Here is a 61,357-nt window from a genome sequence, read left to right on the forward strand (position 1 = left end):
TGCTGTGTTGATGGCATGATAGGAAGACAGCCTGAGTCTCACCTACCAGGAATGTTGTGCACATACTTCTCCCTTTATTTTTTTAAACTTGTTTAAGTATCACTTGTGTTGGAGACGAGCACCTCATAATTGAATGAAATTAACAACAAACCTGCAGTTTCTTCCTATGAGACAAATTATATGAACTTCCTTATACAATAGAAATAGGAACTTGTTACAAAGCCCTTCTTTATACAATCTACCTTCAAGTCTTCAAGCCACACACACACTTACTCTCTCTCTTTCTCTCTCTCTCTCTCACACACACACACACACACACACACACAACTGGTTAAAAAAATTAAGGCACATATTAGTATTACCATCGTACAGATGAGAAAGCTGAAGTCCAAGCTAAGGGACTTGCCCAAGGGATTAAATGGCAGGGAAAAGCACTTGAATCCAGGTGATGAATTCAAAATGCTAGCCTCTTCATACCATACTCTGTGCTTCATCAACTTGTCCTAAATCCAGAGTATAATACTTTGAAAAACCTTATAACTAGTGGGAAAAAAAAAAACTAATTCCAAAGATACCCCAAATTAACATTATTGTAGACTCCATGTTATATCACATGTTATTAACCAGCAAACACATCACAAACTATTATATGGACAAGATAAATTCAACCATTCTGAAAATAACTCAGTTTCCATTTTTTTGTGAAATATACCAAAAGCCCAAGAATTTACATTTTGCCTCAGGTTATGCAAACTTTCTCCAGAAACTTTAATAAATATTTGATTTTGATCTTTTTGGGACAATTTGCCTTTGCTTAAGAGCAGAATGTTGTGCTCAATTGCCTATCAAAACCCATTTAGCAGTATGATCCTAACACTTCAAGGAGGTGTGAAGAAGTTTAGGTTCAATTGTAAGGCCTGTATTCATGACTGTAAGGGCCAAAGGCAGGCTGCCCCCAAAAGGTGCTACTTTGGCATATTGACTATTTTACATACAAGTTATACAAGAAGGACACTCAGAACCTCCTTTGTCCCCCTGAAAGCAGGAAATAAATCTCCCAAGTGAAAGGTACCTTCCTATACCAGGAGGAAGAGACATGCTTTTCACCAGAGATGGGAAATTTAAAGCCAAGAAGTCAGTTTAAACCACCCCTTGTTTGTTTTTGGGTTTTTTTTAATGACTTTACTACCATAGCCCAAATTCCATTTAGAATTTCTCTGCCTTGTCAGTTCATCAGGGATTTATTGTCTCTTTGTCTAAAAAGTATAAAGGGGAACCTGGGTGACTCAGTCAGTTAAACATCCAACTTGTGATGGTGGCTCAGGTCATGATCTCACAGTTTGTGGGTTCCAGCCCAGCATCAGGCTCTGTGCTTATGGTGCAGAGCTTGCTTGGGATTCTCTCTCACTCCCTCTCTCTCTGCCCTTTATCCTCTCTCTGTCTCCCAAAATAAATAAACTTTTAAAAGTCTATCTTTAAAAATAAATAAATAAATAAATAAATAAATAAATAAATACATACATACATACATACATAAATAAAAAGAAACAAGCAAATACATAAATGAAGTGTAAAAAGGTGCCCGCCTGCCTTGGTCATTTCTTTAGGTCTCAGTTTCATTACTGGTCTTCTGTGAGCACGTAATAAAACTTTGGCTTTTTCTTCTATTGATCTGTCTCATGTCAATTTAATTCTTAGTAAGTCAGAAGACCTTGAAGGGGAGAGAGTGACTTTTCCTTTGCTTCAGATTATATTTTTACCACTGATAATTTGTGTTGGGGAGGAAAATTTTTCCTCTACCTTCAAGGTTCTTCTGGCTGGTCTATGAATTAAATTGACATAAAATGGATTAACAGGATAAACTCAAATTTAATTACGTGTACACAGGGAATCCACGTAAACATGAGAGATTTCAGAGACAGTCAGGCAAGAGGAGATTTATAGGACATTCTGGACTAAGGAGGAGGGGTTCTGGGTCTGGTGCTATAAAGAGAAGGCAGGCAATTCATAGGAATAACGTAAAGAGTCAATGTTTGGTAAACAAACATTTGCTGGGCCATCCAAAAACAATGGGACAGAGAGAGAACTTTGATTGAATAGGCACTGATAGGTTCCTTCTGTCTACCATACCTAGTTCATATTATACTATAGTTTCTATGGTGGTAGCTCCTTTCCTGGAGACGTTTATCTAGGTCCTTTCAGGCAGTTAAGGGAAAAGTCAAAGGTTCTTTCTGAGCGTTCTGTTTCTTGAAAACAGTCTAAAATAACCCACATGCCAAAGAGACACATTTTGAAGAGGCAAATTTTGCTCCCCTACAGTTGCATCAATATGAGTAAGTTTAATTCACATGGAAGGTTGCCATTATTAATAGGGGAACAAATTCATTACCAAGCTATCTTTGCTAAGAATTAATTGATGTTCACAAAGTCTTTTGAAACTAATATCTTCTGGATCTTAGGAAAATGTAAATCAATGTATTACTGCTACTGAATATCTCCTAGGACTCTGGTCCTACCACATAAGATTTAAACATCATCCAGATTCTATTCCAAGTGTCTAAGGCATTTTGTTTTGCTCTTAAAAATTCTTTCCTCCCCAATAACAATTAAAATCCTCATTTGTTCCATTAGTTTCTATTGCTACATAACTCGTTTATATCACCTCCATTATCCAGGTTGCAAACCTCCAGAATTCTCAAGCAACCAGACTACCTCAGAACCTAATAGTTCAAAGAAAGCAAGAATTGGTGACATAAAAAGCACAGGGAAACCAATTAAAAAGAGAAACATCTCTAAGAATAACTAAAAACACAATTTTTGGAGGCTTGCCAGAAGGAAAAGAGCATTCTGGTCATCTTCTTCTGCATCTTCTTCTTCTTCTTCTTCTTTTTTAAGTTTGTTAGTTTGTTTATTTTGAGAGAGACAACAGAGAAAGCAGGACCAGGAGGGGACAGAGAGAGGGAGAGAGAGAAAATCCCAAGCAGGTTCTGCATTGTCAGCACAGAGCCCAAGCAGGGCTCAAACTCATGAAATCATGAGATCATGACCTCAGCCCACACCGAGAGTGGGACACTTAACCAACTGGGCCAACCAGGCGTCCCGAGCATTCTGGTTTTCTGGTGACCAGGTCTGACTCTTTGTATGAGGCCATAATGCGATGGGGAAACAGAAGACGATAAGAAATAAAGCGGAAGAAAGGAGAAACAGGCAGTAAAGAGGAAAGAGTGGTGAGCAGGGAGCCCAGCATCCACTCAGGCAGAAGACAGCAAGCCTCTCTGCTGACAGGGTCACCCTCTCTGTTTGAGTCACTCATGCTTCACCACCCTGCAAGTGCCAACCCCAGACCCCTGCGTGTCAGAGATGACCTCCACCTGGCACATAGTCTGGAGCCCAACCTGTCCTTGCAGTTACCATGAGAACAAGTAAAGCACATTCAGTACTGATCATACCGTCTAACTTTTTTTAAGCTTATTAATTTATTTATTTGAGGAAGAGAGAGTGCAAGAGAGACAGAGAGGGACAGCAACAGAGCCCAACACAAGGCTTGAACTCATGAACCATGAGATCATGACCTGAGCCGAAATCAAGAGTCGGATGCTTAACCAACTGAGCCACCCAGGCACCACCCCACAACTGAATTTTTCTAAAGAAGACTTTCAAGTGTATTCGGCATTGCTTCCAAGTTATCCCCACTAGAGTCTCCCATGCTTTGAGAGGCCATTCGGGGAAGAATAGCCATACCTGGCTTCCATCCATCCATTCAAATGCTGCATCCAAAGGACCCAGCTGGGAATCTTACAGTTCCCCTACTTCCTCAAGGAAACTTGCCCTCTTTCTGGGCCTCAGACTTGCTTAATAAAACACATTTCAAGGGGCACCTGGGTGGTTCAGTCATTTAAGCATATGACTCTTGATTTCAGCTCAGGTCATGATCTCACAATTCGTGGGTTCAAGCCCCATATTAGGCTCTGTGCTGACAGCTCTGGACCTGCTTGGGATTCTCTCTCTCCGTCTCTCTAAATAAACAAACATTTAAAAGGAAACACATTTCACATGTCTTCCTCCCTTCACAGGTGACAGATGACCAGGAAACAGGTTGGATTTGAAGAAAATCCATTAACAGCAATAACCTAATTGTATTAGATTTTTCTCCCTTCGTGATAATTCGGGAAAACAACTGCCCAGTACAATGATCCCCAATCTCTTAAGCATCAGACTGGTCTGAATTTGCAGTGTATTTTGCCCCCCGATACACACACACCAACACTAGTCATGGAATGTTCTGGTTCATGGGACGAGAGCTGGAGCCACCCGTCACATCTCATATTTCAGTTTTACCAAAAAGTGGATCGAGTGGGGAATTCCAGTTGGGTGGAGATTGCAGGCGGTGTTTCCCTCAGAGCGGGTGTGTGAGGATGTGGAGGTGTTTTGTTTTTTTTCAATCAGTCTAACCAAGTCAAGTTTTCCAGGGCACAGACCTGAAAAGAAATTTCTCTTCTCTGAGGCCAGTGCAAACCCTGGGAAATTACCCAAGTATAAAAATGGTCCCTGGCTTGTTTTCTTTCTGTGCTTTGTCTTGGGTAAGCTTGTCATTAAGTACCACCCAAAATACGCCAACCATTTTTGTCGTACTTGCCTCTCAAAACATAGTCGTTCACACTTGAGCCTGTGACGGTGGATTTGTCAGGGCCAGATACTGTGATTTTCAGTGTCGTCAGGAGAAACAATCACATCCCAGCACTGGCACGTGCCATTTTCCCCGTGGCCATTCAGTGATGATCAACGGAAAACACTGACGGTGACCAACAAGAGCACAGTGATTCAAAGCGAACAAACTATCTTCCCAAATGCCCCACAGAAGGGCAGAGGGGGCCTATGAATTTCCTGGAAAAATCAGAGTATGGCTCTGATTAAACACCGAGTTATGGCAGATTTGGAAGAAAATAAGAGGAGGTAGGTAATGTGATTTTAAGGTGCTAGAATTTAATGATATTAACACTGTACACATCTGATTGTTGTCCTCTGCCTAAGCTTTCAAAGAGGGTAGGAGGGAGACAGGCCAGGAACAAAAAATATTTTCCAGGGAGGAACATGTCCATGTGTGGGTTTTACTCAGTCCCGGGGACCTACTTTCATAGCTCTGTGGACAAGAACGTAGCAGTTTTTCTTTTTCCCAATTCATATTATGTCAGCAGAAATAGGCCGCCTAGTTTTTTCTCTCACAAAGGCAGTGGGAGAGCAAAGAACAGGCAGGGTTACCCATGGAAGGACATTCATGCACAGAGACTAAGCGCTCAACATCTATGTATTGGTAATGAAAAAATTAACAAACAAACAAAAACAAGTGACCATGATCATGCACACAATTTTCCCATTTTTTTTTTTTTTTGTTTCTAAAATTACATGTATAATTAATGTCCCCATGGGACACAACTCTCTCTCTCTTCTGCGTCCTATGAAAAAGTGCGACAGGTTCTAGCCCGTGTGCCCTGCCTCACTCCAGACCAGCCATCTTGGTCTCCTGTTCCTCCTTTTGGAAAGCCTGTCAAATGTGCCAGCCTCCTTCCTGCTGAAGGGGAGGAGAGACTTTTCCTTGGCCCTCTCAGGTTGTTTGGCTGGGGCCCAGGAATTGAACTGACTCAGCCAGTTAAGCCTCTGACTTTTGGTTTCGGCTCGGGTCATGATCTCACTGCTCATGGGAGCCTGCTTGGCATTCTCTCTCCCTCTCTCTCTGCCCCTCCCCTACTCATGCTCTCTTCCAAAATACATAAAAATAAAAAATGTTATAAGAAAAATACATGGGCGTTTTCCTAGACAGAAGTGAAAACCCCGAAGAAGCAATTACACCTGGGGGCTTGGGTACCAGTACAGCAAAGAGCAATAAATTGCAGAGAGGTGACAAGACAAAGGAAAAGTGGTTTGGGGCTAAAAGCAGTAAAGTGTGAAAAAGCACCTAGGAAATACAAGGAGGAAGTTAGCACCAAAAAAAAAATGTTGTTTTCATAAGGCTTGTTTGTGCAGACTCATCTTGTGTTGACGCCCTGTGTAAAACGGTAAGAAAGCGCTCCTCTTCCTGGCGCAGGGAGGGCACCTTGCTTCCAGGAGAGCTACGCTCCACTTTTAGGCACCAAGGGAGAGGTCAGAGAGCTCTTCCCACATCTGCTGTTTCTCAACCACCTTCAGCTCTCAATGTGCAGTATGCCAAAGCAGACCTTTTTTGGGGTGGCCTGTTCTGATCCCCCTCGCCGCCCTGACTGTACCTTGGCCAGACATTTGGCAGTTTGTATCATGACTACTTAACCATTCTTATCTCTGCTGAAATGCCTTCCCCTCAGCAAGGTCGTTCCTTACCTTCCGGTCTAAATCAGCATATTCTTCATTCCTCTCTCACTCCAGAATTCCTTATCACAGCTCCCCTCTTTTTTTAATGGCATTTTGTTTCCAATATCTCAACGTGTAGTCAATGTATTTGTTGGTTTACTTGTTGATTGACTTTGGCCTCCTCTAGACTGAGGGCAAAGACTATGTCTGCTTGTTCTCCAAACCTCCCCAGCACTTAGTACAGTATATGGCACAGAGTGGGTGCTCCATAAATATCTGTTAAATAAATGAGCACAGAGAGATCAGGACAAACATCCCACTGTTGACAGTGCTAGTCTCCAGGTGGTGAGATCACGGCTGCCACATTTTGTCTCTTCGGCCGACATATACTTTCTGGTTTGTTGGTTTTTCCAAATGCCTTGCTTCCCTAATAAGAAAATAATTTATTTGTACATTTAAAAAAGATGGTTGTTAATGCTAACAACATACTGAAATGCTTTTTTAATTTCAAGCAACCACATAATTGTAGAGAAGCTCAAGGCTTTCCAATAGCTCCAGTGAATGCTCACTTCTAAACTTGACCAAGGAGGTTACTAGACTGAATACAAATCAAGGGACAGTGAGACTTCATGAAAAGTTCATGGGTTTCAGATTTAGCCAGATGTAGGTTCCCTTAATTATCTATTTCCCAGCTCCATGCACGTGGACAAATGATCTCTATTTCTCTGAGGTTATTTTCCTTATTTATAAATTATTCACTGAAACTTTCAGCCATTGCTTCATATCTAATATTTTGCTTCTCATAATATTCATGATACCAATTCCTTTTTTAAAAAGTTTATTTATTTTGAGAGAGACAAACAGGGGGAGGGGCAGAGAAAGAAAATCCCAAGCAGGTGCCGCATGGGGCTCAATTCCATGAGCCATGAGATCATGACCTGAGCTAAAATCAAGAGTTGAACACGTAACCCACTGAGCCACCCAGACGCCTCCTAAGTTAACTCTTAGAAATTAACTCTTCTTGAAAAAAAAAGCATGAAAATTAAAACCTCATGTGTAGTTTGGCCCAAATAAACTGCTAACATTTAACCATTTTTTCAACTTAAAAACAAACTGGTGATTTGACAGGATTCAATGTAAAGGGTGTTTTTGAACCTGAGGGTTCAGGAGGACACCTAACACTGGACTGTGGAGTCAGCTGAGGCAATGCCCAAACGGCTCAAGTTCCCCAAGTGGCCCAACCTGAAGGGACCTTCTGCTAGTTCAAAGTCCAGAGGCCATCCAAGAGCAAAACTTCTTATTTTAATGTCCCATGATTTTTGCTGTTGTTGTTGTTTATTCATTTTGAGAGAAAGGGAGAGGGAGAGAGACAGAGAAAGAGAATGAATCCCAAGCACACTCTGTACCATCAGCACAAAGCCTGATGTCGGGCTTGAACCCATGAACCATGAGATCAGAACCTAAGCCAAAGTCAGATGCTTAACTGAAAGAGCCACCCAGGAGCCCCAATGTCCCTTTATTTCAATTAGAATTTTATTAAGTTCCAGAGGCATCTGGGTGGCTCAGGCGGTTAAGCAACCAACTCTTGATTCCGGCTCGGGTCATGATCTTGTTGTCATGAGATGGAGCAGGGCTCTGCACTGAGTCGGGGAACCTGCCTAAGATTCTCCTTATGCCCCTCCATACTCTCTCTCTCTCTCTCAAAAGCAAAACAAAACAGGGGTGCCTGGGTGGCTCAGCTGGTTAAGCATCCAACTCTGGCTCAGGTCATGATCTCATGGTTTGGGAGTTTGAGCCCCATGTCGGGCTCTGGGCTAACAAGTTGGAGCCTGGAGCCTGCTTCAGATTCTGTGTCTCCCTCTCTCTGCCCCTCCCTCACTCACGCTATCTCAAAAATAATAAACATTAAGAAAAAAGATTAAAAAATTTTTTAATGTTTATTTTTGAGAGAGACAGAGGGTGAGCAGGGCAGGGGCAGGGAGACAGGGAAACGCAGAATCTGAAGCAGGCTCCAGGCTCTAAGCTGTCAGCACAGAACCTGACGTGAGGCTCAAACCCACAAACCATGAGATCATGACCTGAGCTGAAGTCAGATGCTTAACCAACTGAGCCACCCAGGTGCTCATTTAAAAAAGATCATTTAAAAACAAAACAAAAAGAACTTTATTAAGTTCCCAATTTCACAAGTGTCTAAACTTAATGAGAATTCCTATAGAAAAATTTTAAAAGTTCTTAAAAATGAAGGAGAAGAACTTTCTTATGGCTCACAAACTTGCTCAACTTGAGTCATAGCTCATAGACTGCTCCCGCCCCACCATCTGCATGTCACCCACAATCAACACTCCCTTGAAAAAGACACCATTTACCTGTGCCTTTATGGTTAAGAGGGTAAGTGAAGTGAGGTTTGACAACCAGTGTGTATAGGAAAGAACTAGTTTAAGAAATAAACATGTCACTGTGAAGGAAGTATTTAATTCACAGGTCCCAGTTAACGAACCTAAGAGGGTAGAATAAAATGTTTTTCTTTCCCTATACATACATAAAGAAGCCAAAACTTCGACAAAGCATCCATTAATTTGCTTACTCAGAAAACATCTACTGATTCCACGCTAGGTGCCATGCACCTCATTAGATGCAGGAGAGACAACTAAACAAAATCTTGAATCAACTAGACAAGGTCTTGACCTCAGAGAGCTTTCATTTACTGAGGGAAACAGCTGAAAATAAGGGCACATCCTAACTGCTGGGGGCAAAAGGAGAGAGAAGTCAATTTGACTTTGGGGGTGAAGATGCTTGTAAAAAGCTTTCTGTAACCTTCCTTGTTAGGGGACCCACACAGAAAAAAGAAATAACAATGAACCAGAAGTAGACCTTGTAAGTCCAAGAAGCATCCTAAAGAAAACTTCCTGTAGTGATTATTTGAGTATGAGTCACAGTGCGGCTGGCACGATGAACCTTGATGGTACACAAGTCAGCCAGAGAGTCTTTGCTGGAGGAAATAGTTAAAAGCCCCCTTTCTTTCTGAAAGCTACTAAAAATTCAAGCTCCTCAAGTCATTTAGGCAACTCTAAGGGAGCAATCAGGCTTTTGCCCACTTCAGAGAAAGCATGTTACAGAGAAGCATCCTGTAGGAGGACGGAGGAAATGACACAGGGACTAGGTTATTTATAAAAGCCCAAGACTGTGATGAGTCCAGCCACTTAGCCTGAGAGGCATGCAGTCCATGAAATCTCTACAGTGGGGCATGCGCCCTCTGTGGTGTGGACGTTCTGGAAGGCCACGGTGGAGATAGTTCTGGTGAAGTCCAAACCACCTGCAGCCAACATGGCTGTGCTTTCTGTGAGCAAGAATAAAACGAAATCCCTCAAGGAGGAAAGGAGGCAGTACGATCATGAGAAAGGCATCATTAAACGTGTAGAGGTCAAAAAATACAAATGGGCAAGGAGGCTGGGAGGCCCTCAGCTTACCTGAACTCACAGAAAATACTAGAATGATTTGTCATTTACTTGGCAGCTAAGGGGAATGGCAGAGGGAGGCCGAGGCGAGAAAACGTCCTATCTTTGTCTGACTCTTTGCATGGAGCAAACTGAAAATAAAAATTCATGGAGTCACCAGATGAAGAGTCTACAGCCCAGAAGCTGTAGAAAATGTCCTGAAACCTTTCCTTTAAAGGTTCTTTTCCATCTGAAGAGGTTAAAATCATTTGATCACTCTGCTTTGGGTATCTGGAGTCACAATTTAAAGCACCGGGGAAGGCACCTGGTGGCTCAGTAGTTAAGCATCTGACTTCTGCTCAGGCCAGGATCTCACAGTTGGTGAGCTGGAGCCCTGCCTGGGGCGAGTTCAAGCCCCACTTCAGGTGAACATGAGCCCCCCCCCCCCAAGGAGTAAAACACGAGCCCCAGGTGAGCCCCACTTCTCTTTCTCTCTGCCCCTTGTGGGATTCTCTCTCTCTCTGCCCCTTGCTCACTGTGCCTCTCTCAATCACTCCATCAATCGGTAAAACAAAACAAACCACTGGGGAAATACTGCAATGATTACGCCTAATTTTTTAAGTTGGAACAGATTACTTCAGGGCAAGGAAAAAAAATCTTCATTGAATCTTGCTTATTTTTAAAATAGTTTGTTAAGACTTCAAAATTAAAGCTGTTAATACTGAGGGATGTGGTCTAACACAAACACCTGATTCTCCAAGTTGCAGTGTGAAATACAACAAGACGCATCCCTGGGACGCTGTCCCCCTCCTTCTAGCCCTAGGAAAGATAAGGCAATGTGGCACTTAGGCTATGAAAAAGAACACGGGTCAAGCTTCACTCGCACACACTGTTGGAGAGAGTGAGCAAAGCTCACCTTCCTAGCTCACGGCTGCATGTCCTCAGGTGGCAGCACACTCAGTCCCCTCGGGGGATTTTCACAGCTGAAAACCAAACAAGTCTTCAGGTGGCAGCACACTCAGTCCCCTCGGGGGATTTTCACAGCTGAAAACCAAACAAGTGACAAGATCACCAGCTCAAACCAGGTCAAATGTGGACACACTCAGTTCTGTGGCTATTTGGCTCCCAGCAATCCAAGATCAGACAAGTTCAAGCCATGTTTCTTGGGCCCCTGTCAAAAGTCCCCTGCTAGGACTTCCTCAAAGGGACTGGGCACCATCAGAGGCCGCTCTGGAGATACTACAATTCCATGGCCCAGCCTAAGGTGTTTCTCTCCTGAGACACACTCATCTTCTTCTCCATCTCTCCAGACAGGTGGCTACTCTGAAACCCAGGACCTGTCAAATAGGGGCCTACTCCCCTGGACCGTATCTGCAAAAGGAATGACCTTTTAATCAGGGTGACCCCTATGGGTCAACAACTGTGACCTCGTCTTAACAAAATCCCTGCCCCTGGAACGGCCCAGGCTTACACCACTTCCACACAGAACGCAGGGAGCTCTATCCCTCCTATCGATACCATCGGTCTGTTAGACTTTGCACAGAAAATTTTCTTATGTGAAATTGCATTTGTATCTTACGGGAGTGTTGGGAAGAGAAGCATGGAAGGAGGATCAGGCCCAATTTACGGAGGAAGATAGTGAGTCTTAGAAGAGATATGGCTTTCCCAGCGTCACATGGCCCAGAGCTGGCAATCGAATCCAACCCTTGTGACAACCCCCAGTGTGAAGGATTAAGAATCCACTGAGCCAGAGAGTAGAAAATGGAGCAGAGAGGCCTCACTGGTGGAAGCTTACGTCCTGGTTCCTGGGTTCTCATTTCCCCCTTTTGTACCAGCACCACCTTTCCCCAGGATTTGCTCCTTCCTTTTAGCCCGTTGTTTCCACAGGGCTTCCCACCTACCTCTGCCAACCCTGCCTCCCCCGTCCCATCTGCCCAAATTTCTCTGTTCCACCTCCTCCAACTCTTCCCTAACCAACTTCAAAAGTTCCCTAATTAGCTGCTTTGGGAGCTCACTACCTCTCTTTTTTTGCTAAGGGATGAAGGCAGAATCCAAATACATTCTTAACTGGCAGATTACCCACATAAAGAAGCAACACGACATGTGACGGAGAATATCCCAGACAATTCCAGAGGAGAATGTTTGTTAATAAATACAGCTTTGGAAGCTGTTAATTTTCCGATAACTCTTCTATCATCTCTCAACATAATGCAACACCCAAGTTTTGACTGGATACGTGGCTCCCAAGAAGGAAGCTTTGGGGGGTGCCTGGCTGGCTCAGTCGACAGAGCATGCAACTTTTGATTTTGCAGTCATGAGTTCCAGTCCAATGTTGGGGGTAGAGATTGCTTTAAAAAAAGAAAAAAGTGAGGCACCCGGGTGGCTCAGTGGGGTTAAGTGTCTGACTCTTGGCTTCAGCTCAGGTCGTGATCTCATGGTTCGTGAGTTCAAGCCCTGCACTGGGCTCTGCGCTGGCAGTGCAGAATTTGCTGGGGATTCTCTCGCTCTCAAAATAAATAAACATTAAAGAAAAAAGAATTAAGGTTTGTTTCTCAAACTCTCATGGGTTGTGTATGCTGTGTGATTAAGTTCTGCCTCTGTAATGTGAGTGGAGGTAACATGTGTCGCTTCTGGGTCACACCCTCCAGTGGAAGAGTGCCTTCCCCTGACTACCTATGAGCTGAAATGTGTGATGGCACTGAGCCATCTCTCACTATGTGGAACAACACAGAAGCCTAAGGCCTGGACACCATGGGTCACTGATCCATCCTGGACTATTTACACCTGAACTGTTAAAGGAGAGAAACAATTTTGTTTTGCCTTTATTCTTTGTAGTATCTGTTCAAGTAGCTAACGTAATATCCTAAGTAATGCCAGCTCCCTGACTTCAGTCTAGAAACTGCTTTACTCTTGGCAGAAAAACTGTCCTTAGCCAAGAAGGGCTCTTTGAGATACGCCTAATTCATGAGACCCGAAAGAATAAAGCCACCGAGCCCTTGGGCTGGAAAGAAATGTGTGAAGCTGGGTAAGGTCTGAGCTGTGGCCAAGCATGGCTAATTAAAGTCCACCACCCCCACTGTAAGAAATGTTAATTCGATTTTTATAAAAGCTAAACCCCAAACAGAAAAGGCACCAAGGCCAGTTATGGGCCATCAGGCACCAGTTTTTTGTTTTTTGTTTTTTTTTAACTTTTATTTCAATGTTTGTTTTGAGAGAGAAGAGGTGAACACAGGCGGGGGAGGGGCAGAAACAGGAGAGAGAAAATCCCAAGCAGGCTCTGCACTGTCAGCACAGAACGCAACGGGCAGCTTGATCCCACAAACCGGGAGACCGTGACCTGAGCTGCAATCAAGAGTCAGATGGTTGACAGACTGAGCCGCCCAGGTGTGCCACACCTCCCGCCCCTATTAGGCACCAGCTTTGTGACTGCAGATGTGGTCCAGCCCATTCACTTCACACACAAGAGCTAGGGCCAGAGAGGTCAGATGATTTCTCACACGGCCTTCAGCCCACTAGAAGCCGAGCTGTGCCTAGGACACAGGTGTTCCACATCCCAGATTAGTGTCTCCCTGTACACCCAGCTGAAGCCCCAGGCATCTGTGCTCCGTGACTGGCAGGCAGGCAACGTGAGGGGCACTCAAACACCATTGGGAATCTGACCTAAAACTGTGCAGCTCCTCTTTAGTGCCTCTCTTCCTCAACAGTGCAGTCCTAAAGCCATTAGATGGGTAAGAAGGACGTCCCCATGCAGAAGAAAGTGTGGGTGGAGATCAGAGCTTGACGTGGGGGAGGAAGACGGCCATGTTGGGGGTGAGCCCAGCACCCTGAGAACCAGAGTGAGGTGAGCAGGGTGTTCTCAGGAGGATGGGAGATTGGTTAAACCGACGAGAACAAGCCACAAGGGTCCTGGGAGGCAGGTTTCTGACTAGGAGAGACAAGAGAAGCAAATCCTGGAAGGCAAAAACTAGAACAGGCACTGTGATGTTGAACTGGACATGAAGTTCTGATGTGGCCTCATGGTTGTCCATAAATGCAGAAAGGTTAGTACTTGTATGTGCATGTTATTTCCCAGCTCTGTCCACTCTGAACTCCCAGGAGCACTGACATCTTCACGTTGACACGCCTTGGCTTCTAAACAAGATTCTTGACTAAGAGGCATCAGAGCTCTTCAGAGAAAATGGCTGATTCCAGGGCCGGTACAGGTAGGTCCAAGAAGGACCTGAGACATCTTTCCCCAAAAAGGAAGGAAGGGCTCAAAGAGTGAGAACACATCAAAAGTAGCCAGTTTCACAGGAATCCTGCTGGCCAAATCAGGTATCAAAATTTATTGGGAGCATGTAACTTATTGGGAAAAATAGGGAAACCTAAGTACAAATAGAAATAAGAAATGAAAAATTTGAGGGAAAACAGGCCACGTAGGTAGTTTCAAAGTTTCTCCCCACAAAAGATCTTCATTTACAAAGGGGGCAAGAAATGCTTTACATGGAGAAAGCTGGCTGACACCACCCTAAGAGGGAGATAGACATTAACGTCCTCAGTAATAGACAAATTGCAACCAGGCACCACCTGAGAAGATGCTGCGAGAGAAACACAACATCACCCATGACTGTACTTAAGACACAAAATCTGAATCTACTCAAGAGGAAACACCGAGTTGAGGGGCATTCTAGCAAGTCAGTGGCCTGCAATTTCAGAAGTGCCAAGGTCATGAGAGTCAAGAAAAAACTGAAGACAAAATGTCCTTTGGGATAAAGGACATTACTGTTACAAGGGGCAAAAGTTGGATGGGAGCTGACAATAAGATGTAATGTATCTGTAACTCCCTGATTTTGATCACTTATTACAGATATGTAGGAAAATGTCCTTGTTTGTGGAAAATATACATGCAAGTATTTGGGAGGATGGGAGATGAGGTCAACAACATACTCTCAAATACTTAATGGGAAACAAGTTCTTTACACTGTATTTGCCATTTTTAAGTTTGTTATTATACCAAAATAAAAAATATAGAACTGTATAGAAGAAAAAATGAATGGAGAGCAATTAAAAGAGAGGTAGGCAGGAAGAGTCCTGCAAAAACTTGCTAATTTTAGAGGCACCTGGGTGGCTTAGTCAGTTGAGCAACTGATTCTTGGTTTTGGCTCAGGTCATGATCTCAAGGTTCTTGAGTTTGAGCCCACATCACAGCTGTCAGCAGAGCCTGCTTGGGATTCTCTCTCTCCTTCTCTGGCCCTCCCCTGCTCACTCACTCTCTGTCTCTCAAAATAAATAAACTTAAAAAAATTATTTAAAAAAACACTCCCTAATTTTAGGTGATTTATCACCAGAGTACTAACTAGGGAGCCAGACTGCTTTGGTTCACATTTCAGCCCCATTGCTTATCAGCTGGTTCACTTGGGGAAAATTTACTTAACTTCTCTGTACCTCAGTTTCCTCATTAATAAACTGAGGATTATCATAGTACCTACTTCACACCTTGTTAGGAGAATTAAGTGGGTTTACATTTGTTAAGTGCTTTGGAAAGTGCCTGGAACATAGGAAGTACCATAAAAGTGTAAGTAAAACAAATACAATATCCCCCGGGGTTGCTCAAACTGAGGGAAACTCACACATACACCAGGGAGGGGAGTGGATGGAAAATAAAACAACTTAATAACATTTCTTAATTTAAAACAAAAGACACTAATCTGCAATTACAGTCAAACACTGTTTTTTTTTCTCTGACATTCTGGGGCTTAGGTTTTACCCCAATTGAGTAATCAACTGAAGCTCAGGTGATCTGTACAGTTAGCAGACCAGAGGTAGGAAAAGGGGGTTACCAAGGGTGCTGGAATGTAAAACAGCCCATAAAAGTGGAGCATGGTGCTTACCACGTCTGTGTGCTGAGCAGAACACCTTTTCCATGGTGACCTAGACACCACAGGCAACACAACTCATGTCCCTGCCAAAATGAGGCGCTTGTTCTGACCAACACTGCCACCTACAGCTCAACACCATAAAGACAACTCAATAGTATCCCAAACTTTAGAATTGCTGGGCTTTTGAAAAAGACCTTCAACAGCCCAGAGCAAATGTAGAACAGTTAAAGGATCTGAGTTTCCATTTCCAAACGTAATCTACCTCCTTAGAAAGCAACAGCCTAGGGGCACCTGGGTGGCTCAGTCAGTAAGCACCCAACTTCGGCTCCGGTCATGTCATGATCTCTCGGTTCGTCAGTTCAAGCCTCACGTCAGGGCTCTGTGCTGACATCTCAGAGCGTGGAGCCTGCTTCAGATTCTGTGTCTCCCTCTCTCTCTGACCCTCCCCCACTTGTGTTCTGTCTCTGTCAAAAATAAACAAACATTAAAAAAAAAAAAAGACAACGGGCAGGTAAAATACTTCACAAATGATCCAGCTAGGCCCACTGCCTGCTGCTTCAAGATTTTTATTTTCATTGGGGTGCCTGGGTGGCTCAGTCGGTTAAGCATCCGACTCTCGGTTTCAGCTCAGGTCATGATCTCACAGCTTGTGGGTTCGAGCCCCACAATGGGCTCCGTGCTGGTTGTGTATACACAACCACATATATACACCAATCAATGAATCAGTTTATACTACCTACAAACAGATCTTGGTAACCACAAGAATGCACTGTATTACACAAGGCATCAGTGGGGAAAGGGAAATTCATTTCATCAAATTTGGAGCTGGGAAAATCAATTCAGATCAAATCATAACATATACCCAAAGGTCAAATGGACTAAAGATCAACAGGTCAATACCACAAAACACTTATGGGCCTTTCCAATACAAAAATAAAATGAAACAATCTGTATTTTAAATCCAGAACCCTACACCAAATCTTCCATTCCAACTACGAACAAAGCCCTTTCCTCTAGAAGACTTTGCAAAAACTACCTTCAAATCACCATACTCGGGAAGTTTCTGCAGGATGTGCCCCACCAAAACTACTGTATAATCAATGCCATCAGAAGGAATGCATAGGAGCCAGGAAACAAGAGTCTCTATATCAAAGAGCGGCAAAGGGATACCCACAGATGTCACTTGCAAGCTAGCCCAGGGCGGCCAGTCTAATTGAAGCAGAGGACAAAGAGCACTGGGAGAGCTGATTCCAGGAAAAATAAAAAACAGCTACCTGAGTAACTGGCAAATATTAATAGGCATGTGACACAACTCAGGCATTTGGAAATCATTAGTAATAGTCCATTTTTATGAAATATCCAGAATAGACAAATCCGTAGAGATGGAAAGCAGACAGGTGGTCGCCAGGGACTGGGGCAGAGGGGAGAAAGGGGAACGACTGCCCAATGGATATGGGGTTTCCTCAGGGGTGATAAAAATGTTCTGGAACCAGACAGTGGTGATGGTTGCACCGATGAGTGAATGTACAAAATGCCACTGAGCCGCACACATTAAAATGGTTAAAATGAAGTTTATGTTGGATTTTACTACACTAAGACAGAAAAAAACATAGAGCCAATTAAGCAATAAGGACAATTATTAACTCCAGGAAAAACAAAAGATAAGTATGCATGACTTTACAGCAGGATTTATCGCCTTTTGCAGTCATAATTACATCATGACTACAGACTTAACCAAATGCTGTGCTATCAACAGAAAAGAGGAATGGGGGGGAATAGAAGAGCTGATAAGAAGTTAATCCTAGGGGGCCTGGATGGCTCAGTTAGTAGAGCAGGCAACTCCTGATCTTGGGGGTATGGGTTCGAGCCTCATGTTGGGTGTAGAGATGACTTAATAAAATCGTAAAAAATAAAAAAGTTACTCCTCACCTATTACACTGAGAACTCTGCAGACAACATCTCAACTGATTTACTGAAAAACAGCAGGAGGATCTTATTACTTAGGAAATGAGGTGGTCAGCAACCCTAGAAAATGTACAGGAGGTCATTCTGGTAAATTGGGGGGCAGTTCAGGAAGTAAGAGGGACAGCCTGTGTTTTAAGCATTCTAGGTTCATTAAATTTTTAACTGTGTACAAGTATTAAAAAAAAAAAAAGCTTTTAAAAAAAGAAAAAGCAGAGGAAAAATTTATAACCTTTCTCCCATCCAAGTACTTACTAACCAGGCCCAACCCTGCTTAGCTTCTGAGATCAGACGAGATCGAGTGCACTCAGGGCGATATGGCTGTAGACTACAACCTAACTTTCTACACTTAGATTGTTAAAACTATAAGAGATCAACAGATGTGGGGCACCTGGCTGGCTCAGGTGGCAGAGCATGTGACTCTTGATCTCCGAGTTGTTAAGTTCAAGCCCCACGTTGTTTGTAGAGAGTACTGAAAAATAAAATCTTTAAAAAAGAAACCAAGCGGGCACCTGGATGACTCAGTCAGTTAAATGTCTGACTCCTGATTCTGGCTCAGGTCATGATCTCACCGTTTTGAGTTCGAGCACCACACTGGGCTCTGCACTGAGCGTGGAGCCTACTTGGGATTTTCACTCTCTCTCCCCCCACCCTCAAAGTAAATAAAGATTTTTTTTTTTTAAATCAATAATTTGACTGCATGAAAAGTCCAAAACTTGAGTGCATCAGAATGTGTGAACATTTTCTGGAACTGAAAACTAAATGTCCTGGTACTTAATCTCATCATATATCCTCGTAAAAACCCGTTAAGGTCAACAAACAGCAGGGAAAAAAAACAAACAGGAGCAGTTACGTTCAAGAGGGGATAAATAGTAAAAGGGGAGAAAGCACAGTCATCACTGCAAATGTCTACACCTAGCAGGCAGATAAAAGAACGTTACAGTGAAGGCAACAGGAGACAGATCTGTGAGTGTTAGGGAAGGGCAGAAGGGCAAGGAGGCACACTCCTCAGTCCCTTCAGCATTCCCAGGGACAACAAATGCCACCAAGAATGATCTGTGGTTACACAATAGGGAAGAGAGGAGTGAAAAAATTGCACCACACTGCCTTTGAGAAAACTGCCCCACCACCACCGCGTGTGGTCTTCATCACGAGTGCGCCCCTCCCCAAAGGGAAGCCAGAACAATCGAGCATCCCGACGCCTGCCGGTGGAAGCACAAGAGTCAGGATCGTAGGATCAGCCGTCGGGATGCTCTCTCCCCGGCCTGGAGAAGTACAGCAACACGCCAAGAAACAGGGTTCACAGCAGAGTGGGAGCTGGCACGCTAACCCCACCTCCTGTGTCCACACACAGGCGGGTGGGGAACCGGCAGTGCCACTACATTAGCAGATGCAAGCAGTCATGAGGGGCTCCGTGGAAACGGTGATCACGAAACGCTGCAGGATCGCTAGCACCTGAAAAAATATGACCGTAACAACACACACGGATGGACACCTCCACTTGCTTGCGCCTGGGTGGCTCACTCGGTTAAACATTCGACTCTGGATTTCAGCTCAGGGCATGATCTCACAGTCTGTGGGGTCAAGCCCCACATCGGGCTCTGGGCTCCTAGTGCGGAGGCTGCTTGGGATTCTCTCTCCCTCTCTGCCCCTCCTCCTGCTTGCTCTCTCAAATAAACATTAAAAAAAAAAAAAAAACACTAATAAGCAACTTTTATTTCTTAGGTCAGTAAAAAAGAACAAAGGGGGCCAATTTAGGTGCAAAATTTTTTTTAATAAGCATTGTGACAAAAACATTTCCTTGTAACTGCTAGAAACATTATGTAGAAAAATTATGAAATGGTTTCAAAAAAAGCTTTCAGAATTCGTTTTACTCGGCTTCTGCACCCAAGACGAGGGCTGCCAGTCACCCCAGCATGCTAGGAAATCGGCCACCATGTCATGGCTTTAACAGATGCACAGGAGGATGGAGAGCCTCCTTAAATACCTAACAGAAATTATAAACGTAAAAAACGTTAAGTGAAAACACTGATACAGCTTGTAATTTAGAACATTTTTTTAAAAATAATATGCTGGAAAAACCCAAGATATAAGAAAATATTTCAATCAAAATATCACCTTGCAGAATTTTACAAAATAATAATGGCCTGTCAGTATATGATTCCTAAAAGTTTATCTCCCTACCTGCATGAGCCTGTTACTATTTCTTTTGTAATTTTAGGCACTATTGATTTTCCACTGAAGAACATGAACCGTCCACCTCTTTGATGTACCCGACTTCTTCCGGCCAACAAGCTCTCAAGAGGTACGCATCATCAGCATTTTGCTTAATTAATACTCAAGGTTGACAACAGCATGCATTGGTGAACACCAGTCACAGCTACGCCATCGGACGTATTACGAATACCTTTCCCACCCTGATAAATTTATAACTGCCTGGTTTTCTCATTTGCTTATTACTTCTCTGGGTCATAACCCATTCTTTGCCAGTTATCCAAATCTGTCCATACATCCTGATGCATCAAATTATCTACAAATGTTATCTTCTTGGAAGATTTCCGCCCAGGTCCAAACTGGCAAGAGAGTACAGACTGCCAAGACGACAGGAGACCTTCAAGAGCCAACACGGACTCAACAGGAAACCTTGGGATGACCCACTCCAAAGACTCAGCCTACTGAGAGGAGGAGGCAGATTCTCAGCCACGAACGAGTGAACGTTCCTCAGGTCACTACTACCACATGCTGCCACACACACTGTAGTCATTCTCCCAGAACAAATCCAAGGGCAAATGCATAAACATAATAGCTAAAGTCAATGGTCTAATGTTGCGTAAGAAACCCAGCACACTTTCAGGAGACACAGGCACAGCCCTTGGCGGGTACAGGTTCTACGGCAGGAGCAAAACCTAGGTCCACCATGCACAGCTCTTTTGTGGGGACACAAGTGGACATGAGCAAGGCAAGCGGTAATGGCGATGAATAACCCTTAGTTGTTTCACACAAAGCAAGGCATTCCCCATGGATATTGCGCTGTGCTCCTCGACGTGCACGAACATCAACACACTCCCTTCAAACACCACTCTTCCCCACACATGCTCGAGGGTAAGGTGAATCAATACTCACTACAGAAACCTTTACTCACACTCGGCCTACCAAGAAGACTTCCTTTTTCTTCTCCATTTTGTGTTTTTCCAAATTCCTACTACAGCATCTACTAGTTTCTTCTAAATTATAATATAAAAATTTTTTTAAAGCATGAACTACTAGCAACATAAAAATTCACCCAATCTATCTGTTACTAAATATGGCTCATGTTGTGACATCCGTATTTTTATTTGTTTAAAGATAAGTCTCTTGACTTAGTTGGGGCCTCAGGGCTAAGAGATTAGCCAAGCATATTCAAAATAATGCATTTATTTTTTCAGGGCAAATCTTAATTTTTCTTTGTCTTCAGAAGAAAGAGTTGCGAGAATGCCTGTGAGCTGTGATGTAACGCCAATTTACTGTCACCTTTACTGAAACTTGATTCCTTGAGCTAGAGGAAGGTCCTTACTGTAGTTGATGGTGCTAGAGGGGAAGAAAATATGAACAAATTACAAAAAGAGTAGTACACACATAATATAGACTATTTTATGCCATTAAGAAAATTTAGCCTATCTGTATATATTATAAGGTGAGATGTCCAAGGTACAAGTTGGTGAAGAAAAACAAAATTAGGACAAAGTTAGTATAGATCCAGTGTTAGGGAAAAAAAAAAAAGAGGGAGAGAAACACATCTGGGAAAACACCTATCAAACATGTTATTCATAGTCTTCAGGGCACAAGAATATGGGGAATATAATTTTCTTCATTTATCTCTCAATAACTTGTACTGAACTAGAAGGAAAAACATAGATATTCTCATTCCAACAGAAATAAAATACAATGCAATATTTTAGAAAATAAATATCTTGCCTAGTAATTATATACCTATATTTTCTCCTGAGAGGAACAATATCCCTATTATATGGGTCCCGGGGCTCCTGGTGGCTCAGTCAGTCAAGCGTCCAACCCTTGGTTTCAGCTCAGGTCATGATCTCATGGCTTGTGGGTTCAAACCCCGTGTCGGACTCTGTGTGGACAGCTCAGAGCCTGGAACCTGCTTCGGATTCTGTGTCTCCCTCTCTCTCCCTCTGCCCCTCCCCTATTCATGCTCCATCTCTCTCTCAAAACTAAACAAACATTAAAAAAGTTTTAAAGATAGTTATAGCAAAAGAAAGAAAGAAAGAAAGAAAGAAAGAAAGAAAGAAAGAAAGAAAGAAAGAAAGAAAGAAAGAAAAAGAAAGAACCAAAAGTAAGTGAAGCAAACCAAAATTAAGTGAAGCTGTGCACAGAACAGGAAGTAGAAGAGCTTTTAATTTTAAAAGAGCATTCCAACCAACAGCTCGAAGCCCAAACCCATCCTCCCAAAGCCTGGTCTTACCAAGTGGATCTTCTCATGTACTGTTTCCAGGCATCGCTACCAGACTCGCGGCCGCCCCCAGTGTGCTTTTCTCCTCCTAGAGAAACACACAAGAAACTTGTATCTCTTGAGCAGTTTGTCTTTACTGGCTCCTACTCAGCAGCACAGAAAGATACCAAAAGAAGACCAGAGCTACCCAACCAGTGAGTTTACATTTAGCTCAGAGTATCTCCTCTACAAACAAAAAAGAGATCAAATAAACCAAATAAACAGGAAGAAAGAACTAGAAGGGGGGCGGGGAGGGGGGGGAGGAATAAAGAGGAAACAAATTTGCCAAGAAGCAAAAGAAAACCAACCTTACCATGAGACAATGTGTTAAAATGGGAAACCTCTAGATGGTAGAAATAAAATTTTATTTTCTCGTTTATGCTTAGCTATACATTATTACCTACAATATACATACTCTGCTTTTATAATATTTTAAATGCTATGGTAATATCCTTAGATTATAAGAAGTTAATGATTCCATACAAGAAAAGGATACTATGTAAAAGTGTGCCATCAAATCACAAGACATTAAGTCCTGATGTTGTGTTTAGTAATAGATACTAAATACTATACAGATACTAAACAGAGAAGAAAATAGTTAACAGAAGAGCTAAGAGAAAAATCTGAGGGGGCACCTGGCTGGCTCAGTCAGAAGAGCATAAGACTCGTGATCTCGGGGTGGTATGTTCAAGCCCCACACTGGATGTAGAGATTACTTAAAAAAAAAAAATCTTAAAAAAAAAAAAATTCTGAGGGTATCTCCCATATGGAAAAAAAAAAAACCATAAAAACAAAAAGATGCAAAATAGGAGGAAAAAGATAACAAAATTAGACAATTCTTCAAGAGCTAGTATTCAAGTAATAGTTCTAGTAATTAGCAAGAGAAAATTGGGGTGCCTGGCTGACTCAGTCAGTAAAGCTTGCGACCCCTGATCTTGGGGTTGTAAACTCAAGCCTCACGTTGGCTGTACAGATTACTTAAAAATAAAATCTTTAAAAAAAAAAAAAAAAAGGAAGGGAAAATAATTGTCAAAGAAACATTACCAAAACAAAACTAGTCAAAACTCCCCAGTACTGAAAATGAGCCCCAATATTCTAATGCTCATCACTGGCCCACTGCCAAGAAAATTTTTTACAGTGATCTCCACCGACATAAAAAGTAGACCCCAAATTTTTTGATATGGGAAAAAAAAGAAAAGAGATCAGAAATCAAAGTGGACTGGGCTTTCCAACCACAATACCAAAAACCATAATGCCCATGGATAACAACGTCACAAATCTGAGGAAACATTATTGCCAACTACACAGGAGATGCACGGCTTGTAATCTTGCTGCATCTGGGAACCTGGCTGCTATACCTTTCCTGACACTGTAAAACTTTCCCTAAAAGATACAAGTGTCTCACTGGGCCTCACCTGTTTTCATACAACGGGGTTTATGTTAAACACCTGCTTTCCTTCAGGGAGTCTGGAATTTTGGTATATGCCAGGGAAAGGATGCCTAGATGACCAGCCCCCAGTAAACGCTGTGGGCGCTGAATCTCTAATGAACTTTCCTGGTAGATGACATTTTAGGTATTTTGTCACAATCCATTGCTGGAAGAATTAAGCACATCCTGTGTTGACTCTGAGAGAGAGAGCACTCTTAGAAGCTTGGTTGGTTCCTCTGGTCTCCCCTTAATCTCTCCTGGCATGATAATGTCATACCACACACACAGAGAAGGAGGGTTAAGAAGGTTCATCTATCCTAACAGAGGGTCAACACATAATGTCTAAAATTGAGAAAGAGTAAGCAGTTAAAACACTACTTTGACGCCTGGCTGGGTCAGCTGGTAGAGTATGTGACTCTGGATCTCAGGTTCAAGAGTTCAAGCCCCAAGATGGGTGGAGAGAGTGCTTAAAATAAATAAATGAAAATTAGGGGCATCTGGATGGCTCAGTTGATTGAGCATCTGACTTCAGCTCGGGTCATGATCTCAAGGTTGTTGAGTTCGAGCCCAAAGTCGAACTTGCTGCTATCAGTACACAACGCGCTTTGGATCCTCTCTCTCCCTCTCTCTCTACCCCTCCCCCCTCCCGCTCTCTCAATCAAAAAAAAAAAAAAATTGATTAAAAATAAATAAAAACTTTTTTTTTTAATTGAAGTAAATTCAAAGGTAAATTTATGTTTGTTTTTTTTTCCCCCAGTAATAATCTCAAAGTAGTTGCCTCTGGTAATGAAGGAGGAAAAGTGGGAGAACAGCTTTTTCCATCTAAAAATTAACTGTGGAGGGGAACCTGGGTGGCTCAGTTGGTTAAGCATCTGATTCTTGATCTCGACTCAGATCATGAGCTCAAGGTTCATGAGATCGAGCCCATCTCAGGCTCTGTGCTGACAGCATGGAGCATGCTTGGGATTCTCTTTCTCAAAATAAATAAACATTAAAACAAACAAACAAAAAACCTCAAGACTTAGAAAATACAAGTAGAACCCGGTGAAAAAACCAATTTAGTATTTTATCTAAAATAAAGATAATGTTGGACACTTAGCACACTGCTTAGCAATTAAAAACCAGAATTTTTCATGTGAAACTTGCTGGCTTATGCTTAAAGCCAAGGGTTCTTAATGCTGTCTGGGTCATGGACCATTTCCCCCCAAAAGAGATGCCATTTCAACTTAGGTTAAGGGCCCTGGCTCTAATGGGATACTGCATTGGAGAAAAAAGTCAGACCCTGGACAAGAACGCTGCACATAACACATAAGCTCTCTCAAGCATGTAAGACCAGGTTGTTACCAAGTTCTATTATTCCAGTTTCTTAGTCAAACTTTTCTAAAAGCTACTACTGCTTTTCTTGTGCTCTCTTGATTGTGTCCCCACCCCAAATTCCCAAGCTGTAAGACGGAACTTCCAATACTTAGAATGTGGCTGTGTTTGACAAGAGAACCTTTAAGGAGGTAATTAAGGTTAAATGAAGTCACAAGGAAAAAAACCCATGAAATCATAAAGGTGGGCGCCTAAAACAACAGGACTGGTGTCCTCAGAAAAAAGGAGGAGGCAGCAGTGATACATGTGCTTCCACAGAGAAAAAGCCATGTAAGGACCACAAGCCAGGAAAGAGGCTTCAGGAGAAACCAACATTGCCGAAACCTTGACCTTGGCTGGACTCACAGCCTTCAAAACTGTGAGAAAATAAATTTCTGTTGTTTAAGGCACCCAGTCCATGGTATTTTGTTATGGCAACGCCAACATCTAACATACTGCCCCCAACGTGGAAAAGGATTCTTTACATACCAAATGCACCTCCAATTTCGGCCCCACTCGTTGGGATATTGACGTTTACAATGCCACAGTCTGATCCTTTCGGTCTGTGTGTAAAAAGGGAAGCATGGTTGAGAGAAACCCATTAGGAAATTAAGAAACAAAACAAACAACAGATATCTGGGGGGCTCAGTCGGTTAAGCGGCCGACTTCAGCTCAGGTCATGATCTCCCAGTCCATGGGTTCAAGCCCCATATTGGACTCTGTGTTGACAGCCCAGAGCCTGGAGCCTGCTTTGAATTCTGTGTCTCCCTCTCTCTCTACACTTTCTCTGCTCAAGCTCTGTGTCTCTCTCTCAAAAATAAATAAACACTAAAAAATTAAAAAAAAAAAAAAAAAAAAAGAAACCCAACAAACAAAAAATCCAAACCTCTAAGACTCTAGATGCTCAAATATGTATTTCAACTAGGATGGTTTCACTTTCTTTTTTATAAGTCCAATCACGAGACAAATTAGACTTACATAAGTTTTCAAAATAGACAAAGTTATACCCAAGCCAGCGGAAGATTCTGCCCAAATCCTTGGTAAAGATGCTACTTGAAAGTCCCTGTTTTACTTCATTATTCCATGCAAAGACTTCTTCTTCACTCTAAAAGGACAGATAGTGGAATGATACAGAATTCAGGTCCAAGTTCACAATGGTACATTCATAAGACGTATAACTGTAGGGCACAAAAGTAAACTAAAGATTAACCTACTAATTCCGTTTCTCTGATACAGCTTTGTGTGTTTTTCCTTAATTGTACTCTGAGAAACAGAGGAGTACATGCTTCCATTCAAGCTACTATGTAAGAATTAATTTACAGAGCTCCAATTATGCACAACCCATAGATCTAACTGCTTACAGTACACTTAGTTATTTAATCCTCATCCGATGATACAGGTTTTATATTATCCACAGTTTAAAGATTAGGCAAGAGACACTAAATAATTTGCTCAAGAATTTAGTCACACACACACTATAAAACATGAAATTATACCTCTAGTGACATCATGTAAACCAGTGATAAACCATTTAAGTGTTTTAAACATCAATCATATAACTGTAAAAAGACACAATTCTCATTATTTTTTAACTGTTAATTACGGCACATTCCAATCTTGATTCAATCTCCTGGGATTGCAGAGAGTGGACCTGGGAGGGGTGGCAGTCAGTTTTTGTCTAACCTTAGCCGAGAAGGGCATAGGTGCCTCTCTTTTATTCCCCACAGGCAGTTTTTCTTGCAGAGTTACTACCTAAAACCTCCCTAGAGGCTAACAGAGTAAAATTTCACATTCTTTCATTTTCTTTACTCTTCTCATTTGTTTTTTCAACATTAAACTAGAGAAAAAGCAAACAGAACCCATTTTTACCTTGAATTTAAAGACATAAAGGATTGGAGCAAACGTTTCTGTGTGGGCAATGGACGCATCGTGGGCCAGACCTGTCACAATGGTGGGTTCTACATAATTTCCAGGGCGATCCATAACCTTCAGTAGAGAAGTAAAATCACAAGAATGAAAGCATTTTGTTTTCTGCTACTTTGGGTCATCAGATACAACCTTTGCCGTACTTGTGGAGGAAAATTAAAAAAAACAAACACCATCTACAGGTGAATTATTTCCCAAAAATAACGTCATCACGAATGAAAACGTTCTCTGCCTCCTATCGCTCCTAAGTTAGTCAATCAGATAAAAATAGAAAAAAAAAAGGATGAGGTTACACTGAAACACCACTGTTACAGGTGGCTTTTTAAAAAACTTACACAATGTTGGGGCGCCTGGGTGGCTCAGTCGGTTGGGCGTCCGACTTCTGCTCAGGTCACGATCTCACGGTCCGTGAGTTCGAGCCCCGCGTTGGGCTCTGGGCTGAAGACTCAGAGCCTGGAGCCTGTTTCCGATTCTGTGTCTCCCTCTCTCTCTGCCCCTCCCCCGTTCATGCTCTGTCTCTCTGTCCCAAAAATAAATAAACGTTAAAAAAAAAAAAACCTTACACAATGTAAAAATACGTCATCTAAACCGTCTGTGTTTTAAGACTGTAATGTGAGGGGCGCCTGGGTGGCTCAGGTATTTAAATGTCTGACCCTTGATTTCGGCTCAGATCATGACCTCACAGTTTGTGGGTTCGAGCCCCACATTGGGTTCTGTGCTGACAGCATGAAACCTGCTTGGGATTCTCTCTCCCTCTCTCTCTCAAAATAAATGAATAAACATTTAAAAAAATTACAATAAATAAATAAATAAAGACAGTACTGTGTCCCCCATCCCCAAATTCCTATACTGAAACTTTAACCGGTACAGTGTGACTGAATTTGGAGACAGAACATCTATTTATTCATTTTTGAATGTTTTTTCTGAGAAAGAGAGAGAGAGAGAAAGCACGTGCGCGCACATGAGTGGGGAGGAAGACAAAGAATCCAAAGCAGGCTCCAGGATCTGAGCTGTCAGCACAGAACCTGACACAGGGCTCATTCCCACAAACTGCAAGATCATGACCTGAGCCGAAGTCCAACACTTACTGCCTGAGCCACCCAGGCACCCCTGGAAACAGAATCTTTACAGAAGTAATTAAAGTTCAAATGAGGTCACATGTGAGGGGCCCTAATCAGCCAGAACTGACATCCCTACAAGAGGAAGAGATACCAGAAACACAAAGGAAAAGCCATGTGCGCACACCAATATGGTGGCCGTGTGCATGCCAAGAACACAGGCCTCAGCAGAAACTCTGCCAGGACCTTGATTTTAGACTCAGCCCCACAACTGTGTCAATTTCTGTCATTTAAATGACCCAGTCTGCCCTAGCAAACCAATACATACTGTACAAAAATCAAAAGCCCCAAGAGTATACTGTAGACACTCTCCTAACCAACCTCCATGGAACCAAATTACCAGTTCATGTCCACTTAACTAATGCTTGCATTCCTTCTGTAAAATACTCTTGATGCCCATGGTTGGGTGGTCTAGTCTCCACTGGGTTTGTGTTATTCTTTGAGCTGTGTGTTTTCCAAGAGTCAACTGTATCAACTCCCAATCCCATGCATGGCAGCAGTATCTACTACTGTAACACATTGCATTACATAACTTACGTACATGTTACCCAAAGAAGAAAAGGTAACACGAGTAACAAAAAATACACAAATATACAAACACACTTCTATTTAACAAGGCGTGTGTGTGTGTGTGTGTGTGTGCGCGCACGTGTGCTCTGCTGTCAGCAGGGCCCGATTCTGATCCTCTGTCCCCTTCTCTCTCTGCCCCTCCCCAGCTTGCACTCTGACTCTCTCTCTCTCTCTCTCGAAAATAAGCAAACATTTAATGGGGTGCCTTGGTGGTTCAGTCGGTTAAGTGTCTGGCTTTAGCTCAGGTCGTGAACTCATGATTGATGAGTTCAAGCCCTGCATCGGGCTCTCTGCTGTCAGTGTGGAGCCTACTTCAGATCCTCTGTCTTCCTCTCTCTGTCCTTCCTCACTCCCACATGTGACTTACTTGCTCTCTCTCAAAAATAAACATTAACAAAAAAACTTTATTTTTTATGTTTTTAAATGTTTTATTTATTGAGAGAGAGCAAGTGAGCAAGAGAGACAAAGCGTGAGTGGGGGAGGGGCAGAGAGAGAGGGAGACACAGAATCAAAAGGAGGCTCCAAGGCTCTGAGCTGTCAGCACAGAGCCCGACACGGGGCTCAAACCCACAAACCGTGAGATCATGACCTGAGCCACCCAGGTGCCTCTAACAAAAAAATTTTTTAATAAACATTTAAAAAAAAAACAGAGGTATCAGTTCCCCAATACTAGGATACATATTTTTAACAGAGCTTTGTATTGTGCTATGAAAACCTTCTACCCTGTGTTTGTTGTTCTACACATGTCGCTGCGTGTCCCCTGACAGACGTTTCAAAGCTCTATGGGAAATGCGAGTTCAGAACTCGGCACCACTACAGTGACCATCATCAGGGCTAAGATTTATGTGATACAAAAATGGGAGTACACCATCAATGGAAAAAAGAAACCCCGGAGTCAACCCAGTGACTAGACCAACACACTGCCCAACCAATGGTCAGTTATTTTTGTTGCCTTTATACCAAATTGCCTTATAACCGATTGGTTATCCAACAGTAACGTTTGTGGTGGAAACGCTTGCAGCCAAGAGATCTACAGCGAAACTGCTTCATATCCTTTGATTTCCTGCCTTAACTGACTTTTAAAAGTAACCACTAAATACAGATTCTGATTGCTCTGAATACAAAGTCTTGTACTGTCCCATGGAAAGCTCTCCCTTCCATACAAATTCCCAGGGTCTCAATTCAACAGCCATCACGACTTGGAGTTTCTTGTGTGTCCTTCCAGAAGTGTTCCATGCATTTTATGTTGTCACTCATTGAAACACCTATTTCCCCCTTATGAAAAGATGGAGAAGGCAAAGTCAGTAGTTGGGGGACCCTTCGCCATCTGCCCAGAGCCCTGCTCAAGCTGAAAGGAAAGGAAGCAAACATCTGTCACTACTGAGCTGGGCTGTCATTACCTTGCCACCATAGACCACAGTGCCACCTTCTTTCTTTGCTTCCTCCACTGCTCCAAGAAACATGCTCACTGACTGTTTGGTGTGGAGTGGCCCGTAGAGGACATTAGCTGCAGAGAAAAAGGAATGTGTGTCATTTCACCCCAAAAGGCATCATTACTATTAGAAAACCTTTCCCAGTGAACAGCCCCACCCCTTCAGAAAGCCTCTCAGTGTAGACAAGGAGTCAGCAAACTCTTCTGGTAAAAGGCTAGACAGGAAATAGTCAACGTTCTGCATGACACAGGCTGTCTCTGCCACAGTAGTCACAGCAGACACTTAAACCAGGGGGTGGGACTGTGTCCTGCTTAAAGTTTCTCTACATAAGCAGGTAGTGAAATCTGTCAATCCCTGGGTTAAAGGAATGGCTACCAATTAATCAGAGCGCCGCACTTAAAATATACGATCCGTTTATTCATGACCATGAGATCATGCTCTAAGAAGTTCACAGGCTCAGGAGCTGGTGTGGAACGGAACAGGGAAAAACAGATGCAGCCCTATATGGCTGCTGGAATCCAGACCATTAAAAGTGGCCAGGGGACAGAGGAAGAAGGGAGATCTAGGGAGGCCTCAGGGGAATCTTAGAGCACCAGTCACAGGAAAAGCGGGCTGAAGAGGATTCCAGCGTAAAGAGTAGCAGAACGGAGCGTGGACCCTGGGAGCTCTACAAGAAAGATGGGAAAGCTGGAGCTCAGGGAGCAAGGGAGGAAATGGTACACAGCCAGTCAGGGGGTGGGCAGGGGAGGAAGCAGAGGTCACGTCATGAGAGACTGTGAGCCTGATCCAGAGAGACTTGGAAGGGATCCAGGTTTCAGCTGAAGAGCCATTAGAAGTCACTGGAGTGTATGAAGCAGGAAAATGAATTATTTCATCTAGTTACATGTTTAAAAAAACCATTCTGGCTTCTCTGGAAGGCAGAAGTGGAAGCAGGCAGGTCAGGGAGGGGACACTCTTGCAGCCTTCCATGAGAATGGTGGTGGCTTGCACAAGGGTCATAAGAGTGCAGAGAGGGGCGCCTGGGTGGCTCAGTCAGTTGGGCGACTGACTTTGGGTCAGGTCATGATCTCACAGTTCGGGGGTTCGAGTCCCACATCTGGCTCTGTGCTGACGGCTTGGAGCCTGGAGCTGGCTTCTGATTCTTTGTCTCCCTCTCTCTGCACCTCCCCTGCTCACACTCTGTCTCTCTCCGACTCTCAAAAACTAAATAAATGCTAATAAAAGAAAAAAAAAATTTTTTTTTTTTAAAAAGAGTGCAGAGAGAAGAAGCTCGTCAAAGTCATCCCATTTGAACATCATCTCTTGAGACTCACCCACCAGCCTACATCAAGCACCCAGGATCCTAAGCTAGGAGCAGACTTGATGCCCCACGTGCCCGATAACCTGCTTCATATGCCCTCAGGCCTCTCAGAAAAGAAAAAACAAAAAGTCTGAGATAGAAACACTGGTACCACCAACTGTCAAAAAGGAATACCTTTGAAATCAACCAGATACTCACAGTCCCAAGGGTTCCCCACACGGATCTGTGCATAGGCCTTTTTAAGTCTATTTACAACTTCATCATGGATGCTCTCATGTAAAAACTAAGCGATAAAAGAAACATTCAAGGGAAGATTCAAATAAACACATAAATTTGTCAACAATGTGCGATTTTTATTAATAGTACTAATTTATAGTTCATACTAGTTCTTAGACACTGTGATCTCTGAAAACAAAAGCAAACAGAAGTATACGTTCTTTAATTATTTCATTCCTACTTTTAATAACTACATTAAGATAATAAATTTCCACTTGGTAGATGTTAAAAAGAAATCATAAGCCTTGTCTTTACCAAGTTTCTAAGGACCTGCCTGGCCAAGCCTCACACAGCAATTATGCCTGTTTTTACTCTAAAGCATTCAACATCTTAATTACCAGAGAACCTCAAGTGTATCTGTCCCAGTTGTGGTGAACACATATTGACAGCTGTTTGTTTGGTCTGCCTTGGTATGGCTGTTGTGTAATAGCATGCTCTCGGCGGATTAGGTCTCCAGAGGGAGGACTCAACCAGGAGGACCGCCTTTGGACTCACACTAGGTAGGATGTGAGCTCCAAGCTATGTTCCCACTGACAGAGGTGAACTGGTCCAGCCATCCATTGTCTGGGTCGGTTTTCATGTAGCAAATGGATTGGCAGTCATGGAGAGGTGCACAGTACTGGAATGGGTTTTTCTACACATCACTGTCCCTATGAAAACCAATCTGGGCAGTGACTAATAGCATCCTTTAATGTTTAACACTAAATGTAAAGCATGGACTTGTACACTTGCTCCAAGACACAAAGGAAAAGTAAAACTTAGCTGAATATACGAAGGCTTGACTTCCATGTCATTTCACATTTCACCATATCATTAAAATTATAATCTTTTGGATGACCTGTTTCCTTCTTAGCATTAGTGTAATAAATGTCTAAAGTAAATTCAACAAATTGTAAACATTCTATGAATATCATATCTCAGATGTTTTTGGAGAACAACTATAGAAAAACAAAGACAGATCTCCAACTGTTATAAAATACAGAGAAAAAATGAGTATGAAAAGTTACAGAAAAAGTAGGCTTAATTTCCAGACCCATTTTATTCTAATTTAGATTATGTTAACCTTATAAAGAATTGGTTCATATTGAGGCTAAGAGTAAAAACACAAAGCCAATTTCTCTGTAATTTAAATGTACAACTGTTTGAAGTTTTTAATTACAAGAGGAAAACTCAACAATAATAATTTTTAAAATGTCGAATGTAGCCACACTTTGTACCTAATCAAAACTTGCTTGGTTGTAGTACTGAGTTTTCAGGACCATGAGAGTCATGAAAATCAGGCTGATACCCCACACAAAACCAAAATCCAGCTCAAATATAAGTACAGACATTAAACTTCCCAAACCCCATACGCTGATGCTAAATCACATCTCCCTCTGTGCACTTAATAATAATGTGTCCTATATATGTGTGCACAGACTATACATTCATCCAGAGACAACCCACATTTGCTTTTCAATAAACCATGTCACATCAAGTCTAGAAATGTAAGACCAGACTTATGGCCCCAAATTAGTATCTTTATGTTTTACTGAAGTGTTTTTATAACGAAGCCAAAGCTCTATATCCTTTATCAAAAAATTTTCGAATTCTTCAAACTTATAGCTGATTTTATTCTCCAAGTGACATTGGACTTTGTCCATATTGTTCGAGGTCTCCGTCCCCAGTCCAGCTCTACCACTTGTTGCTTGGGCACAATCCCTGATCAGCCTTGAGCACACAAGAGTGTATCAGGGCCACAGATGTGTTCTGTCTACGGGAACACATTTTTCCAGCAATACTTGTACACCACTTCCTAACAGCGCAACGTGTAACCAAGTGGGGTGTGAAGACAACGTCACACGCCCAACGCCGACACACTCACCAGGCGCCGCGCAGTGGTACATCTCTGGCCCGCTGTCCCCACGGCTGCGAAGAGAGCCGACGGAACGACCAAGCTGAGGTCTGCATCCTCAAAAGCTTGGAGAAACAAAACACACACCTGTCAGTGTCGCGATGTAGACGGGCTAACCGGTCGACAAGATGATGCCATCAGAAAGCTCAGGAAGACAGTGTCAGCATTACCCCAGTGATGTAAGCATGTTCACACCACGAAGCCTCCATTAAGAGCAGCATAACGAGCTCTATGGTCTTTACCTCAGTACAGTTGTCAGAGGAGATTAATAATGGTAGGCACCTGACAGGATTTTTGTGGGGATTAAAGGAAATAAACTCATATGAAACAGCTGAGCACAGTCCCTGCAACTACCCAGGGCTCACTAAATGCTAACTATTTGCAAATGAACACTCTCTAGATTAGAAGTCCAAACCGAACAAACCCATCGCCACATGCTTTTTAAACTTCTGGTGTTCACCACAATATAGGCATCTACACATGGTAACAATGGCAATATACAAATTACCAGGTTTTGCCTTCTTATCACAAAATCCATGCTTCTATTAAATCTCAATCCATCGATGTGCATTATCCACAAAAGGCTGATAACCTATTTTGTGCCCGACAACTGAAAATGAGAAGTGGGTAAACTCCAAGCCTATGGGTTAGGCGATAAAATGCTTTAAGGAAGTGATCCTTCCCAATAAAAAAGCACTCAACCAAGATCTTACTATAGACAAACTAATTTTTTAATATATAAAGGAATCAACAAGTCATGTAAAAGTTACTTACTTTAGAGAAACATGTGGCCAGTTTTCAGAAAGCAGAAGGAAAAACAAGAAATCATGCCAAGCTACAAAGGCTCAGACACAGGCTCGAAGCCCCAGGTAACATTTCCCAGCATGAACACCTGTCCTTTCTAGTTATCTCTGCCTTCAAACCTTTGTGTCGTATCTCACAAGTGAAACTCTGAAACCTAAAATTAGGTCTTAGACGCACACAACAGGAGGGAAAAAAGAGTGTCCACCCAAATTCTGTATGGTCACCATGGCTACCGAAGCTATTCTCAACAGCAAACAAATAAAGGGCGGCCTTACCAATGATGGCATTGTTTCCTCCAAGTTCTAACAAACTTCTCCCTGTAAAAATACACAAACACACATTAATGCCCATTTCAGTACTTAGCGCACACTGAAAGATGGCCTCAAATCACAGCCTATCTCAACTGTGTTTTCTTTTTTTTTTTAAGTTTATTTATTTATTTTGAGAGACAGAGAGAGAGAGAGAGAGAAGGGGAAGGGCAGAAAGACAGAGAGGGAGAGAGAGCATCCCAAGCAGGCTCCGTGATGTCAGCACAGAGCCTGGCGCGGGGCTCAATCTCACGAAACACAAGATCATGACCTGAGCCGAAACCAAGAGTTGGACACTTAACAGACTGAGCCACCCAGGCACCCCAGTTTATTTTCTGATTTAAACTGTAGCATAAGAGGGCACGTGGATGGCTCAGTCGGTTAACATCTGACGTCAGCTAAGGTCATGGTTTCATGGTTCATGAGTTTGAGCCCCACATCGGACGCTCCACTTTCAGGGAGGAACCACTATGGATTCCCTCCCTCCCTCTCAGCCCCTCACCCACTTGCTCACTCTCTCTCAAAAATAAAAAACGTGAAAAAATAATTTTTTAAACTCTATCATAAGGATTGCATTGATGTCAAATTTCTTGATTTTAATAACCTTATCATACACAGTTATATGGCACAGTGTCCTTCTTCAGAAATACACCAAAATACTTGGTGAAGAAACACAATGTCTTCACCTTTCCCCAAAGGTTAAAAAACAACACGCACCCACAGTTTATGTGCGTGCGTGCTGCCGGAGAGAAAGAAAGTGATAAAACAAATGGGCAAACAAGTAAGTAGTGGGTGAATTTTGTTCAAGGGTATACAGGAATTTCTTGTGTTAGTCATGTAACTTTTCTCTAAATGTGAAATTATATCCCCTCCCCAACTCCACAAACATTTAGTGTAAAACGGAGCAGTCATTGTGGAAGACTGTGTAACTTTCCAAGAAATGAATCACAGGATTACCATATGCCTATCAATCCACTTCTGGGTACCTAACCAATAGAAGTGAAAACAGGAACGTGAACAGGTAAGAGCAGACCTATGCTCAGAGCTGCGCTGTTCGTAACAGCCACAAGGTGGAGACAAAAATAAAAACAAAAAACAGGAGCTGCAAGGTAGCAGCAGCCCAAGTGTCTATCAATAAATGCCCGAATCAGGGCACCTGCGTGGCTCGGTCGGTTAAGCGTCCAACTTCAGCTCAGGTCATCATCTTATGGTTTGTGAGTTTGAGCCCCACATCAGACTTGTGCCGACGGTTCGGAGCCTGGAGCCTGCTTTGGATTCTGTGTCTCCCTCTCTGTCTGCCCCTCCCCCTGCTCACGCTCTGTCTCTCTCTCCCTCAAAAAGAAATAAACATTAAAAAAAAATTTTTTTAAATGAATGAATGAATCAACCAAATGTGGTAAATACATACAAGGGAATAACCTTCCGCCCTAAAAAGGAAGAAAATTCTGACACATGTTGTGACCTTTAAGACATGCTATGTGAAGTAAGTCAGTCACAAAAGGACAAATATTGGGTGGTGATTCTACTTATAGGAGGTTCTTAGAAGTGTCAAATCCAGAAAAGAAAGAAAGGAGAATGATGGTTGCCAAGGGCTGGAAGAAGGCAGAAATACGGAGGTGGTTTTTAATGGGGATGATGTTGGGAAAACAAAAAAGGTCTGGAGATGGATGATGGTGATCGTTACACAACAATGAACATGTACTTAATGCCACAGAAGTATACACTTAAAATGGTTAAAATGATACATTTTATATTATATATATAATACAAAATATATATACATGTTTTTCCACACATACACACACACACACACACACATTTTTTTACCACAATAAAAGAAGTTAAAAAATATGTGCTCAGATGGCTCAGTCAGTGATGCATCTGACTCTTGATTTCGGCTCAGGTCATGATCTCACAGTTCATAGCATCAAGCCCCACATCGGGGTCTGCACTGGTAGTGTGGAGCCTGCTTGAGATTCTCTCTTCCTCTGTCTCTGCCCCTACCCTGCTCAGGCTGGCTCACTCTCTCACTCTCACTCTCTCTCAAACTAAAGAAACTTTAAAAAAACTATGTGCTCACTGCAGGAAAAAATGTTTTAATCAGAAAGTATCAAACAGGGAAAAAGTCATGGCTCGTAAGCATAATAAAATCTCTCCTCATAATTTGGTATAGGGCCTTCAAATCTCTTCAATGTTCATTTCTATTTACTTGAGATTGTACAAACTAATTTGCTCTTACACATGTACCTAAGTTGTTAAGAGCTATTTTAAAAAAATCACTGCATAGTACTTCACCATGACAGACTAAATTTTACTTAGCTACTGCTCTAGTGTTGGATATATTGGTTAATTTTTTTTAATGTTTATTATTTATTTCTCAGATGGGGGAGGGGCAGAGAGAGAGAGGGACACAGAGAATCTCAAGAAGGCTCTGCGCTGTCTTCGAGAAGCCCGATTTGGGCTCGAACTCACAAACCCTGAGATCATGACCTGAGCCGAAATCAAGAATCAGAGGCTTAGCCGACTAACCACTCAGGCACCCCTGGATTGTGTTTTATATTGCTGAATTTTAAGAGTCCTTTATTTACTCTAGATACCAACATATTATCAGATAAAGGATTTGCAAATGCCTTCTCCCATTCTGTAGGTTGTTCTGTCCATCTTTTTGATAGTACCCTTTGAAGCACGAAAGTTTTTTTTTTCAATTTTATTTTTTTAATTTTTTTTAATGTTTATTTATTTTTGAGACACAGAGAGACACAGCATGAGTGACGGAGGGGCAGAGAGAGAGGGAGACACAGAATCAGAAGCAGGGTCCAGACTCTGAGCTGTCAGCACAGAGCCCGACACGGGGCTCAAACTCACAAACCGTGAGATCATGACCTGAGCTGAAGTCGGTTGCTCAACCGACTGAGCCACCCAGGCGCCCCTGAAGCATGAAAGTTTTATTTTTGATGAAGTCTATCTCATGTTGGTTATGTTTTAAGGGTCATATCCTAGAAACCATTGCCTACTCCAAGGCCACAAAAACCTATTCCTATGTTTTCTTCTAAGAGTTTGGTAGTTCTGGCTCGCACATTCAGGTCTTTGATACATTAGGAGTTAATTTTTGTGTACAGGAAAGGTGGGGTCTTTCATATGTACATACTTGGATATCTAGTTGTCCCAGCACCATTTGTTAAAAAGACTAGTTTTTCCCTCCATTGAAATGTCCTGGCACCCTTATCAAAAATCAGTTAACCGTAACTCGAAGGGTTTATTTCTGGACTGTTATTCCACTCATTTTTATGTCTATCCTGATGCCAGTACATAGTCTTGAATTTTTTATACTGAACTTTTTAGAGTAAGTTGTAGTATTAGGACATATGGGTCCCCCTTTGGTCTTTTTCAAGACTGTTTGGCTGCTTGGGGTCCTTTGCATTTCATCTGAATTTTAGGATCAGCCTGTCATTTCTGCAAAGAAGCCAGCTGACATTTGGAAAGGGATTGCAATGAATCTGTAGATTACTTGGACAGTATTGATCTTAGGCTACAATAATACTGTTTCCCAAACAGTAAAAATGGGATGTCTTTACATTGACTTAGGTGTTCTTTAATTACTTTCAATGATACTCTGTAGTAATTCCTGTGTGAAAGACTCCAACTTCCTTTGTTGTATTTATTATTTTTTAAAGATTTTATTTTTAAGTAATCACGTCCAACGTGGGGCCTGAACCCACAACCTTGAGATCAAGAGTTGCATGCTCTACTAACTGAGACAGCCAGGAGTCCCTGTTGAATTTATTCTTAAATATTTTATTCTTTTTGACACTGGTGTCAATGTCTTCAGAATTTCATTTTGAGAATGCTTATGGTCAAAGTAAAGGAATGCAAGTGATCTTTGTATTGTATCTTGTATCCTGTAACCTTGCTGACCTTAGTTATTAGCTCTACTGGTTTGTAAACTTGCTGTTTAAAAGCAATGCCTTTGGCAGGCACCTGGGGGCTCAGTTAAGTGTTAGACTGTGGATTTCAGCTCAGGTCTTATCTCACAGTTGGTGGGATCAAGCTCCGTGTTGGGCTCTGGGCTGACAGCATAGAGCCTGCTTGGAATTCTCTTCCTCTTTCTCAAAATAAATGCATGAATTTTAAATAAATAAATAAATAAGCACACAATGAAATGAAATGAAATGAAATGAAATGAAATGAAATGAAATGAAATGAAATGAAATGAAAACCAATGCCTGTGGGGGCACCTGGCTGGCTCAGTTTGGTAGAGCATGGGACTCTTGATCTTGGGGTTGTGAGTTCAAGCCCCACACTGTGGGTAGAGATTACTTTAAAAAATTAAATCTTTTTAACAAATAAAAAAATAAATAATAAAACTGCCTTAATGAGCCAAAAAGCATACAAGGCTGTGTGTATAAAACCCTTTTCAGTCATATATACATAAAATGTAAGTAAGAACAGATTTAAGTCTTCCGTTCCATACTTATTCTAGGTCCTGTACTCCCTGGTCCTGCTTGGAGCGTGAATTTTCTGTTTTTAATTTGCCAAACACTTCTGATAGAAATAAAGAAATGTATTTGATAGGATTTCACTATGGTAATTTAGGGGGAAAATGAAATCCTTCTGAAAATTATGCTATTAAATTTGCAATCTCCCCATTAATAGCTGTAGCCCTCTGTTACCTGGATATTCAAATAAACATGGCTGTTGTCCCTTCAGAAGGGATCAGGGAGGAAAAACCCAACTTTTAGATTTCATATCCATCCCTGATGGAACTGCAATCCTCATTAAAAGGCAACACTTACCAAATCTCTCCTGCACCATAAGGGCCACCTGTTTTCCCACCTGTGTGCTCCCGGTGAAGGACAGCAGGTTCACCCGTTCATCTTTGGCCATTGCAGTGCTGCAGGGGAATAAACACAGTCACCCAAGGCAGAGAAACCCAGCAATAGTGGCACCTGCTGGAACCAGGTCAGAACATTTCCTCATCACAAAAAGACACTCAGTCAAAGATACAAATATTTCTATCCCAAGGATGCAAAGGAAAGTTTTCATGAAAATGAACTAGATGTTCACAGGCAGAGCCACACAGCACAATAGGCTAACCTGGTCTGGGAGCTCTCTGTAAACTGAAATCACCTTGAGGACATTGTTAAGGATGAAAGTCCTTCCTATACATTATGACCTTAGCACTTCCTTCATTAACATCCCAGTTATTCTGCAGACCCCTCAACTACTAATTCCTTTAAGAATTAAAAATGTGAAGGTTGCAGTAAAGCATCCTAAGTATCTCTCACGAAAGCTCACTTAAAAAAGACTGTGCTAGGATTTCCAGTTACCTCTAAGAAATATAAATCAGATACTATCGATCTGATCCACCTGGCTCCTAGTTCAGAGCTTCAAAGGACTCAGTATGGACCATGAAGGGTAGCCAGAGCATCAGACTTAGGTTAAGGCTGGAACAGCTTGATGAGATTATGCATGGAGACTTCCCCAGGTTCAGCCCAGCAAACGTGCTGGGATATCCAGCACGGATATGGATACTCAAAGTGGCTGTTACTAAATGCATGAATGCAAACACTACTCTATCTGAGCTAGCTCAAGACCAACGTGAAGGACTGATGTCCAAAGAAGAGGGGCGCCTGGGTGACTCAGTTGGCTAAGCGTCCAACTCTTGAGTTTAACTCAGGTTACGATCTCATGGTTCATGGGTTCAACACCCACATCAGCCCTGCCCTGACAGTGCGGACCCTGCTTGGGAATCTGTCTCCCTCTCTCTCTGCTCCTCCCCCACTCATGATTCCTCTCTCTCTCTCAAAAATAAACATTAAAAAAAAACAAGGTACAAAGCACAAAAAAGACTAGGTCAAAGGATATATTATTCATTTTATAAATGACATTTAGATATTATTTCACTATCCACTCTATATGTGAAAGTTGTATTTTCTAACACGTTCCCATTTTTATAAAAAAAGGACTGATTTATTCATTCATTCATTCATTCATTTTGAGACTGACCAGTAAGTGGAGTAGTATGGTAACAGTGATGGATGGAGATCAACATTTTAACCACACCAGTGTGGGCTGTGAGGCCTAACTCCTATGAAACCACACTTAATTAAAGTCTAAGCCAGGGGCACCCGGCTGGCTCAGTGGGCAGAGCATGGGACTCTTGATCTTGGAGTTGTGAGTTCGAACCCCACGTTGGATATAAAGATTACTTAAATATAAAATCTTAAAATAAATACATAAACAAAGTCTAAGCCAGTAGTAACAACTTCAACTTCCATCATTGTTCAGGGCAATCAGAGTCAGTTCCCAGCTTAAAAACAGGCTCTGATGTTATGCTGAGTTAAAGAAACCAGACACAAAAGGCCACATGTTATATGATTCCATCTACATGAAATGTCCCAAACAGGCCCAACTATAGAGATAGAAAGTACAGGAGTGGTTGCCAGGGGGAAGAGGGAAGATGGTAAGTGAGTGCTAATAAGTACAAAGTTCCTTCCTGGTGAAATGAAAATGTTCTCAAATAAGATAACGGTAATGATTGCAAAACACTGTGAATATTCTAAAAACCACTCAACTGTACCTTTTTAAAGAGATAATTTCATGGTATGTGAATTATATAGCAATTTTCTTAAAACAATACATTTTTAAAAAGAGGCTCTATTCCCAGGGGCCCCTTTTTTCGTTCAGCTCAAGAACCTAGACAATAGGATGTGGGGGGAGGAATACACCAGACTCCAATTCCACAGCTTTACTTTGTGAGTAAGCACCTTTATAAATCAAGTGTCAGGAAGCCATAGACGTCCCAATGTTCCAGCAGTTTCTTATTTTAGGCTGTAAACATCTTACACAAGTAGCTCTGGGTAATTAAAAAAAATAATTCTTACTCTTCTTCCAACAAAGACTAATGAAGACAAAGCCCAATAAGGTACGTAATAATAATGATTCCAAAAAAGCACTCACACCTCCTCAGCTTTACTGGGTTTCGTTATTGTAATAAAGATGATTCTGGAGCACCTGGGTGGCTCAGTCAGCTAAGGGTCTGACTTCGGCTAAGGTCATGATCTCACAGATCATGAGTTTGAGGCCCGCGTCGGGCTCTGTACTGACAGCTCAGAGCCTGGAGCCTGCTTCGGATTCTGTGTCTCCCTCTCTCTGTCTCTCTGCTCCTCCCCCACTGGCATTCTGTGTCTCTCGAAAATAAATAAAGATTGAAAAAACTTAAAAAAAAAAAGATGATTCGGATCAATCAACCCGGAGTCCTTCAACAGAAAAAGACACAGGGCCCGTTGACCTACCCTATATCTGCTCCACCACAGGTCAAGGAACAAATAGCACCAGGCAGTTTGTTGTCTTCTAGAACCTTGGCTATTATCCTAAAAAAGGAAAAAGCAATTACTAAGAAAGAAAACAATTTCTAAGGGTTTTTCTAAAACTAGGAATAATTTCCAACTGCGTGACTTTCCTTTTCCAACTTTCTCCCTCATTCTGACCCCAAACACGCAGGCCTACATTTCACCTCATACTACAGACGAGGTTTTCCAACACTTAAAGGCAGAACTCTTTTCCCCCTAAAATCTTTAGAAGAAAAAAAACATACAAAATAAATAAAAGATACAATGCAATGGTCAGGTAGTTCAACTGCTCACTGTTTTCTAATATTTTTCTGCCAAGTAGGAACACATATCTGGCTTAAGACGAGAGTGATCACAGGACGTTTGTTTTTGGTTTTTGTTTTTGTCTGTTGCCACAAATCCATCAAAATGATGGCAAAGAAATAAAAAGATGCTTCAGATTCTGTGTCTCCCTCTCCCTTGCCCCTACGGTGTTCATGCTATGACTCTCTCTCTCTCTCTCTCTCCTTCAAAAATAAATGCTTAAAAAATTTTTAAAAATAAAGAAAGAAAAAGGAAGAAAGGTAGTCCCCATCAGCAAATGAAATCCCAACACATCTGTGCAAAGCAAAGGCCAGCCAGAGAAGTGGTAAAGGAGGAAACCGAAAGAGGCCCCAAACCTAGTGTAGTTGCTGAGGAGGTACAGCAGAGGGAGCTACACCTGCCAACAGAACCTCAACAAGTTCACGACTAGTCTCCACTGGCTTCACACCAAATCCTTTACTAAAGAAATATCAGCACCCTCCAGGCTAAAGCACTGTGGGCTAGCAGTTTTTTTAACACTGAATAATACAACTTATTCTATGAATCAAAATAATAACTACAGTTCCATACACCTTAAATCTGATGAGGAGTTGTAAAAAATGGTAATTCTGGTTTCTCATTCATTTTGAGCTTCCTGAATACAGCCAAGACTATTCATCAATCCTCCTAACCTTCTGGCTACTTCCTAATTTCTAATTTTGTTTAAATTTTTTTTAAAAATCCAAATTAAAAAAACAAACACTTCCATTAAAAAAGGGACCGCTGTTAAACATAAATTCTTTAACTGTCCCCGAAGCTGTCCTTTATAGTGGTTTTCTTTTTTCCTGTACCAAGGATCATACATGCAGTTGTAATGTCTGAACCTAGATTTCAGGTCGTACAATTTTTTCCACAGACTCGGGGTATATACACTGTCTGCAGAAGGAGGCAGATTGTTTTTGAAGGGTCAGGATTTTGCTCTGTGTCTGTGGGTTTACAAAACCCTTTTCCCTATTGCATGAGCCTCTGACTTTGGGTTAAGTCTCTCGTTCTGTTGCCCAGGTGACCTGGTCAATGTCAGGGCGTCACCAGTGCTAGAGACACAGCATGACTTACGGTAGACACGACCCCTGACCGGTGAACTCTATCTGGACTGGCATAACAACGTGAGAACTGTAAATGGGAACCTCAGGCTTTCTGCTCTTCCCTGAGCACAGGGACTTTTCTAACTTCATGTCCCTTATGGGTAACTGAAAGCTGTGCCTATGGAATTTTTCTAAGACATTCTGCTTCTTGTGAGTCAGCAGGCTTGTGAGTCAGAGCAACCCCCACACCTGTCCAAAGCAGAGCTCACCTCCCTACTCCTGCATAAAATGTTACAAAGACACAGAATAAAGAGAAATACTGGATGCTATCCCTCCTGGCAAACTATGACCTTTCCTACATCTTTATGAATAGAAAAAGGGACAACGCGTAGGCAGTGTTCATCTAGGAATCTGAACGTTTAGCTGATTCTGCAGCACCTTTAGTTAACTCCAGCAAAATCTAGCATCATTTTATTTACTGTCTTCTCTAACAGAATCAGCTAACATTCTCATTTACCTAAAAAATCAGCCACACTCCCATAGGAACATTTCAAATCCTTCAAACTATTTACAGCAAATAAATGAGATCAAAGGAGCAATCACGTAGAACATGTGAAACTATTATCTAAATATTTGAAACCAGCTGATGGGGCAACTGGGTGCTCAGTCGGTTAAGTGTCCCACTCTTGATTACAGCTCAGGTCATGATCTCATGGTCGGGCTCTGTGTTGCCAGCGCAGAGCCTGCTTGGGATTCTCTCTCCCTCTCTCTCTCCCAAAATAAAAAAATGAATTTGAAAAAAAAAAAAAAAAAAGCTGCCTAGTAACAATCGGTAAGTCTGTTCACTCTGTCGACATTAACTGTTTTGGGACATAAACTGTTTTTTAAGGTTTATTTTTAAAAACTGCCCAGGAATCTTATATTTATACCTGTGATTTGTCTCATGTGTCGTGCAGATTAGAGTTGTCTTTAATACTTAATTATAATTTAAGTATAATTGTAATCATAAATTTTAATTATTATAAATAAGTCAGTAGTTATTTGTTAAATTTAATTATCTTGCCTTGGAGGATAAAGTTTCCTCAATATCATGTATTCCTTTCAAGTAAATACTAACACCTACTACTCTCTCTTTCAGCCCACGTGTCAATTCCTAAGCCACTGTTCCTCAATGGACTTCTAACCTCAAGGACCCTCTTCCATAAAGACTCCACAGGCTTTCTACCAGCAATTCTTAAATCAGAGAAAGAAGACCATGCAGCCAATGGAACAGCAAGAACGGTCACCACTCTACACGGGAAGACATCCTGTTCTATAGAGACTCTAAATGCCACAACGATAAACCAGTAATACTGATTTTATGACCTAATCAGAGTTGTCAAGTTCTCTAAAATGATTAAAAAAATTTTTGTCACCAAAAGATGAAATACATTTTAGATAGTGTTAGAAGAGTCAATAGAACAGTATAATAACCATTTCTTTGTTTTGCCAACCACCTATTAAACAAAAGCCAGGAAACTATCACCTGGGTAAAAGTCAAAACCATGAACATGTTTAGAAGTTACTAAATACAGTCCGTAAATTGTAAGGATAGTTCCTTTCCACTGGATTTGGTGTTATTTCCCAAAAGACATAAAAGTTTTGAAGAGCCCAATTTCAATACCTTTATCAATATCTGGCTTGTTTCCAAAGAGTTCAATTACACAGCTCTGCAAGAGCTCCATATACCGTAAAATGATGTAAAAGTTATTACAGGGGCACCTGGATACCTCAGTCAGTCAAGAAGCTGACTTCAGCTCAGATCATGAACTCCCCATTGTGAGTTCAGGCCCTGTATTGGGCTCTGTGCTGTTAGCATGGAGTCTCCTTAGGATCCTTGGTCTCCCTGTCTCTCTGCCCCTCCCATGCTAGATCCCCCCTCTCCCCCCCCCGTACCCCTCCCCCCCACCACCGCCTCTCTCTCTCTCCTTCTCAAACATTAAAAAAAAAAAATCTGATTACAAGCCAAGGAGAAAAAAAGGTTACCCAAGTTCCATGCTTAATAAATATGACCCTTCCACACTGGATTAAAAGCCAGTGCCTACCGATCACCTTTTCCGATTATTCGATACTCAGGAAAAGAAAGCCACACATACTCACTTTGTGACAGCTACACTAATGAGGGAAGTTGTTGGAGCTCCTTTCCTTGAGAGGATCAAAAAAAAAAGCAACTTAGTTTGGTGGAAATCATAAATATCTTTTATTGTCAAGCAGAAACAAGTCTTTCTGAGAAGTTCTGTCCAATTAAACCACAGAGCCTAATAAGTGATATCAACACTTGTCCTTGAGTTTTGCGTCTTTGGGAGCTCAGGTACTACAAAACTTTGAAAAACATAAAAATGGCACCAAGCAATTCTGAACCTGCTTGCTGCACTGATCACGGGAACTGTTACATTAACCTCTGTCAATTACGGAAATGGAAATCTATCAACATGAACTTTACAAGTTCCTTAGAAGGCTCAAGGGGCTGGAAAAAAAACCACACGACTAGTCCTTATGGATTAAAACATTGAAAGGCATGGGTCCCTTTGGCAACATGGTGCCAAATCATCAATCTCCCACCGATGCCTGACCTTTGTAGAGAGTCTGTGAAAGCATTCAACCGAACACAACATTAACGTAAATTAATTACCAGTGGAACAGATGCCAAATGGGCAAAGACAACTGTCCTGGCCTTCCTAATCTAACTTCTCCCATTCAACACAGAAGTTAAAAACAAGCAACTGTTTTGTCATCTACAAAATACAGACATTCTCCCAACTAACATCTACTATCCCATATTTTCCAGAGAGGTAAAAGTTAATGTATCAATGGGAACAATGGTCAAGGGCTGCAGAATCACTTGGGAATTCAGTATGAAATTTTTCCTGAATGGGAAAAAAGTAAGTCAAGTTTCACAAAGAGGATTGGGACTCTTCCCAAGTTCTTTTTTCTCCAACTTTCTACCTGGGTTTTCTATTTGCAGAATGTGGTATAAAGAATATATCCAGTCTTGGGTGCCTGAGTGGCTCAGTTGGTTAAGCGTCCAACTTCGGCTCAGGTCATGACATCACAGTTCGTGCGTTCAAGCCCCGCGCCGGGGTCTGTGCTGACAGCTCAGAGTCTGAAGCCTGCTCTGGACTCTTTGTCTCCCTCTTTGTCTGCTCCTCCCCACCCCCCCATGCTGTCTTTCTCTCTCAAAAATAAATAAATGTTTAAAAAAAAAAAAAAAAAAGGAAAGAAGAACGAAGAAAGTAAGCAGGTCTTACCAAAGGCAGACATTCCCACAGATCATGGCAATGGCATTGTTCCAGCCATACACTGCCACAGGGAAGTTGAACGCAGTGATGATGCCAACCAGGCCTACAGGATTCCACTGTTCAATGAGGGCATGGCCAGGTCCTGAGGACAGGGAAGGAGTGGACCGTGCTTAAGCATACTGATTTAATGCACGTGATGGTGATAATAACAAAGCCTGAAATCATTCATTTTCAGAACTAAGGTGCATGAGACCAAGAGGGGATTCCAGGTATCTCACAGTGGTTCACTTTACACAGCTAATCGGCATACCATAAAAGCTGCTATTACCGCACTACCTTATAAACTGTAAGGATACCATTATGCCTCTGACGCTCACAGGAAGTCCGTGTGGATCAGGGCAGCATCAGCACCATCCCGGAGACGAGGAAAGCTCAAAGAGGTGATGAGAGGTGCCCTGGGTGAGGTGAATGCAAAGGGCAGAACACAGGAGTTGTGACTCCTATTCTTTTATTGCCTGTAAAGCCCTTGGCCAACCTCTCCGTATGAAGACAACGACACTCACTTACAAGGAACAAGAAGAGTTCTAAGAATTACATACGCGTTAAATGAATGACCGAAACAAGGCTTCACATTCATAGAGAAAAATGGGAACTACAAAGACACTATGTGTTCGCTATATACAAATTTTACATGTAATATCACTCACCATCCCACAAGGGCTTATTTTTTTTTAATGTTTACTTATTTATTTAAAGTTTACTTACTTATTTTTGAGAGAAAGCGTGAGCAGGGGAGGGACAGAGAGGGAAGAAGAGAGAGGGAGACAGAGGGAGAGAGGGAGGGATGGAGACAGAGAATCCCAAGCAGGCTCCACACTGTCAGCACAGAGCCCAAGGCTGGGCAGGGCTCAAACTCCCACAAACCATGAGATCATGACCCAAACCAAAAGCAAGAGTTTAACCAACTGAGCCACCTAGGCACCTCAAAGGGCCTATTTTAATCAAAGGCAGATGGAGCAGTGAACTGGAGCAAGGAGGTGGACAGTTCACAAATGGAGTTAAAACCACACACCGACTAGAAGGTGATGCTCCCAGCCGTCCATCTTTCTGGCCACACTCACCCTGTGGGAACAGGGTGCCCAGGAGCTGCTGCCCTCCCTTTCCTCGACGCACCTCAATCCTCCTCCCCTCCCTGAGATGATGTGCTGACACACTCTTCCTGGCAGGGCCTGCCTCCTCCTCTCCTGCCCTCCCCTCTTTGTCCTTCCCCCCACAGAGGCCAGTGCAGCCCTGATCACCTCCCTCCCCTGCTTACAACTCTGTGGTATCTGGATCACTACCGTAACTGCCCTCAGGACAAAGTCTGAATTCTTCAACAGGACAAGTGCCTTCCCGGGGCTCCCTCTCCACCCTGCCTCCCCGCTCAGATGGTGCCTGCAAGCTGTGTGCAACCAAGGCAGTTGCCCAAATAAGCCACATTCTCCCAGCTTCTTTTTTTTTTTTTAATTTTTTATTTATTTTTGAGACAGAGAGAGACAGAGCATGAGCAGGGGAGGGGCAGAGAGAGGGGGAGACACAGAATCCAAAGCGGGCTCCAGGCTCTAAGCTGTCAGCACAGAGCCTGACGCGGGGCTCGAACCCACGAACCGTGAGATCATGACCTGAGCCAAAGTCGGACACTCGACAAACTGAGCCACCCAGGCGACCCTCTCCCAGCTTATTTCATGTGGGCTTTGGCCCAGCGTTAAGACCATCCTGCCCCACCCCTCTCACCCCTGAGGCCTTGCCTTGGATTACTGTCTCCCAGGGGCCTTTCCTGACCCCCACAAGGCTGGCTCAGGGCCCCACCCTCCCCTGCACCCCACCACAGGACTTATCATGCTCTGTTACACTCCTCCCATTACTTGTCCATTACTTGCCTCCCACTCTAAAACATGAAGAATCTTCAATCTTATAAATTCCTTTAGGGCAAGGACAACGCCTTATTGATCAAGTATCACCTATCCGTTCACCTGGCTCCTGCTAGACACTCAGTAAGCATCTACTACATCAATGAAGTCAAAGTTACTAGCAAAGCCTCTGTAGAGGTGAATAAATCTACTCTCCTAAAATATGTGTAAAACAAGTGAAAAAGGTTTTAATTGGTGAGGCAGACATCTCAGCAGGTATAAATCAAAGAAGTTCCTGTTTGCAGATGTATATTTCTCCAAACTGGAAATTTACTAACTTTTCAAGCTAGAAAAGCCTATTAAAAATCATCAATAAGGGGCACCTGGGTGGCTCAGTCAGCTAAGCATCCAATTCTTGGCTTTGTCTCAGGTCATGATCTCGCAGTTCCTAAGGTTGAGCCCCATGTCGGGCTCTGCGCTGTAAGCACAGAACATGCTTGGGATTATCTGTCTCCTGCTCTCTCTGCCCCTCTCCTGCTCGTGCTTGCTCGCTCTCGCTCTCTCCCTCTCAAAGTAAACAAACAAACATAAAAAGAAACAGGGGTGCCTGGGTGGCTCAGCTGGTTAAGTGTCTAACTCTTGATTTCAGCTCAGGTCATGATCTCACACTTCATGAGTTTGAGCCCTGTGCTTGGAATTCTCTCTCTCTCCCTCTCTCTCTGCCCCTCTCCCACTCCCCACATTTCTCTCTCAAAATTTATAAATAAATATTTAAAAGAAACAAAGGAAAGACAGGGAGGGAGGAAGGACGACAATAGCAGCCATCAGTAATTCTGCTACACACAGACAACCACCGGGACTGCTTTGGCCAACTTCCATTCCCAGGTACTTTCTACACAGACATGCAGTCACCTGTTTTGCTCCATCAACAATGCAAACTTTCCAAATCACATAAACCCTTATCCTCACTGTTGAAACCTCCTCAGAGTACAAGGTCAGTCATTGCAACATAGTCATTTTCAGCAAAAAACTGAAAAAATACCCCACGTATCCATTATTTGGGAACTGGCTAAAATAATTAGTGTCCTGACAACCTGTTGGTTGTCTAATAAAAAAAGGACTAATAAAAAAAGATGAAGGAAGTCCCCTCCTGGAATGATAAGCAACAATCTCTGAGACACCTTAAGTAAAAAGTAAGTATAGAATAGAGCATATAGCTTGGTCATGTCTGTGTGCCTAAAAGACACATATTTGCCCACCCAAAAACAAAAGCTCTAAAAAGATACACAAGAAACCAGAAACATTCACTACTTCCATGGGGATACTTGGGAGCATCCAGGAGGGTAAGAAAATAACTTTTCATCCTTTACCATTTCATCCTTTTTCAATTTTGTGATACAAATTTATCACCTCTTAAGAAAAAAAGAAAAAGAAAACCTAGAACAATTTAAAAGTAAACACAACTTTCCCATAAAAGTGTGCGGTTGTGGGAAACAATCTTCCCAAGTATGACTTTTAATATATGCTAATAGACTGGGGCACCAGGGCAGCTCAATTAAGCATCTGACTTTTTTTTTTTAATTTTTTTTTCAACGTTTTTTATTTATTTTTGGGACAGAGAGAGACAGAGCATGAACGGGAGAGGGGCAGAGAGAGAGGGAGACACAGAATCGGAAACAGGCTCCAGGCTCCGAGCCATCAGCCCAGAGCCTGACGCGGGGCTCGAACTCACGGACCGCGAGATCGTGACCTGGCTGAAGTCGGGCGCTTAACCGACTGCGCCACCCAGGCGCCCCTGACTTTTTTTTTTTTTAAAGAGAATGGTTATATTTTTTTTTTCTTTTAATGTTTTTATTTATTTTTGAGACAGAGACAGAGCATGAGCAGGGGAGGCGCAGAGAGAGAGAGAGGGAGACACAGAATCCGAAGCAGGCTCCAGGCTCTGAGCTGTCAGCACAGAGCCTGACGTGGGGCTCGAACTCGGACTGTGAGATCATGACCTGAGCTGAAGTCAGACGCTTAACCGACTGAGCCACCCAAGCGCCCCAAACGTCTGACTCTTGATTTCGGCTCAGGTCATGATCTCACGGTTTATGTGTTTGCGTCTCACACTGGGCTCTGTGCAGGAGCCTGCTTGTGATTCTCTCTCTCCCTCTCTCTCTGCCCCTCCTGTGCTCACACACTCTGTCAAAATAAATAAATAAAAAGAAAATAATATATACATATACACACACACATATACCAACAAACTACCAAAATTAGCTTAACCTTTGTCATATAAAATGGCACTCAGATCATTAAAAATATTTTTTAAATATTTATTCATTTTTAAGAGACAAGAGAGACTGAACACGAGTGGGGGAGGGGCAAAGAGAGGAGACACAGAACCCAAGGTAGGCCCCAGGTTCTGAGCTGTTAGCACAGAGCCCAACACAGGGCTCAAACTCACAGACCACAACATCATGACCAGAGCTGAAGATGGACACTCAACCAACTGAGCCAACCAGCTGCCCCTAGATCATTTCAAATGTTTCCTATTGACACTACAAGGAACATCTTTACATATAAACATTTGTCACATTTCAGGGAATTTACTCAACTTACATTCTTGAAACTGGCATTAAATATTTCAGGCCATTTGCATAGATTTTTGAATTGTTTTCCTGATGGACTAGTGATTCATGTTACCAAAAGTCCCCATTAAAGAACAGCTGTCTCACCCATGGACTTGCCAAAACAGTCTAATCTTTAAAAATAGAAAATTTTGGGGCGCCTGGGTGGCGCAGTCGGTTAAGCATCCGACTTCAGCCAGGTCACGATCTCGCGGTCCGTGAGTTCGAGCCCCGCGTCAGGCTCTGGGCTGATGGCTCAGAGCCTGGAGCCTGTTTCCGATTCTGGGTCTCCCTCTCTCTCTGCCCCTCCCCCGTTCATGCTCTGTCTCTCTCTGTCCCAAAAATAAATAAACGTTGAAAAAAATAAAATAAAATAAAATAAAATAAAATAAAAAATAAAAATAGAAAATTTTAAGAAGGATCTTCATGTGATGTTCTCACCTATTGTAATTTACATTTGTTCATGCAGAGATTAAAGACATTTTCATATTTTTACGTGATATATCCAATTCCTCTTTTGCAAACTGTTCACAGCCAGCACATTTTTTGGAGCTCTAAGAGTCAAAAACTCTTAGTTTAACTGACTTCATTGCTTACTTTCAGAAGGCAAGATGGGTCCCCCAATCATCCGTGATAAGCCAACAGCATAATCACAAATATCCACGTACTCTTGAACTTCTCCTACACCTTCCACTAAGATTTTCCCCATCTCCAAAGACACCTAAAAAACAAAAATTCAAGAAGCATTTTTCCGACACAGTTCACAGTTTAATTACTAAATTTATAGGGCGAGGAGGTCGGGCAGGAAAGCAAACCATATTTTGGGTCTCTTTTGAGAAGGTAATGATCTTAAAAAAGTCTGTTATTATCTTAACAATTTAAAAAACCAAAAACAGGGTGCCTGGGTGGCCGTCAGTTAAGCGTCCGACTTCGGCACAAGTCATGACCTCACAGTTCGTGGGTTCGAGTCCCACGTCAGGCTCTGTGCTAACAGCTCAGAGCCTGTAGCCTGCTTCGGATCCTGTGTCTCCCTCTCTCTCTGCCCCTCCCCAATTCATGCGCTGTCTCCCTCTCTTTCAAAAATAAACATTAAAAAAAGAAAAACAACCCAAGAACTGTCTTTATTTTTCTTTGTTCCTCTTGTCCATCTTTCCTCTAAAAACAAGATTTTAAATGTATGAACTGTTTTCCTTAAGCATCACAATCTTAAACACAGATGCACAACAGTCTTATGCCCCACTCAAAGGACTGTGTATTTACTACAAAAATACTTTACCAAACTTCCTAGTACTTGGATCTTCTCCCGCAAGGCATCCCCAATCTGTCTCACTACTTCTCCTCTCTTCGGAGCAGGAACCTAAGGAGAGAATGGAATCTTAGTGTCTGATTCAAAGTGTGAACTCACATCTGTAACACAGTATTAGACCAATGTGCTGTGAGAAAACTACAAACCCATCAGATGACTTCCTGATCACATCAAGAACGTGGTTATCACACATCCCGTAAACCGATACCAAGAGACACAGAAAACATCCAGACGACTGGCTGCTGGAGAGCATGGGACTGTGCCATATGCACAGAGAAATTCAGAGACTGAACACACCTCTGGAATGACACTAGGAAAGGCTTAAAATACCTTAATCACCCCTAAACCTTTATGATACCCAGAAACGTTTTCTTATGGGTCAAACTGCGCTACACCACAGAGCCTGCTTGGCATTCTCTCATTTCCTCCCCAAAACACATGCTCTCTCTCTCTCTCTCACTGTCAAAATAAATAAAGTTAAAAAAATTTTTTTAAAGCCCGTTCAGGAAAAGAAAGATCCTGAATTCACACACACCTGGGTAAATACACACACAGATTAAAGGTTTCTGGTCAAAAGTTTCACTGGCATTTAAAACAGTGCATGCACACAGTCAATCCTAATGTAAATTGTGGTCTTTAGTAAATTATGATTTATCCAAATTGACTCTCCAACTGTAACAAATGTATGGGGTTAACACAAGATGATGTTAAGAGGGAAACATGAAAAGTGTGATAAAGTACACGAACTCCCTACTTTCTACTTATCTTTTTGATGGTGGGTCAGAATAAGCCACTCCAGACTATGCCACTTTGGCATGAGGATTATTTTGAGCAGAAGGCAAAGGCCAAACAGACTCAGGAAAAGCTTTCAACCCCTTTGTAAACAACTTACAAAGGGGATCTATGCCAAGAAGTCTGTTATTATTTTTATTATTTTTTATTTTTATTATTAACGTATTATATTATCATCTTACTACTCTTATTATCAAAGTAAACTTTTGGGGCGCCTGAGTGGCTCAGTCAGTTGAGTGTCCGACTTCAGCTCAGGTCATGATCTCACAGTCCGTGGGTTCGAGCCCCGTGTCGGGCTCTGTGCTGACCGCTCAGAGCCTGGAGCCTGCTTCGGATTCTGTGTCTCCCTCTCTCTCTGCCCCTCCCCTGCTCATGTTCTGTCTCTCTGTCTCAAAAATAAATAAAAACATTAAAAAAAATTTTAAATAAATAAAGCAAACTTTTATTATTTATTTAATTTATTTTTTATAGTTTTTTTTTAATGTTTTTAATGTATTTTTGAGAGAGAGATAGAGACAGAACACAAGCAGGGGAAAGGCAGAGAGAGGGGAGCCACAGAATCTGAAGCAGGCTCCAGGCTCCAAGGTGTCAGCACAGAGCCCGATGAAGGGCTCGAACTCACAAACCGCGAGATGGTGACGTGAGCTGAAGTCAGACGCTTAACCGACTGAGCCACCCAAGCACCCCAATTTTATTTCATTTCTTAAGTAGGCTTCACACCCAGCACAGAGCCCAATGCCAAGCTTGTACTCAGGATCCTGAGATCGTGACCTGGGGTGAGATCAAGAGTTGGATGCTTAACCGAATGAGCCATCTAGGTGCCTCACCAAAGATAACTTTTATAGGGGCACCTGGGTGGCTCAGTTGGTTGAGCATCTGACTTCAGCTCAGGTCAGGATCTCAGTTTGTAAGCTCGAGCCCCACGTCGGGCTCTTTGCTGATGGCTCAGAGCCCGGAGCCTCTTCAGATTCTGTGTCTCCCTCTCTTTCTGCCCCTCCCCCGCTCATGCTCTGTCTCACAAAAATAAATAAATGTAAAAAAATAAATTTTTTTTTAAAATTAAAAAAAAAGATAACTTTAATAAAGAGAGACCTAGTGTATGGAAGGGAAAACATTTCTGTACTGAACATCTGCTCCTTTCACCTTCCTGTGAATTGCCTTCTTCCTCCATGAGGGCCCAGAGCTCTGGGTATATATAAGCCTAGATGCCTGGCTATTCTTGGGTTTCGATCTTGGTCACCATCATCATCCTTACCCGCCCCACATAAGAAATTAAATTTGTTCTCTCCTGTTAGTGTTTTTTTTTTTTTTTAAGTTTATTTATTTTAAGAGAGAGAGAGAGACACAGAGAGTAAGCACATGCCAGGGAACGGGCAGAAAGAGAGGGGCCAGATCTCAGGAACCGAAGCATGAGATCATGACCTGAGCCGAAATCAGGGGTTGGTCATTTAACCTACTGAGACCCAGGGCCTCCTATTAATCTGTTTTATGTCCGGTATTAGACCAGTCACAATACACAAAAGTGAAAACAAAAAATTTTTCCTCCTCTACGATGTGGGAAACAAAGGCAGAAGGAAATGGCAGATAAAATTAAATATCCTTATAATCCGCAGCCCATTGATGAATACATGAGGCCAGGAGAGTAAAAAGCTTCTCCAGGAACTTCCTAGGGTCTTAATGCTAATGCTTTGCTAGAGGGAAAACCACCTTAGCTCAACAATAGCTAGGCCTCCAGTATCCTGACAGTCTTCTTTAGCATATGAAAATCTCACTGGAAACTTCCACTGGACTTTACCACCCCCACTCCCACCCCCCCCCCCCTCCATAGTATATAACCAGTCTCCTCATGGTCCTGGGGCAGCTCTTTCTGCCCACAGGTCCTGTCCCCGTGCTTTAGTAAAATCACCTTTTTGCACCAAAGATGTCTTTAACAATTTTCTTGGCCGTCGGGTCTGGACCCCGTGAACCCCATTATGACCTCAAAAAACCTCATCTCTCTATACTACTATAAACTAAAACTGCTCTAAAAAATAAACTGTAATTACATTTTTTGTAAATAGCTTATGTACAGAGAAACAATGATTTTAAAAAATTATGCAGTAACTTTAAGCTTCTATTCAGTACAATGACAGGTCACAAACTTTTACACATGCCATTTACAAAGGAAGTAGGTATAATAATCACAACTATGAAATACATAAAAGACTGGAAGGAGGGTCGCTTGGGGGGCTCAGCCAATTAAGCGTCTGACTTCGGCTCAGGTATTGATCTCAGGGTTTCTGAGTCAGGTTCTGAGCTGACAGTGTGGAACCTGCTTGGTTCTTGCTCTCTCCTCTCTCTCTGCCCCTCTCCCACCCATGCTTTCTCTTGCTCTCAAAATAAACTTAAAGCAAACAAACAAAAAAAATATATATCGGGGTGCCTGGGTGGCTTAGTCAGTTGAGCGTCAGACTTTGGCTCAGGTCATGATCTTGCAGTCCATGAGTTTGAGCCCCGAGTCAGGCTCTGTGCTGACAGCTCAGAGCCTGGAGCCTGCTTCAGACCCCGTGACTCCTTCTCTCTCTACTTCTCCCCTGCTCATGCTTTGCCTCTCTCTCTCTCTCCCTGAAAAATTTAAAAAAAATTTTAAAAAGCCTGGAAGGAAATGCACCAAAACGTAACTCTAACAAACATTCTGTATCGAACTAGAAGAGGTAAGGGGATTAAATTTAATTATCTCATTTAGTGCATTATCCATTTTTTTAGTAAGGAATAGGTATTTATGATCAAAAAGAAAAAAAATTTAATGTATTTATTTATTTGGAGAGATAGTGAATAGTGAAGGGGGGAGGGGCAGGGGGATGGGAAGGGACATAATCTCAAGCAGGGTCTGGAAGATGTCAGCATGGAGTGAACACCGGGCTCGAACCCACAAACCATGAGATCATGACCTGAGCCGAAATCAAGAGTCCAATGCTCAACCAAATGAGCCACCCAGGAGCCCTCAAAATAATTATTTTTAAAACAATAAATTGGTACTGCTTTGGACACTCTTCTCTTAGGTACGGTGAACTTTAGTTACCACTCTATTTACTTTTGGAAGTGGTATTTCACTGCTCATAGCACATAATGGAACCCTGAGCCAATTTATAGCCTCATTTAAAGTCAAGATGTTTCTCCCGCTTTGCACAGAGGGGGTCCCGGGGCTGACAGCTAAGGAGCATCCAATTCAGGGCTCTCTGGGAGAGCCTGCCCCTCCCCAAGTCACCCTAACAATCTTTGATTCAGAGAAAACACGGGCTCAGCAGCCCGCAACTTGGCAGCACTGGGTTCTGTAACTCAGGTACAGAGGTTGGCAAAGGCCACGTTCTCCAGTAAGCAATTCCAATTAGTAACTCGTTTAAACCTCACCATAACTGCAGGAATGGAGGAGGAATTCTGGGTCTCCTCTATTTACAAGACAAAACAGAGGGGGGAGAGCTGGGTTAAACCATCCCCATATTCCTCCAGCCTCAGGCCTATAACCTTTGGTGGTAGATCAAAAGGGATATTCAGGGTGGGAGAGGCGAGGGAGGACTGGGAAATCCAGGCCACCCCAGTTCTTCCCTCTCTTCCCCTCCAGAGCCTGGCCCTCACCTAGTGACAGCTCCCTGTGACCCAGCCCAGGCCAGTCACAGCCCCTAGAGCCGCTCATATTACCCCTGGTGGAGACAGTGATGGAGGAGGCACAACTTGCTTCCAGGCCTAATCAGATGGTGGAGGAACTCAAGCCCCTGTCCTCTGAACCAGGAATATCTGAGACACTCCTTCCCACACTCCCACATCCCCACCCTTGCATCAAGCTGGCAGGGGGAGTGGGAAGAAACGGCGATAAAAAAGGGTGTTTCTAGCATACATATTCTTTTCTTTTTGTTCCATTAGAAATTTAAGAAATTTCAAAAAAATAAAAGAAATTTAAGAAACTTCATTTGGAAAATAGAGTATTCAGAGCTGAAGTTTACACTACATCACTACAGACTTTTAATCCATTTTAAATCACCCATTTACTGAAAGCCAAATATGGACAAGGCACAATCCCAGGTCTACAGCAGAGGAGATTATCACAACCCCCAAGGAACTCCCATTTTAGGGAGACGACTCCTCATCAGATTTCTCTATATCTCCCTGCAGTTACAGTAGATCATGGTGCTCTGACCTTCATACTCACCTCTGCCCAGATTCTCCAGGCTTCCCTTGCTTTCTTCACGGTTTCTTCATAGTCGGCCACGCTGGCCTAAATTAACAATTAGGGGGGAGACCAAGGGAAAAAGAAAAGGAAGCAATGATCCCCTTGTGAGAACCTACAAGATTTTTGCAAAAGGACTGGAATCTCTCTGGGTGACCCTCAGATTTGTAGATTCCAATGATTTTCACAGCCTATGTATCCAAACACTCATGAGAACCCAGTAAGACAACTTCAAATTTAGCTGTGCTTTTTACAACACTGCTCTTTATATATATATATATATATATATATATATATATATTTTATATATATATATTTTATATATATATATATAATGCATTTAGTTTATTTCCTTCCATCAGCAGCATTTCAAAGGTTTTTTTTTACATTTCTTTTTTATTTTATTTTTAATTTACATCCAAATTAGTTAGCATATAGTGCAACAATGATTTCAGGAGTAGATTCCTTAATGCCCCTTACCCATTTAGCCCATCCCCCCTCCCACACCCTCTTCAGTAACCCTCTGTTTGTTCTCCATATTTATGAGTCTCTTATGTTTTGTCCCCCTCTACAACATTGCTTCTTGAAGCAAGGTCCATTAGCCTCATCTGGGGACAACACCTGACATGTTATCAGAAATTCAGACACATGGGCTCCATCCCAGACTCCAGAGGTCAGAACCTTCTTTCAAAGAGGAGAGGATTCTGAAAAATGGCCTCAAAGGGACACACCCTCACGACTTTTCCGTTCCACCTTTTCTAAGGCACCCAACCCAAAGAGTGGGCAGTCTCTCCCAGACACTCTTAAAAGTGAAATGAAAAAGAAACACATTATTCTCGGACTTTGAAATTTCATGTTGCTTTTTTTTTTTTTTAACATTAACTTTTGTTTTTTGTTTTTTATTTATTTTTGAGACAGAGAGAGACAGAGCATGAGCAGGGGAGGGGTAGAAAGAGAGGGAGACACAGAATCTGAAGCAGGCTCCAGGGTCTAAGCTGCCAGCACAGAGCCCGATGCGGGGCTCGAACTCACAGACCATGAGATCATGACCTGAGCTGAAGTCGGACGCTTAACCGACTGAGCCACCCAGGCGCCCCTAACATTAATTTATTTTTGAGACACAGAGACAGAGCACAAGCAGGGTAGGGGCAGAAAGAGAATGAGACACAGAATCCGAAGCGGGCTCCAGGCTCTGAACTGTCAGCACAGAACCCAACTCAGGGCTCAAACTCACACACAAAAAAAACTTACCTGTCGGACTCTTGCTATTGGTTCATTGTTAGCAGGACAATAAGTCGTGATAACCTTAAAACAAAAACAAGAGGACTTAGAAAATGCAATTCTTTCCAAACTGGCAGAAAAGATCAAATGGGGGGGAAAAAAAGAGGAGAAAGGAAAAAAACAGATACCACACCCAAACTGGGAATTTTTACACTAACTTCTATGACAAATAGGCCACCCATAGAGCTTTCATTCTTGACCTAAACATTCAGAAGCACTTTTTGCAAAACCCACCCTTGCCTTCTGAATGTTAGGTTTAAAAGCAATAGCCTGACTTAATTACTTTGCCACTTTTTCTATTAATAACAGACAAAACTGACGAGTTTTACTTACTCTTCTCTCTTACTCTGCCCTGGTCAGAAGGTGAAATAGTCAACAATGGACAACTATGGGCAAGGGCTATGTTCACCCAAACTGCAGAGATTGGAAAGAAAAAAATCAAGACGTAGCTAAAAGATCTTCAGGAGAGATTAATGTATGGAGGAGCCTAATGATTCGATGCCACAGGAAAAACAGGTTCAAACTACCAACCGAAGAGGGGATTAGGGAAATAATTTAAAACACCTGCATTTCCTACAGTCACAGATAACCAAAAAGATGTTTCCTGTAACAGAGCAAGTTCATTATATCACACATAACAAACTTTGTGGCATGTTATGTAACTTCTTTTATGTTTAGTTTTTTTTTTTTTTTTTAAGATTTATTCGTTTTTCAGAGACAGGGACAAAGCGTGAGGGGAGGAGGGGCAGAGACAGAGGGCGACACAGAGTCCGAAGCAGGCTCCAGGCTCTGAGCTGTCAGCAAAGAGCCAGAGGCGAGCTCGAACTCACTAACCGCCAGATCATGGCCTCAGCCCAAGCCTGACGCTTAGCCAACTGAGCCAACCAGGCGCCCCTATGTAGCATTATCTTATCAAACCTTTCTTTTGCATGCGGCCTTCAAAACATCTGATTGATAATAACCTTACCTTTCCATTGAATTCTAGAAAACATATTATTGAGCTTTAACTGGGTGCCAGTCATGGTGCCTGGCCACGAAAACAGAACAGGATTCCAGCAAGTCTGAGCTTGCAAACTCCAACAAAACATTGCAGAAAAGACAGTGGAAAACTAAAGCAGCACATTACCTGGGGCGCGTGTCACATCAGAGGAGCCAAACACAAAACTGAGGGAGTTTCCCACCGCTAACGAGTGTGGCATTTCTCACTACCCATTGCAGAACTCTGCCGCTAAGGCTGTAAGCATGCATGCAAAGTTCAGGCCCTAGCAGCTCCCAAATGACACTGCTTGGCCACAGCATACAAAGACCGAGAAATCTAGGGGCATTTTTTAAGGCACGCTACACAAGGGCACTTCTGTGTGGTTTCAAAACCTCCCACCCAGTACAACGGTCCACAGCTGCAGCGGGGGGTCGGGTGGGGGCAGTGCCCGCGCGACCTCCCGGAGCGCACTGAGGCCGCACAGATTCCCGGGACGCCCGCATACCTCTCCCCGGCCTCCCCAACTTCCATTATACACGCCCTCGTTTTCCTCGCGGAGCCCCAACTCCTTCAGCCAAGCGTACTGGGCCTGATTGATGAGCAAAGTGGACATGAAGGCGGCAGGCCTGTTCCAAGCGTCCGAGAGTTTGCTTCCCCTCAAGTGGTGCGCACACAGCTGGCGGGGCACGCGCCACATAATGAGACCCGGACACTCAGCGCGCCCGCGGCCCCGGGAGCGGCTGAAATAGCGCCCCGCCCCCCGCCCGGGGAAGCCTATTGGGCAGAACGGGCCCCGCCCCTGGAGCTCGCCCCTGCTGCGCCGCCCGGCCGACCTGGGTCTTCCGGGGACGCGCGGAGCTCGCGCCCGCCTAGAACGGAGCGCGTGCCACAGGGAGGAAGCGAGAAGGCAGGCTAGTGCCATCTGGTGAAAGACGCCGGGAACGCGACTTCAGCTAGAAATGCACTTTTTTTTTTACATTCATTTATTTTTTGAGAGGCTGAGTGAGACAGAGCACAAGCGAGAGAGGGGCAGAGAGAGGAGACAGAGAATCCAAAGCAGGTTCCAGGCTCCGAGCAGAGCAAGCGTTCAGCACAGAGCCCCACGCGGGGCTCGAACCCACGAAGCGCGAGATCACGCCCTGAGTCGAAGTGGGCCGCCCAACCGACTCAGCCACCCAGGAGCCCCCCTTCCCATTTCTTTTTTTTTCTTCTACTGTTGTTGTTGTTGTTGTTGTTGTTTTGAAATGCACATTCTGATTCGCTGGCCCTGGGCTGGGGTCAGAAAGCCGCCGCCGTTTCTAATCAGCTCCCAAGGGATGGTGGCTCGGTTGTTTCCGGGGAGGAGCCAGAGGAGGTTTTTGATGGAGGGAGGCAGAGGGTTGTTTTCACTGCTTTGTTAAATTACAAATTAGAGTTTTCTAATTAATGAAAAGTGTTAAATGATGACACTTCTTTCTAAATACCCTGACAGTGTATATTCTTGCTTTTGAAGAACGAAGACAATTTTGATAAAGTCTCTTCATTCTCCATTTCTTCGATTTTCCTGCAATAGCCTTTCCACTCACTCTCCACCTCCCCGGCGCTTACCATCTCCCATCTTACTCCACAGTGACTGGGTCTACATTATGTACGGAAAATACTAACTTCTCCAAGTGTTAAAAATAGGCATGTACTGTTGAATCAATTGCGTTAATACTTCCCTCAGTGATTCCCAACCTACCTTTTCAAAATATTACTTCTAACTGCAGGTGGCCTTCCACATTGCAGCCAGGCATACTAAATCCCTTTGTTTCTATACAAGCCTGTTTTCTTCCCACTATGC

At 42.7% G+C, this 61,357-nt stretch overlaps 1 protein-coding gene across 1 annotated transcript; it reads right to left on the reverse strand.

Moving 5' to 3' along the window:
- Nucleotides 1-20,973: 20,973 nt before the first annotated feature.
- On the reverse strand, nucleotides 20,974-60,271 carry ALDH7A1 (aldehyde dehydrogenase 7 family member A1). Its single transcript, XM_015067435.3, has 18 exons — nucleotides 60,041-60,271; nucleotides 58,527-58,580; nucleotides 57,258-57,323; nucleotides 52,250-52,330; nucleotides 51,571-51,694; nucleotides 46,482-46,614; nucleotides 45,334-45,378; nucleotides 41,771-41,848; nucleotides 39,269-39,366; nucleotides 34,443-34,484; nucleotides 33,334-33,428; nucleotides 31,392-31,476; nucleotides 29,861-29,967; nucleotides 26,716-26,832; nucleotides 25,854-25,951; nucleotides 25,336-25,409; nucleotides 22,038-22,113; nucleotides 20,974-21,142 (listed from the first exon to the last, which is right to left on the reverse strand). Exons 1-18 carry the CDS (start codon nucleotides 60,230-60,232, stop codon nucleotides 21,088-21,090), a joined length of 1,620 nt encoding a protein of 539 aa, XP_014922921.1. The 5' UTR covers nucleotides 60,233-60,271; the 3' UTR covers nucleotides 20,974-21,087.
- Nucleotides 60,272-61,357: the final 1,086 nt, after the last annotated feature.

This window comes from Acinonyx jubatus, chromosome A1 (assembly GCF_027475565.1).
Source record: "Acinonyx jubatus isolate Ajub_Pintada_27869175 chromosome A1, VMU_Ajub_asm_v1.0, whole genome shotgun sequence".
Taxonomy (NCBI): Eukaryota; Metazoa; Chordata; class Mammalia; order Carnivora; family Felidae; genus Acinonyx; species Acinonyx jubatus.

Excerpts from the sequence above, each read along its gene's own strand:
- ALDH7A1 (XM_015067435.3), bottom strand. The coding sequence starts at position 60,232 with ATGTGGCGCGTGCCCCGCCAGCTGTGTGCGCACCACTTGAGGGGAAGC. Across the intron at positions 52,331-57,257 it reads CCTGGAGAATCTGGGCAGAG|GTTCCTGCTCCGAAGAGAGG; the intron begins GTGAGTATGAAG and ends TTCTCTCCTTAG. Across the intron at positions 41,849-45,333 it reads ATTAGTGTAGCTGTCACAAA|GATAATAGCCAAGGTTCTAG; the intron begins GTGAGTATGTGT and ends TTCCTTTTTTAG.